This window comes from Anomalospiza imberbis, chromosome 11, assembly GCF_031753505.1.
Source record: "Anomalospiza imberbis isolate Cuckoo-Finch-1a 21T00152 chromosome 11, ASM3175350v1, whole genome shotgun sequence".
Classification (NCBI taxonomy): Eukaryota; Metazoa; Chordata; class Aves; order Passeriformes; family Viduidae; genus Anomalospiza; species Anomalospiza imberbis.
The window spans coordinates 2,503,530-2,574,528 of record NC_089691.1 but is presented as its reverse complement, the minus strand read 5'-3'; positions in this window follow the sequence as shown (position 1 = coordinate 2,574,528).

The following is a 70,999-nucleotide window of genomic DNA, read 5'->3' as shown; positions in this document are numbered from 1 at the left end:
TGCCCGAGTCCCGATTCCCCGGGGCTGGGAACGAGCTCCAGAGGCCTCGAAGCTGAGGCGCCTCCAGCTTTGGCTGCTGCCATGCCGTGCAAGGGCAGGGCCTGGGGGAAGAGCTGCTGACACACAGCCCCGCAGAGGGCTGAGCCCAGCTGAGCCCGGCACAGCAATTACCTCCTGCGCCTCTACCCGTGCCTGTGTCCATGCCTGGCATCGCCTTCCTTCCTCCAGCAGTGGTGGGCACTGAGCCACTGCTTCCTCTTGGATGTGCCACCTTCAGCACAGACTTTTTCTCTTTTGCTTTAGAAAGGAAAAAGGACAGCTGGATCAGATGGAACCATTCACCATTCCAGGACATGACATCTTCAGGAGACAATACTTGTCAAAGTCATGGATAAGGATCAGTAGAAAATGGCCAGGTTATTGGGGCTTTGCCAATGACCTCCCTCATCCAAGCAGCCCCTACACCTGGTCTGCCCAGAGATCGGGAAATTGCAGGGGAGCTCAGGGTGTGCATGGCCCATGCTGCAGGTTGGCTCCCTGTCAGCTGGTGCCAAATGCCTTCCTGCAGAGGCTGGGGAGAAGCTGCAGCCAGGCCAGGCTGGCAAACAGCCCTGCAGGCCGTGAAAGCAGCAGCAGGGCAGCCAGGCCGCCATGGATCCCTTCCCGCTGTGCCGGGCACGGTGTGCCAGATGTGCAGGGAAAGGCCCCAGCTGCTGAGTCCCAGGGGAAGGCTGAAGGAAATGCACCCACCACGGCGTCTCTCCAGGTCAGTCAGCATCTGGTCTAGATGTTTGGCTGCCTCCAGGGATTTACTGTCTCCTCTGTCCTTGTTCTTCCATGTAGGAGGACCTTAACAGAACATTGTTCCACGTCTCCTTCAGGCCAGAGTGGCAGTGAGTGCCCCTGGGTGATTGGTGCCCTCCAAGGCACTCCCTCAGCTCTGCCTTCCACTCAGGAGCAGGGGCAGGGGGACCACGTGCCTGCGGTGGCCCCACACTGGGATGGAAGGAGCCCCTTGCGGGGCAGTCAGGGGAGAAAGGACTCCCTGGAGCTGCCAGCAGCTCTAAACCCAGCCCCAGCCTGGGCCAGGGCTTGGCAGCAGCAGCAGGAGCAGCTCAGGCTCCCTGGGGCCAGCAAAGGAGCTGCCAAAGGCACAGCCCCGGGGCACAGACCTGGACCTGGCCCCTTCCCTCTCTGCTCTTCTCCGTGGCTGCACAGAGCACCCGGAAGGACACACTGGCATGGCACATGGGTGGAAGATGGAGAGCTAAATGCTCCTTCCTCCCACTGACAGCGATCCTGTGGGATCACTGTTGGGCACAAGAGTAGAAATTCGGAGGACAGGATTTCCAGAATCCATCCAACTTCAAAGCATCTTTATGGAAATCACACATGAATATTACTCTGGACAATAATTGCTCGGTTAGGAAAGGGTTGCTGATAACTTACCTTCACCAAGCTCCAAGACGCTTGAACCTTGGTTTGCCCGCATTTCTAAAAGATGCGAGTCACGGTCCCAATCTAGAAAGGAGCACGGATGGGAAATGTTCCTTGGTGTGCTGGGATCCCCTTCTATGGGGAAGTGAGCACTGCAAGGGGCTCAGGTCATGCTGTGTGCCCGCACTGCCAAGCAGCAGAGAGGGCAGCTCAAGCCTCAGCAGGGCTCAGCAGGCCCAGAGGCACAGCAATTACCTCCTGTGACTGTGCCTGGCATCGCCTCCCTTCCTGCAGCAGAGGCTGCCAATGAGCCACTGCTTCCTCCGGGAATCTCAGCCTTCAGCACAGCCTCTCCTTCCATCTCTGGGGAAAGGAAAAGGGACAGCTGGATCAGGTGGGGCTGTTCCCCACTGGGAAGGTGGCATCTTCAGGAGGCAATGCTTGTCTCTGTCATGCATGAGATTCAGGATAAAGACCAGGTTATTGGGGCTGCTCCAGGGCCCACCCTCCTCCAAAGAGCTGCCCCTCCAGATGTGTTCAGAGAGCGGGAAATTGCAGGGGATCTCAGGTTGGGCTCCCTGGCAGCTGGTGCCAAATGCCTTCCTGCAGAGGCTGGGGAGAAGCTGCAGCCAGGCCAGGCTGGCAAACAGCCCTGCAGGCCGTGAAAGCAGCAGCAGGGCAGCCAGGCCGCCATGGATCCTTTCCCGCTGTGCCGGGCACGGCGTGCCCTAATGCGAAAGGAAAGGCCCCAGCTGCTGAGTCCCAGGGTAAGGCTGAGGGAAATGCACCCACCACGGCGTCTCTCCAGGTCAGTCAGCATCTGGTCTAGATGTTTGGCTGCCTCCAGGGATTTACTGTCTCCTGTAGGTTTGTTCCTCTCTCTCGGAGGACCTTAGGAGAAGTGTTTGTATTTCAGAAGAATGGATCTCACAAAACCAGGGCTCAGCCTGTGGGATCAGCAGGGACACACGACTCACTGCTGCGATGGGAGCCAGGCTTCTGTGCAGCAACCAGGAAAGGAGCCTGGAAAGTCTTCCCTGCAGACACACCTGTAACTCAACAGGCACAGAAGCTTCTGTCACCGGCTTCCTGCCAGGTTGTCAATGATTATTCTTTTAGGAACATTGACAACATACCTGCAGGAGGCTTAAGAGGCTGGAAATCTTCCTGCAGCCAAGCTGCTGGAGAAGCCTTCCTAGCATGCTCATCTAGAAGGGAGCACAGAACAGAACCATTTCCTGGTGTGCTGGGATCCCCCTCTGCCTTTGGGAACTGGGACTGCAAGGTGGTCAGGCAAGGCCGTGGCAGCCAGATGTGAAAGGACACGGCCAAAGCTGCACAGGGGCCTGGGGAGCTCTGGGCTGGCTCCTGGCCACTCTCCACACTTTTGGTAGGCCCTGTGCAACATCCCTGGGAGGGCGGCTGGAGCAGCCCAGGGTCCCTGAGGGCTCTGTCCCTCCCTCTGAGGAAACCCTCCCTAAAGCCCAGGGGAAAAGCATCACCCAGCGCTTCCCGGGGAGCAGGGAGCGCTGTCCCGGGAAAGGAGAACCAGGCTGCTGGCTCACCTGCTCCCCGCGCTTGCAGCGGAGCAGCCTGGGCAGCCCTGGCAGGCAGGGCCACGGCCAGGAGGAGCAGGAGGAAGAGGCGCAGAGCAAGGGCCATGGTGCCTTGCCCTCTGCCAGTCCCGCAGCTCTTGCTGCCGCCGCTGTCCTCACACAGCTGTCGCAGTTTCAGCACCACTGCTGCCAGCGCCGCTGCTGCCACAGCAGTTGTGCTCAAGGACTGACTGCTCGGTCGTTGTGGTGCTGTGCAACCACGGGGCTCTGGTACCTCTGTGACCTCAGAGCCCGCTGTGACCTCAGCCTGCTGTGACCCCAGAGCCTGCTGTGACCTCATGGCCAGGCTGGAGTGGTGTGGGGAGTGGGATCTGCCTTCTTTGGCAGGGAGCTCACCCTGCCCAACAGCTCTGTCCAGGGGTTGTGACACATCCCACCCCAGCTGATCTCACAGGATGGGGCATGAAGGGATGGAGAGCAGCCCGGCCAAGAAGGCTGGTGCTAGATGAGAGGCTGGAAATGAGTCAGCCATGTGCATCCAAAGGAGAGTGCCCAGGAGGTTGACAGAGGTGATTCCACCTCTTTGCTCTGGTGAGACTCCACCTGGAGTACTGTGGAAGGTGTTTTATACTGCTGGCCGGGGGTCTGTGTACAAATCACGAACGGGACAGGACTGCTGAGGAACGCGTCTCGAGCTGTTTATTTTCTAGCATCAGCCTCATTACATGGTGACGACAATGGGAGGATGCAGCAGACAAAGAACTTAATGTGACAACTTACTTTAAAAGCTTTTTGACCAATCACACAAAGCAAAAGCATATTGACAATAGATTTATCCAACCTCTATAAGCACACGTACCTTTTGTTAATACAGTGCTCGCTTCTTTCAAATACAATACCTACTTGTATTGTAAGTCTTTAAACCCAATGCACAGAGCTCCATTATTAAGCTTAGAACTTCCTAATATCTTGCTAGAGATACTTTTCTGTTGCTTAGGGTGTCATTCTAGCCAAGCGGTAATACACAGACCATTGTACTGTTTGTCCTTACTTTTCCACTTCTTCTATACTTTTTCTGCTGACAAATCTTACAGCTACTGCTTAGCTCTAATCGCAGTTCTGCTGTCTCTGAGGCCTGCCTTTTGCAGCTTTCCCAAAACCCTCTAATTTTAAAGATTCCCGCGTTTTACAGCGTCTTCTGTGAGCCAGAGAGAAGTTTGATAAGAGGATCCATGTTTATCCCTGAAAGAATTTTCTACCAAAGTCGTTGACATAGAAACCAAGAAAGCAAGAAGGATAAATAAGAGAAACCTGCAACTGCCTATTCCAATAAGCACTTGACTTGCCTCTGGTGACCAATGAGTAAACTTATGTGCTTTGGAAGAATGTAGAAAAAGCATGCATGCTAGAATAAAACCAGGGTTTGAAGCCTTCTGGAAATGGCGTGTGTTGCCTTGTATTTTCTCCGTCTCTACCGTGACAGAGTACTGCATCCAGCTCTGGGTCCCCAGCACAGGAAGGACACGGTTCTGTTGGATCTAGTCCAGAGGAGGGGCAAAATGCTCTGAGGGCTGGAGCCCTTCTGCTTTGGAGACAGGCTGGGAGAGCTGGGGGTGTTCAGCCTGGAAGAGAGAAGACTCCAGGGAGACCTGATTGCTGCCTTTCAGTACCTTAAGGGGGCTTGTAAAAGAGATGGGACAGAATTCTTAGTAGGGCCTTTTGTGACCAGACCGTGGGGGAATGGTTTTAATCTAAAAGACGGTCGATTCAGACTAGACAAAAGAAACCCATTTTTTACACTGTAGCTTTCGAAACCCTAGCACAGGTTGCCCAGAGAGGTGGACACGCATCCCTGCAGTCATTCAAGCTCGTGCTCTGAGCAACCTGACCTAGTCAAAGGTGCCCCTGGCTCACTGCAGGGCATTGGACTAGATGGCCTTTAAACGTCCCTTCCAACCCAAGCCACTCTGTGCTCCTGTGCTCCATCAAAGCAGTGCGGGATTAGTGCTGGGGTGACGATGCTGGCACCTGTATTTTGGTAGTTGTGCCATTTAGCAAATGGCCAAGAGAGGATTGGTGGGCTGGGCAGTGAAGTCTGCAAATAACACGCAGTGTGCTCAAGGAGAAACAGGAGAGGAACACAGCTTCCAGTGCAGATAAATGCCAGCATTTTGCTGCCCATCCCATGTTAAGAAACAAAGGAATGTCCTGAAGATCCCTTCCTGTGGGTGCACTATTGGCTGTATCAGTACTTGTGTTCTGTAAAACAGGTAAATTGTTACAGCTTCTTGCCCTGTTTATCACTGGATAAAACCCAAATGCTGCATTGCTCCCTGTCTACTTTCTTCCAAGTCAAGGCAAATTTTGTTCATTATTGAGTGGGACATATTCATCTGCTCCCAAGCAAATTCTTCTTGCCATTCACACAATGTGGATTTGCTCGAATCAGACTGTAACTAAGGCCTACGTCTCACTGAAATTCAAGTTGACACATTGTGAGGCAAAGTGTCGAGTAATTTGTCCTGGTGTCTGGCACTGTAGAGGGTTTTTCTGTAATTAAATGACATTTGAAGACAGCTGTAGTCTACCATACTTCTGGCATCCTAGAAATGAAGAAACAGCCTTTGAAACAGGATTTTATCCTTTCTTCCTCCTCCTCCTCCCAGGAATTTTAATCTCTGAGGTCTAAGCTCTTCAGCTGCCTCACAAACATTGTTTTAATTCAGACTGGCATCCATGCAGTGAGCCACAAATCAGGACAGTGGCTGTGAAGCCTGAAGCAATGCAGGTTTATAGCACTGAAAACAATAATCTGTTACCCAGGTTAAGCCAAGCACTTCCCAAATAACTCTACCTATCCTCAGGGATGTTTCCAAAAGGATCACTGTGACAGCTGGGAGTGGGGAGAGAGAGTGTCATCAGCATTAAAAATACAGCTTTCTGAGATCTTTATATTCCAATAAAAAGAGAGTCAAAATTGTTCATATATGGAACATTAACTAAGGAGTGAATGACAGATTGTCAAAATAATTGCTTGGGGAACAAAAAAAACACCATAAATTAAAATCTTTTCATGTGTAGATAATACGTAAACCATCCGGCAAAGAAAAAAACAGATGTGCCAAAACTAAAAGCAATAAGGCTGTTCCGTCTGTCTCAATACAAAAAAAAAAAAAAAAAAGACTGAAAAGAATCAGAGATCCTCAAGACCATTACTATATACAGGAGCTTCCAGGTATTGGGGAAAAAATGAAGGAAACTGTAGTGTGCAATTCACAGAGGTAACCTGGAATTTATTGGTGAACTTGTTGCAAAATGTCTGAGAGCAGACTGGAAAAGCATAGGGACTGATCAGACCACGTGTGGGCATTTCCAGCAGTGTGGGGGATGTTTCTGGGAGCAACTGCAGGGAAGAAAAGCAGCACACGATTACTGGGCGTCCTAGGGCGACGCTATGATGCTCGTATCCCCGATGGTGTGTTCTGTTGATGCTGGATATTATATGGTGTGCCTTCCAGAGGGGCTCTGACAGCGAAGGCGGGGAGAAGAAGAAGCACGGAGTTTGTTATCAGAGACTGCACTCACTCCTCCACAGTCTGCTGGAACACAGAACTCCACGGTGTTCTCTGGCCACGGACGGGGCAGAACACCGCGCTCCTTTGCTTTTTAGTTGCTTTAGCTAGCTGAGGCAGTCCAAGTTTTCCCTCGACTGGTTTTCTTTCCCTTTCCTTGGATCCGTTCAAACCTGCTCCGGACCGGGACCTGGGGAAGCGCCGAGAGCTTGCACTCTGTGGCCCACGGGGGGCTACTCTGGGCAGCAGCCTTTCCCAGTGCCAGAGGGACTGATAACAGAGCCACCATCCACCAGAGAGATTTTCTGAATCTGTCATCTCTTCAGAGCGACAAATGAGTTTTGTCATCTGGTATTGCTCATTTTTTGGGCTGGGGAGTGCTTTGCCTGTTAAATATACAGGTTTTTTCCACTTCTCTCTGAGGAGTTTTTTCCCAAACTGATTGGGGGGAGGGGCGGTATGGGCTTGATTTCTGGGGCGGGCCCTTTTGGGGGTTTTCTCCCAAATTTGCCATAAAGCAGGACACTGGGACAATCTCTTTGCGGGCTGTAGACTTTATGACAGTCTGTCCCCTGGGGCTGGGGGAGCTGTCACGGGGCAGGGAGGGCCAGGGCTGGCAGGGGCTGCTCAGGGATGGGTTTGGCCCGTGTCCCTCCAAGCAGCGACTGCCCAAGCAGCTGCGCTGGCCCTGGGTTGTCCTCCCGGCCGGCTGGGCTTTGCTGGGTGGCACAGCCTGTGCCGAGGGGCGGCAAGGTGCCTGCAGGCCCCAGCTCTGGGGGAAGCAGAGAACGTCCTGGCCGTATCCACCGTGCTGCCAGCTCAGCAGTGCAGCACAGCGCGGGTTCACGCTCCCCATTGCTCCCACAGATGCAGCCAGCCCCACAACACCTGTTCCCGTTTCCCAGAAGGACATTGGAAGGGGTTTCTGTCAGGGAACAGGCTGCTGGCTAGGGATCATGGCAGGCATGCTTCTTTTGGAGCTTGTCTTCATTTTATGCTGTGCCGGAATTTGGATGTATTGGAAGAGAAAACGGTGAGTGTTTTGTTCATCATTCCCTCAAACAGCTTCTTTTGAAAGCCTAATGTAGGCAGGGAATGTTCCCAATGAGGCTGCAGTGGAGTTGTGGCCGGTCCGTGGTTGTCCAAAGAGCTCTGCTGAGGGTTCTGCTGCTGCCCAGTGCTTTCATTGGCCTCTTCATTGCTGGGCCTTGTCCTGGGGGGCCCGCTGGGGCTGCAGCCAGTGCTGGCTCCCACTGAGGCTGCCTGGCCAAGAGCAGCCCCAGGGGCACAGGGCAGGGGCAAGGCAAGTTCTCAGCAGTATTTGGTCAACCCAGTTCAGGACAGGACAGTGCTTATTTAGTAGCTCATGTAAAGTGTCATGGTAACAGTGATGTTACCGGACAAGCAAGTTTGCTCCAGTTCTGTGTTTAAACAAATCCAACCTGATGAAGGTTTGGCTTTGGCCTTGAGGCTTTGCTCTTTGTGTGAGCCCTGTTCTGGATTGATTCCCACTCAGTCTAGGAGCCAGTTTTGGGTGAAGGCTCATCCCCACCCTGACCCTTGGCAATTCTGGTCTCAAAGGGACCGCCGAGGCTGCACTGCACATGACTGGGGTTCAGGGCTCCATTATCAAGGGGCTTTGAACAGTTTAAATTACTGTATTCTAGTATTTGGTTTTCTTTATGGAATTCCTTGACTTTTTTTAAGCCTAGTTTTTTAAAAAAATTCATTTCCACTGCTTCTTCCAGTTATTGTGTATAGTGAATGATGGCATAATTGCCCAATAGCTGAATTAGAAAACAGTAAGTACTATAAAATGAAATAACTTTTACACACTTATGTCTTTCACAGACTCATGAAACTTATGTTGGTTTGATGCGACCAACAGAAGAGTTTTGCTCTGCTTTTAATTCAAAGAAGAAGAAGAGGTGGAACCTGTTGAGAAGAGTCTCTTCACTTCATAGCTAAAGCAAATTGCCAGCGTGCTTTTTTTGCAGCTCTGGGCAGGAAGATAAAAATCGATCAGCAGAAAATACTTGAGTGAAGGAACTGATATAAATTAGGGACTTGGTCTGTTTGCTCCCTAAGCCCTGGGTTCCTCAGAGCTGCAGCTCCCTGCTCCCTTTGCAGACAGAGGCTGGCTGTGGATGGCAGTCACCTGTCTGGCCTGGTGCACAGCAGGTGCACACACGAGCTGAGGGATCATCCCTGCACACCCCATCCTGGCAGAACTGAGCTCCTTGATGAATCTGACACGGTTTTACGGCATGGCAGCAAAAGAAGGCAAAAGAAAGGCTAGAATTGGTACCATTCCAACCGCTTTACATTTTGCCATGTGTAATGGTGATGGGAACTACAAGTTTCCTATTCATGCACAATTTGCTGTCTGAGAGCACTCCGGTCTCAAATCACAGGGGCTTGCAGCTCTGTGTCTGAGATGACTTTAAAAACAAAAACAACCTTTATGTGCAACACCTGTGTATCAAAACTTCACAATACAAATCACAAGCTGATTTCAGCTGTTAAATGGATGGAAAAAAACCTAAAAAGCAAAAAGCAAAAGCAAAACTGTGACCAAATAAAACAGGCAAACACAACAACCACCAGGAAAACAACAAAACCAACACAAACATCCCCACAAATCCAGAAAAAGATAAAAGTCAGGTGAAGGAGGCAGAGATCCAAGAGCAACAAATGGGCAGAGGAACTACAGGAGGGACAGAGAATAAGAAAGGAGAGATAAGAAGTGCCTCTGGCATCAAAGTAGCCAGGGGATCTGAGATAGTGTTCTCACTCTTCTGTTATCTGTATTTTAGATAATTCGTGCTTGTGAGCAATAGATGTATGAAATATGTTATATTGGTAAGAAATATTCCTGTAAGATTTTTAAGCACCCCAGCCGGGGACGGGAAGGTTGCTTCACAGTATTTCAAAACCACAGCTGGCGGCAGGGAGAAAAGGACCTAAATTGCAAACAAATGGACGTGGCCAGCTCGGAGATGGGTGCTTCCCCAAGGTGGTCCAAGGAACACCCGGGTGAAGAACACACGATAAGTAGCCGAGAGTGAGATAACCAGAACCATCAGAGAGATACATCTGAATACCGAACTCCGGGAACAGGATCATGGGTGATCATCACTCTCCAGGAGGGTTCTGTTCCACTTGCCACAGTGAAGGAACAGCACATGAATAGGTGCAGCCCAGAAAAGAAGAAAGGGACTTTGCCTCAGGCAAGAAAAACCCTATGAAAATCGCTCAGACAGAACAGTCGGGGTGAACATAGGGGACCCTATGCTGCAGTGGTCAGACCTGTGTCTCACCCAGCGCCGATCCCGGGCTCGGCACTGTCCTTTTTTGATAGTGGCTTTTCATTGTTATTCTCTAAACTTATATTTGGACCATTTGACAAATTTTCTTTAGTTAATAAATTGGAGCATTCATTTATAACAATCTTGGTGGAGAATGTGGGCATCTGATTTGGGGGTCCAGGGAAACCCTTTTTTTGTCCGTCTGGCCCCCCGGGCAGCTGTCGTTGTAGGTGTCCCGGATAGCGCTGTGCTGATGAGGCACAACCTCCCTGGGTCCCTCGGGCTAACTCCCAGCCGCAAGCAACCTAAGCGAGCACTATTGAGTGATTTCAGCTCTGTGAGTTCAGCTCTTAGTGATTTCAGCTCTGAGCTCACAAAGGTGCCTCGGCAGACGCAGGGATTGAGAGAGGAGAAGCTTGTGTAGAGTTCCGCAGCGGTGTCTATATTATCAGGGTCCTTTGAAGGGTTCCAGCGACAGCTCTTCCCCTGAACTGGGCAGAGATGGGGGTTTATGTAGGCTACTGGGGTGTTGGAAACTGTCCAATGGCCAGGGCCGAGGAGAATACGACCTATAGCCTTACAGAGAGATAACAAGGGTCTCTTGTTATCGGAAGGGGGGGAAGGGGGGGCTACTCTGGTCCTCTCAAGGGGAAGGGGGGCTACTCTGGTCCACTCAACATGACTCTGCATTTCTTGTCTTAGGCGGGTAACCACCAGGGAGGCCTTGCAGGGCCTCTGACTGCTACAAGACGGGATTGGGGAGTCCCGTGGAACCAACCAGATTTTGAACTCAGAGCCTGAGTCACTATCAAAAAAGGGGGATAAAATGGGCCCAGAGCTCTCGGGAACTTGGAGCAGAATCTCTGAGGCCGCGGTTAATTTTTTCACTCATAAAAATCCACGTGCACGAAGAATCCACGCGGGAAAAAGGACCGTAAGTATCGCGTGGTTGAGTGAGGGGTGATCGAGCGTGTGTGTTTGAGACGTGACACTGTCACGGGACAAGTGCGGACCCAAGATCGCAGTTTCACTATCCTGCGAGAAAAGTGGTCGGTCGCGGGGGAAGCGGACAGAACCGGGAAAACTCATTTCACACGTAAAGCCTGCAACTCGGGGAGTTCAGGGGTTCGATCACGGGCGGACCGGGGAGGGAGGGTGCGTTCTCGGGTGTTCGAGAACTGGTAAACCTCTTCGGTCCAGGACTTTGGAAGTCCGGAAAGGAAAAGGTAAGAGAGCTCATTATCAGCCAAAAATCCACAGATCGGTTCGCTGCGAGGCTAGTCGGCTGGTAAACTTGAACAAAAAACAGGCATAAGTACAGTGCCGGTTAAATTTTTTTTTGATTCCTTCTAGAACTCAGCAAAGAGTTACAGTAAGGAGATGTTAGCAAAATTGCTTGTTGTATAAGTTGTTTTTTTTTTTTTTTTTTTTTTTTTTTTTTTTTTTTTTTTGTGGTTTTTGGTTTGTTTTGTTTTTTTCCCCCTTTTTACCATGTCCTAAACTCCTGGTCTCAGGGTATTAAATTGCTTTCTGCTGAATGGGATAGTTGGCTTGATAAAACCAAGATCTGTTAAGACCTGGGTCTGGTAGCTGCAGTTAATCTAGTGCAGGCGATAAGAATGAAACTGCACTTTGGCATCTGAGTTTGTATATAACCCTCTGAAATGATGTGCTATGAGCAAATGTGTAGAAGAGCTGGCAGAGCCTTAACAAACTTGCCTCTCTTCTGTCAGAGTTAATTTGGTATTAGCTTCTCATAGGATGAACACTAGCTGTGCGTTACTGAGAAATGCACTCCTTGTCTCAATCTGCCACTCTCCCTCCAGGGAAAAGGTGCCGGCATCCAGGCTTTGTCCCCAGACTACTGGTAGAATTTAAATGGACCTTTTAGGTGCCAGATGCTATACCTGTGTTGCAAACACCTGGCTCAACAGCTTCATCCTAAAATGATGACCTAGTAGGAAACAGGTGGATTTGTTTGGTGTGGTGCTCTTGGGGTTGGTTCTTGGAGCTGCTCTGGGCAGGGCCAAGAGTTGGCTTTTATAGATTCCCGTGTGTCCTTTCCAACTCAGTGTACTCTGTTGTTCACCTGCAGCAGGTTTTGCCACTCACCTCTGACAGTATTCAGTGACGTTCAGGAGCTCCTATGCATAGTATTTGTTCTAGAACAGGAGTTTTGTTATCTGTTTCTGGCATGTTTTCTGCAGGTGCCGGATTTGCTCTGGTTGACAGTTGCACAGTTGACTGCACTGTGTTAGAAACTGCTGCCTTCCTGCACTCTGAGACAAAGGGCCTTCCCAATTTTCCTGTCAGTTCCTGTGCGGCCTCATTCAAATGTCAGCACACTGTTAACTGCTGCAGGGATTAAACTGTGTTTTGGCATCTCTCTGAACTTAAGATCAGTGACCCTGGTGTTTGAGGGGTCTTTTTTTATCTGACTTTGCAAAAATAATTTGTTTTTCAGTGGTTTTGGGGTTTTTTTGGAAATGTGCTTTTCCTTTTTACAGCATCATTCCTGTGAGGGTGAGGGGCTGCCAAATTATCAGCTCTTCAGGTGTTTCTTGAGTATGTTCAGTACAAAATCATGCTCAGTGTGCACTCTGTTGGCCCTTTGCTGGGTCCATTGCATGATGTGCTGCAGTCAGTAGACCTCTTCACTTGTCATGAGGCTTCCATCTGTGACTGGTTCAGGTTGGACCCACAAGGAGCAATTTTTGTATAAACAAATAGTGGCTTGCCCTTAATTCAGGATGAGCTTCACAAGTCAGTGATAACTTTTCATAAGATTTTAAAAGGTGCCTATATTCTTTGTAAAGGACCTGATGGCAGTTATGTTTCTGCCTGTGGCTGGACTTCTAGGAGACCTCTTTTCTATCAGCAGGCCTCTCAGATGACCAGAGGCAGTACTGTGGTTTTTTTTTTTGTTTTGTTTTTTTTTGGTTTTTTTTTTTTTGTGTTTTGTTTTTTTTTTTTTACCAGCCCGAAAGCTTATAGTGGCTGGGAATCATCTTGGGTCAGACCCACAGTAGGCAAAGGAGGACAGCCAAGGAAGAAGAGTGGGGGTATTCCTCCTAGAGGCCACCCTGGGTAATGTGCTAGATGGCTGGAGTAAGTGGGAAAGGGCTAAAGGGCTGGAAGTTGGATCAAGTGAGGATGATTTGTTATAGGATAGAACATTGGCCAGAGAGGAAATTACAATAGGGGTTCTTAAAGTGGCCCTAGTGTAAAAGTGGAAGTGGGTGTTTGTGTAATTTATCAGCAGATATGTGGCCAGGGGAGCCCTGGTTCAGAGGAAGTGGAGTGTATTACTTGCTGGAAAGGATTCTTGGAGGGAGATTCTAAAGTATACAAGAAAAGAGAAGGGGATTGGAGGTGTCAGAATCTAAGTTGTGGGTTGCCAAGCCAAAGGTCAGGTGTCTGGGGCACAGGATCATGAGGGGGGAAGAAAAAGAAGAGGATGGACGGTAGATTTTTGAAGGGTATAGTGAGAAGGTGAAATTTCTATAAAAGTGGTAAAATTGCAGAGGCTTATAGAAGGGAAAAGGAAGTCAGAGTATACAATAGTAGATGGGAAGTCAGGAAAAGTGGTAGCGTCGAGACCCCTAGGTGCCAGTTGTTCAGCACCAGTTTGTGAACTGTATGCAGTTTTACAAACACTTAAAAAGTTAAAAAAGGAAGAGAGGGGCGATTTTTACTGATTCTCAATACACTTCTGGGGTGGTCCACACCTTTGGAAAATTTGGGAAAAAAGAAGCTTGATCAGCACCTGTAGACGAGGGTTGGTTCATGAGGAATTAAAAAAAAATCAAATCCTAGAAGCTATTAGGAGACCAGAAGCAGTCCCAGTAGTACATGTCAAGAGACACAATCTACTCCCATTGAGAAAAATTCCAGCCACACCGGGAGTTACTAGCTCCATCAATGTGCCACTTAACATCCGGGGACATCAGAGCCTTCAGAAAAGAGATGGGCAGTTTGATAGATAATCCCTTAGAGGTGTCAGACCAGTTAGACCAGTTTCTGGGGACTTGTATTTATATCTGAGATAACATGCAAACTAAAATTTGTTTAGAAAACATGGGATAAAAAAGACAAGAATTGTAAAAACAGAAGATGGTGACACAGAGCACCCCTTTAAAGTTCTCTATACGTAACCTGGAGACAAAGTGCTTATAAAAGCCTAGAGGGAAGCCCCCCTCACCCCTCACTGGGAAGATCCTTTTATTGTCCTTTTAACCACAGACACAGCAATTCAGACAGCAGAAAAAGCCTGGATACCTGGAGTAAAGAAGATCGAGCACCAGGAAGAGACACCTGAGGAAGAAGTCACCTCTCCCCCTGGAGACCTGAAGTTAACCCTGTGCTGGCCAAGTAAATGACTGATAGTGATCTGATAAGGTGCACTGAACCACCAGGTTGTGATTGTTGTCCCTTTGTGCATTTTAAGTGTGAATACTGTGATGAGGTTTGGCTGGTACACTGTATAAAGAGATTCTGGCCAAAGGGCTTGTGTGATGTGCCTGACTAGCCATGTTTTAGGGCTCGCCACTCGTCTGGGTATAATGAAAGTAGACTCCTGGGTGTGGTTTTGCCTATTCCAAAATGGGCTGAGGGGAAAATTAAAGTAAAAAGCTCAAAATCATTACTGTTGAGTGCCAAGGGTTAAACAAAGTATCCTGCAGTCAGACTCAGTCAAACTATCCAGGTAGGGCATCTTTAAACAGAGGTATGCGGCTCGATCCAGGTACAAAACCACAAAAGACTATTCCTGCTGCTGAGAAGATGGTTTACCCCGCCGCTGGTGGAAAGCCGGTGGGTGAAGGCAGAGGCAGAGGAGTTTTCATAGTGGGGGTCCTGATGATCCTGAGTCTAGCAATGTGCCTCAAAATTAGTATGCATTCAAGTTACTTACCCTGCATGGATGTACGAGGCCCCAGTGTAAACAAAACAGAGGAAATGTGGATATTCTCAGTTCAGTCAGAGAGAAAAAGAGAAGGTTTTCTAACCAGGCGAGAGCCTGGGAGACAGTTGGGAAAGAATGTAAATAATTCTCTCATCTATCTTGTTGTTCACATTGTTCATAGATATGTTCTGCCACCGTGCGTCATTCACTGCACACCAATGATGTTGTGAAAAATGCATATTTTATGATTGGCTTTTCGCAAATATTAAATTGAATACTATATGTATTATGTTATATTGATTAGAAGTGCTGTATTAACATATTAATAGTATGGTATATGTAGTTTTGTAGTTAAAATAGAGCCTATGTATGTGGAGTTTTTTATTTTACTAGCTCAAGCAAGAGATGAGATAATGAAGAAACTCTTCACACAGAGATGACAATGATGGGGGCCAATAAAGAATTACTGCCGCCTTATCGGAAAAGGCAAACATTCTTCCACCTTCTCTCCGTCTTTATGGAACCACCAGGATTAAGGGGAAGAAGTTGACAAAAACCAGAAAAGTTCTTAATTTGCCAGGAATTTATGCATCATGTATGAGAGAGAGGTGCCCAAAGCTGTTGGTGGCCCATGCCCTGCCGAGCCTGGCCCAGTTCCAGTCCTAGCCGGACCAGGGCGGCGGGCTCGGGAGGGGAGGAGGTGGGGGGATCTCGGGAGGCTTCCGCTTCACAGCTGGGTTGGGGGGCCGTGGGGGAGGCACAGAGTGCTGCTGCTCTGCTTTCTTGGGCAACTGCTGCTGCGGAGGCCACAGCGGAGAGCTGCATAAGCCGCCCGTCTCTGAGCTCCCGGGGGGAGCGGGAGAGTCACGCCTTCTCGGCCGGGGTGCGGGAGCTGCGTCAGAGCGACTGTGGAGAGTGGAGCACGTGAGGCTCCCAGCTGCCAGTGGCACACTGGGACCCTCCTGCACAGCAGGGCCCAGAGCTGGCAAGGCTCCCCAGCACGGCTGGAGCTGCTGGCACAGCTTGGCCCAGCTGGACAGCTGCCCCTCAAGGCCCCGGCGAGCAGGGGACGGCTCTGGGCAGGCTCCCTGGCCAGGAGCGGGCCCCAGAGCGCGTCTGCCTTTCGAGGGCAATCTCGTCCCCGCTCTTTCTGCTCCCCACCTTGCCTTGTCTCTGCCCTGTGCCCCTGGGGCTGCTCTTGGCCAGGCAGCCGCAGTGGGAGCCAGCACTGGCTGCAGCCCCAGCGGGCCCCCCAGGACAAGGCCCAGCAATGAAGAGGCCAATGAAAGCACTGGGCAGCAGCAGAACCCTCAGCAGAGCTCTTTGGACAACCACGGACCGGCCACAACTCCACTGCAGCCTCACAGGGAACATTCCCTGATTATCAGCAGCATTTCAAGATTCGGGAGGGTAGCGATCAGCAACAACTTACTGTTTCTTTTCCTTCCACCACCGGAAACCAACATAGCACAGGACCGCAGAGAGTGGCACAGTGAACAGTGTCACTACTGTGCCTATCATGCAGGACCTGCGCACATCCTGGGGGCACAAAACTCTTGGTGTTCTCGGTGGATTCTGGGCATTTGCACGTGACTTGCCAAGCAATTCTGTTGGAGCAATGGGGAGCGTGAGCCCGCGCTGTGCTGCACTGCTGAGCTGGCAGCACGGTGGATACGGCCAGGACGTTCTCTGCTTCCCCCAGAGCTGGGGCCTGCAGGCACCTTGCCGCCCCTCGGCACAGGCTGTGCCACCCAGCAAAGCCCAGCCGGCCGGGAGGAGAGCCCGGGGCCAGCGCAGCTGCTTGGGCAGTCGCTGCTTGGAGGGACAGGGGCCAAACGCATCCCTGAGCAGCCCCTGCCAGCCCTGGCCCTCCCTGCCCCGTGACAGCTCCCCCAGCCCCAGGGGACAGAGTCAGGCCCTGTCAGGAGCCAGTGCAGCCCCTGCCCAGTCAGGAGCCAGGGCTGGCTCTGGCCCTGGGCTGGCAGCAGGGCTCCCGCTCGGGGCTGCTCCTGTGCCTTGGGCCTCTGGGCACTCAGGGCCAGCTGCGGGAGCAGCTGCAGTGGGAGGGGCGTTGGTGCTCGAGTCCCGATTCCCCGGGGCTGGGAACGAGCTCCAGAGGCCTCGAAGCTGAGGCGCCTCCAGCTTTGGCTGCTGCCAGGCCGTGCAAGGGCAGGGCCTGGGGGAAGAGCTGCTGACACACAGCCCCGCTGAGGGCTGAGCTCGCAATTACCTCCTTTGCCTGTGCCCGTGCCTGTGTCCGTGCCTGGCATCGCCTTCCTTCCTCCAGCAGTGTTGGGCACTGAGCCACTGCTTCCTCCGGGATATGCTACCTTCGGCATAGACTTTTTCTCTGTCCCTTGAGAAAGGAAAAAGGACAGCTGGATCAGATGGAACCATTCACCATTCCAGGACATGACATCTTCAGGAGACAATACTTGTCAAAGTCATGGATAAGGATCAGTAGAAAATGGCCAGGTTACTTGGGCTGTGCCAACGACCTCCCTCATCCAAGCAGCCCCTACACCTGGTCTCCTCAGAGACCAGGAAATTACAGGGGATCTCAGGGTGTGCATGGCCCATGCTGCAGGTTGGCTCCCTGTCAGCTGGTGCCAAATGCCTTCCTGCAGAGGCTGGGGAGAAGCTGCAGCCAGGCCAGGCTGGCAAACAGCCCTGCAGGCCGTGAAAGCAGCAGCAGGGCAGCCAGGCCGCCATGGATCCCTTCCCGATGTGCCGGCACGGCGTGTCCAGATGTGCAGGGAAAGGCCCCGGCTGCTGCGTCCCAGGAGAAGGCTGTAGGAAATGCACCCACCACGGCGTCTCTCCAAGTCAGTCAGAATCTGGTCTAGATGTTTCGCTGCCTCCAGGGATTTACTGTCACCTCTGTCCTTGTTCTTCCATGTAGGAGGACCTTAACAGAAAGTTGTTCCATGTCTCCTTCAGGCCAGAGTGGCAGTGAGTGCCCCTGGGTGATTGGTGCCCTCCAAGGCACTCCCTCAGCTCTGCCTTCCACTCAGGAGCAGGGGCAGGGGGACCACGTGCCTGCGGTGGCCCCACACTGGGATGGAAGGAGCCCCTTGCGGGGCAGTTGCGGGAGAAAGGACTCCCTGGAGCTGCCAGCAGCTCTAAACCCAGCCCCAGCCTGGGCCAGGGCTTGGCAGCAGCAGCAGGAGCAGCTCAGGCTCCCTGGGGCCAGCAAAGGAGCTGCCAAAGGCACAGCCCCGGGGCAAAGCCCTGGGCCCCAGCCCCTTCCCTCTCTGCTCTTCTCCGTGGCTGCACAGAGCACCCGGAAGGACACACTGGCATGGCACATGGGTGGAAGATGGAGAGCTAAATGCTCCTTCCTCCCACTGACAGCGATCCTGTGGGATCACTGTTGGGCACAAGAGTAGAAATTCGGAGGACAGGATTTCCAGAATCCATCCAACTTCAAAGCATCTTAATGGAAATCACGCATGAATATTACTCTGGACAATAATTGCTCGGTTAGGAAAGGGTTGCTGATAACCTACCTTCACCAAGCTCCAAGACGCCTGAACCATGGTTTGCCCGCATTTCTACAAGATGCGAGTCACGGTCCCAATCTAGAAAGGAGCACGGATGGGAAATATTCCTTGGTGTGCTGGGATCCCCTTCTATGGGGAAGTGAGCACTGCAAGGGGCTCAGGTAATGCTGTGTGCCCGCGCTGCCAAGCAGCAGAGAGGGCAGCTCAAGCCTCAGCAGGGCTCAGCAGGCCCAGAGGCACAGCAATTACCTCCTGTGACTGTGCCTGGCATCGCCTCCCTTCCTGCAGCAGAGGCTGCCAACGAGCCACTGCTTCCTCCGGGAATCTCAGCCTTCAGCACAGCCTCTCCTTCCATCTCTGGGGAAAGGAAAAGGGACAGCTGGATCAGGTGGGGCTGTTCCCCACTGGGAAGGTGGCATCTTCAGGAGGCAATGCTTGTCTCTGTCATGCATGAGATTCAGGATAAAGACCAGGTTATTGGGGCTGCTCCAGGGCCCACCCTCCTCCAAAGAGCTGCCCCTCCAGATGTGTTCAGAGAGCGGGAAATTGCAGGGGATCTCAGGTTGGGCTCCCTGGCAGCTGGTGCCAAATGCCTTCCTGCAGAGGCTGGGGAGAAGCTGCAGCCAGGCCAGGCTGGCAAACAGCCCTGCAGGTCGTGAAAGCAGCAGCAGGGCAGCCAGGCCACCATGGATCCCTTCCCGCTGTGCCGGGCACGGCGTGTCCAGATGTGCCGGGAAAGGTCCCGGCTGCTGAGTCCCAGGGGAAGGCTGAGGGAAATGCACCCACCACGGCGTCTCTCCAGGTCTGTCAGCATCTGGTCTAGATGTTTGGCTGCCTCCAGGGATTTACTATCTACTGTGGGTTTGTTCCTCTCTCTCGGAGGACCTTAGGAGAAGTGTTTGCATTTCAGATGAATGGATCTCACAAAACCAGGGCTCAGCCTGTGGGATCAGCAGGGACACACGACTCACCCCTGCGATGGGAGCCAGGCTTCTGTGCAGCAACCAGGAAAGGAGCCTGGAAAGTCTTCCCTGCAGACACACCTGTAACTCAACAGGCACAGAAGCTTCTGTCACCGGCTTCCTGCCAGGTTGTCAATGATTATTCTTTTAGGAACATTGACAACATACCTGCAGGAGGCTTAAGAGGCTGGAAATCTTCCTGCAGCCAAGCTGCTGGAGAAGCCTTCCTAGCATGCTCATCTAGAAGGAGCACAGAACAGAACCATTTCCTGGTGTGCTGGGATCCCCCTCTGCCTTTGGGAACTGGGACTGCAAGGTGGTCAGGCAAGGCCGTGGCAGCCAGATGTGAAAGGACACGGCCAAAGCTGCAGAGGGGCCTGGGGAGCTCTGGGCTGGCTCCTGGCCACTCTCCGCACTTTTGGTAGGCCCTGTGCAACATCCCTGGGAGGGCGGCTGGAGCAGCCCAGGGTCCCTGAGTGCTCTGTCCCTCCCACAGCAGAAACCCTCCCTAAACCCCAGGGGCAAAGCATCCCCCAGTGCTTCCCGGGGAGCAGGGAGCGCTGTCCCGGGAAAGGGGAACCAGGCTGCTGGCTCACCTGCTCCCCGCGCTTGCAGCGGAGCAGCCTGGGCAGCCCTGGCAGGCAGGGCCACGGCCAGGAGGAGCAGGAGGAAGAGGCGCAGAGCAAGGGCCATGGTGCCTTGCCCTCTGCCAGTCCCGCAGCTCTTGCTGCCACCGCTGTCCTCACACAGCTGTCCCAGTGTCAGCACCACTGCTGCCAGCGCCGCTGCTGCCACAGCAGTTGTGCTCAAGGACTGACTGCTCGGTCGTTGTGGTGCTGTGCAACCACGGGGCTCTGGCACCTCTGTGACCTCAGAGCCTGCTGTGACCTCAGCCTGCCGTGACCCCAGAGCCTGCTGTGACCTCATGGCCAGGCTGGAGTTGTGTGGGGAGTGGGATCTGCCTTCTTTGGCAGGGAGCTCACCCTGCCCAACAACTCTGTCCGAGGGTTGTGACACATCCCACCCCAGCTGATCTCACAGGATGGGGCATGAAGGGATGGAGACCAGCCCGGCCAAGAAGGCTGGTGCTAGATGAGAGGCTGGAAATGAGTCAGCCATGTGCATCCAAAGGAGAGTGCCCAGGAGGTTGACGGAGGTGATTCCACCTCTTTGCTCTGGTGAGACTCCACCTGGAGTACTGTGGAAGGTGTTTTATACTGCTGGCCGGGCGTCTGTGTACAAATCACGAACGGGACAGGACTGCTGAGGAACGCGTCTCGAGCTGTTTATTTTCTAGCATCAGCCTCATTACATGGTGACGACAATGGGAGGATGCCAGCAGCTGACATCCCCGGCAGCAGACAAAGAACTTAATGTGACAACTTACTTTAAAAGCTTTTTGACCAATCACACAAAGCAAAAGCATATTGACAATAGATTTATCCAACCTCTATAAGCACACGTACCTTTTGTTAATACAGTGCTCGCTTCTTTCAAATACAATACCTACTTGTATTGTAAGCCTTAAAACCCAATGCCCAGAGCTCCATTATTAAGCTTAGAACTTCCTAATATCTTGCTAGAGATACTTTTCTGTAGCTTAGGGAGTTATTCTAGCCAAGCGGTAACACACAGACCATTGTACTGTTTGTCCTTACTTTTCCACTTCTTCTATACTTTTTCTGCTGACAAATCTTACAGCTACTGCTTAGCTCTAATCGCAGTTCTGCTGTCTCTGAGGCCTGCCTTTTGCAGCTTTCCCAAAACCCTCTAATTTTAAAGATTCCCGCGTTTTACAGCGTCTTCTGTGAGCCAGAGAGAAGTTTGATAAGAGGATCCATGTTTACCCCTGAAAGAATTTTCTACCAAAAGTCATTGACATAGAAACCAAGAAAGCAAGGAGGATAAATAAGAGAAACCTGCAACTGCCTATTCCAATAAGAACTTGGCTTGCCTCTGGTGACCAATGAGTAAACTTATGTGCTTTGGAAGAATGTAGAAAAAGCATGCATGCTAGAATAAAACCAGGGTTTGAAGCCTTCTGGAAATGGCGTGTGTTGCCTTGTATTTTCTCTGTCTCTACCGTGACAGAGTACTGCATCCAGCTCTGGGTCCCCAGCACAGGAAGGACACGGTTCTGTTGGATCTAGTCCAGAGGAGGGGCAAAATGCTCTGAGGGCTGGAGCCCTTCTGCTTTGGAGACAGGCTGGGAGAGCTGGGGGTGTTCAGCCTGGAAGAGAGAAGACTCCAGGGAGACCTGATTGCTGCCTTTCAGTACCTTAAGGGGGCTTGTAAAAGAGATGGGACAGAATTCTTAGTAGGGCCTTTTGTGACCAGACCTTGGGGGAATGGTTTTAATCTAAAAGACGGTCGATTCAGACTAGACAAAAGAAACCCATTTTTTACACTGTAGCTTTTGAAACCCTGGCACAGGTTGCCCAGAGAGGTGGACACGCATCCCTGCAGTCATTCAAGCTCGTGCTCTGAGCAACCTGACCTAGTCAAAGGTGTCCCTGCTCACTGCAGGGCATTGGACTAGATGGCCTTTAAACGTCCCTTCCAACCCAAGCCACTCTGTGCTCCTGTGCTCCATCAAAGCAGTGCGGGATTAGTGCTGGGGTGACGATGCTGGCACCTGTATTTTGGTAGTTGTGCCATTTAGCAAATGGCCAAGAGAGGATTGGTGGGCTGGGCAGTGAAGTCTGCAAATAACACACAGTGTGCTCAAGGAGAAACAGGAGAGGGACACAGCTTCCAGTGCAGATAAATGCCAGCATTTTGCTGCCCATCCCATCTTAAGAAATAAAGGAATGTCCTGAAGATCCCTTCCTGTGGGTGCACTATTGGCTGTATCAGTACTTGTGTTCTGTAAAACAGGTAAATTGTTACAGCTTCTTGCCCTGTTTATCGCTGGATAAAACCCAAATGCTGCATTGCTCCCTGTCTACTTTCTTCCAAGTCAAGGCAAATTTTGTTCATTCTTGAGTGGGACATATTCATCTGCTCCCAAGCAAATTCTTCTTGCCATTCACACAATGTGGATTTGCTCGAATCAGACTGTAACTAAGGCCTACCTCTCACTGGAATTCAAGTTGATGCATTGTGAGGCAAAGTGTCGCGTAATTTGTCCTGGTGTCTGGCACTGTAGAGGGTTTTTCTGTAATTAAATGACATTTGAAGACAGCTGTAGTCTACCATACTTCTGGCATCCTAGAAATGAAGAAACAGCCTTTGAAACAGGATTTTATCCTTTCTTCCTCCTCCTCCTCCCAGGAATTTTAATCTCTGAGGTCTAAGCTCTTCAGCTGCCTCACAAACATTGTTTTAATTCAGACTGGCATCCATGCAGTGAGCCACAAATCAGGACAGTGGCTGTGAAGCCTGAAGCAATGCAGGTTTATAGCGCTGAAAATATTAATCTGTTACCCAGGTTAAGCCAAGCACTTCCCAAATAACTCTACCTATCCTCAGGGATGTTTCCAAAAGGATCACTGTGACAGCTGGGAGTGGGGAGAGAGAGTGTCATCAACATTAAAAATACAGCTTTCTGAGATCTTTATATTCCAATAAAAAGAGAGTCAAAATTGTTCATATATGGAACATTAACTAAGAAGTGAATGACAGATTGTCAAAATAATTGCTTGGGGAACAAAAAAAAAAAAAAAAAAACCAAAACCCATAAATTAAAATCTGTCCATGTGTAGATAATAAGTAAACCATCCGGCAAAGAAAAAAAACAGACGTGCCAAAACTAAAAGCAATAAGGCTGTTCCCTCTGTCTCAATACAAAAAAAAAAAAAAAAAGACTGAAAAGAATCAGAGATCCTCAAGACCATTACTATATACAGGAGCTTCCAGGTATTGGGGAAAAAAATGAAAGAAACTGTAGTGTGCAATTCACAGAGGTAACCTGGAATTTATTGGTGAACTTGTTGCAAAATGTCTGAGAGCAGACTGGAAAAGCATAGGGACTGATCAGACCACGTGTGGGCATTTCCAGCAGTGTGGGGGATGTTTCTGGGAGCAACTGCAGGGAAGAAAAGCAGCACACGATTACTGGGCGTCCTAGGGCGACGCTATGATGCTCGTATCCCCGATGGTGTGTTCTGTTGATGCTGGATATTATATGGTGTGCCTTCCAGAGGGGCTCTGACAGCGAAGGCGGGGAGAAGAAGAAGCACGGAGTTTGTTATCAGAGACTGCACTCACTCCTCCACAGTCTGCTGGAACACAGAACTCCACGGTGTTCTCTGGCCACGGACGGGGCAGAACACCGCGCTCCTTTGCTTTTTAGTTGCTTTAGCTAGCTGAGGCAGTCCAAGTTTTCCCTCGACTGGTTTTCTTTCCCTTTCTTTGGATCCGTTCAAACCTGCTCCGGACCTGGACCTGGGGAAGCGCCAAGAGCTTGCACTCTGTGGCCCACGGGGGGCTACTCTGGGCAGCAGCCTTTCCCAGTGCCAGAGGGACTGATAACAGAGCCACCATCCACCAGAGAGATTTTCTGAATCTGTCATCTCTTCAGAGCGACAAATGAGTTTTGTCATCTGGTATTGCTCATTTTTTGGGCTGGGGAGTGCTTTGCCTGTTTAATATACAGGTTTTTTCCACTTCTCTCTGAGGAGTTTTTTCCCAAACTGATTGGGGGGAGGGGCCGTGTGGGCTTGATTTCTGGGGCGGGCCCTTTTGGGGGTTTTCTCCCAAATTTGCCCTAGACCAGGACACTGGGACAATCTCTTTGCGGGCTGTAGACTTTATGACAGTCTGTCCCCTGGGGCTGGGGGAGCAGTCACGGGGCAGGGAGGGCCAGGGCTGGCAGGGGCTGCTCAGGGATGGGTTTGGCCCGTGTCCCTCCAAGCAGCGACTGCCCAAGCAGCTGCGCTGGCCCTGGGTTGTCCTCCCGGCCGGCTGGGCTTTGCTGGGTGGCACAGCCTGTGCCGAGGGGCGGCAAGGTGCCTGCAGGCCCCAGCTCTGGGGGAAGCAGAGAACGTCCTGGCCGTATCCACCGTGCTGCCAGCTCAGCAGTGCAGCACAGCGCGGGCTCACGCTCCCCATTGCTCCCACAAAGGCAGCCAGCCCCACAACACCTGTTCCCATTTCCCAGAAGGGCATTGGAACGGGTTTCTGTCAGGGAACAGGCTGCTGGCTAGGGATCATGGCAGGCATGCTTCTTTTGGAGCTTGTCTTCATTTTATGCTGTGCCGGAATTTGGATGTATTGGAAGAGAAAACGGTGAGTGTTTTGTTCATCATTCCCTCAAACAGCTTCTTTTGAAAGCCTAATGTAGACAGGGAATGTTCCCAGTGAGGCTGCAGTGGAGCTGTGGCCGGTCCGTGGTTGTCCAAAGAGCTCTGCTGAGGGTTCTGCTGCTGCCCAGTGCTTTCATTGGCCTCTTCATTGCTGGGCCTTGTCCTGGGGGGCCCGCTGGGGCTGCAGCCAGTGCTGGCTCCCACTGAGGCTGCCTGGCCAAGAGCAGCCCCAGGGGCACAGGGCAGGGGCAAGGCAAGTTCTCAGCAGTATTTGGTCAACCCAGTTCAGGACAGGACAGTGCTTATTTAGTAGCTCATGTAAAGTGTCATGGTAACAGTGATGTTACCGGACAAGCAAGTTTGCTCCAGTTCTGTGTTTAAACAAATCCAACCTGATGAAGGTTTGGCTTTGGCCTTGAGGCTTTGCTCTTTGTGTGAGCCCTGTTCTGGATTGATTCCCACTCAGTCTAGGAGCCAGTTTTGGGTGAAGGCTCATCCCCACCCTGACCCTTGGCAATTCTGGTCTCAAAGGGACCGCCGAGGCTGCACTGCACATGACTGGGGTTCAGGGCTCCATTATCAAGGGGCTTTGAACAGTTTAAATTACTGTATTCTAGTATTTGGTTTTCTTTATGGAATTCCTTGACTTTTTTTAAGCCTAGTTTTTTAAAAAAATTCATTTCCACTGCTTCTTCCAGTTATTGTGTATAGTGAATGATGGCATAATTGCCCAATAGCTGAATTAGAAAACAGTAAGTACTATAAAATGAAATAACTTTTACACACTTATGTCTTTCACAGACTCATGAAACTTATGTTGGTTTGATGCGACCAACAGAAGAGTTTTGCTCTGCTTTTAATTCAAAGAAGAAGAAGAGGTGGAACCTGTTGAGAAGAGTCTCTTCACTTCATAGCTAAAGCAAATTGCCAGCGTGCTTTTTTTGCAGCTCTGGGCAGGAAGATAAAAATCGATCAGCAGAAAATACTTGAGTGAAGGAACTGATATAAATTAGGGACTTGGTCTGTTTGCTCCCTAAGCCCTGGGTTCCTCAGAGCTGCAGCTCCCTGCTCCCTTTGCAGACAGAGGCTGGCTGTGGATGGCAGTCACCTGTCTGGCCTGGTGCACAGCAGGTGCACACACGAGCTGAGGGATCATCCCTGCACACCCCATCCTGGCAGAACTGAGCTCCTTGATGAATCTGACACGGTTTTACGGCATGGCAGCAAAAGAAGGCAAAAGAAAGGCTAGAATTGGTACCATTCCAACCGCTTTACATTTTGCCATGTGTAATGGTGATGGGAACTACAAGTTTCCTATTCATGCACAACTTGCTGTCTGAGAGCACTCCGGTCTCAAATCACAGGGGCTTGCAGCTCTGTGTCTGAGATGACTTTAAAAACAAAAGCAACCTTTATGTGCAACACCTGTGTATCAAAACTTCACAATACAAATCACAAGCTGATTTCAGCTGTTAAATGGATGGAAAAAAACCTAAAAAGCAAAAAGCAAAAGCAAAACTGTGACCAAATAAAACAGGCAAACACAACAACCACCAGGAAAACAACAAAACCAACACAAACATCCCCACAAATCCAGAAAAAGATAAAAGTCAGGTGAAGGAGGCAGAGATCCAAGAGCAACAAATGGGCAGAGGAACTACAGGAGGGACAGAGAATAAGAAAGGAGAGATAAGAAGTGCCTCTGGCATCAAAGTAGCCAGGGGATCTGAGATAGTGTTCTCACTCTTCTGTTATCTGTATTTTAGATAATTCGTGCTTGTGAGCAATAGATGTATGAAATATGTTATATTGGTAAGAAATATTCCTGTAAGATTTTTAAGCACCCCAGCCGGGGACGGGAAGGTTGCTTCACAGTATTTCAAAACCACAGCTGGCAGCAGGGAGAAAAGGACCTAAATTGCAAACAAATGGACGTGGCCAGCTCGGAGATGGGTGCTTCCCCAAGGTGGTCCAAGGAACACCCGGGTGAAGAACACACGATAAGTAGCCGAGAGTGAGATAACCAGAACCATCAGAGAGATACATCTGAATACAGAACTCCGGGAACAGGATCATGGGTGATCATCACTCTCCAGGAGGGTTCTGTTCCACTTGCCACAGTGAAGGAACAGCACATGAATAGGTGCAGCCCAGAAAAGAAGAAAGGGACTTTGCCTCAGGCAAGAAAAACCCTATGAAAATCGCTCAGACAGAACAGTCGGGGTGAACATAGGGGACCCTATGCTGCAGTGGTCAGACCTGTGTCTTACCCAGCGCCGATCCCGGGCTCGGCACTGTCCTTTTTTGATAGTGGCTTTTCATTGTTATTCTCTAAATTTATATTTGGACCATTTGACAAATTTTCTTTAGTTAATAAATTGGAGCATTCATTTATAACAATCTTGGTGGAGAATGTGGGCATCTGATTTGGGGGTCCAGGGAAACCCTTTTTTTGTCCGTCTGGCCCCCCGGGCAGCTGTCGTTGTAGGTGTCCCGGATAGCGCTGTGCTGATGAGGCACAACCTCCCTGGGTCCCTCGGGCTAACTCCCAGCCGCAAGCAACCTAAGCGAGCACTATTGAGTGATTTCAGCTCTGTGAGTTCAGATCTTAGTGATTTCAGCTCTGAGCTCACAAAGGTGCCTCGGCAGACGCAGGGATTGAGAGAGGAGAAGCTTGTGTAGAGTTCCGCAGAGGTGTCTATATTATCAGGGTCCTTTGAAGGGTTCCAGCGACAGCTCTTCCCCTGAACTGGGCAGAGATGGGGGTTTATGTAGGCTACTGGGGTGTTGGAAACTGTCCAATGGCCAGGGCCGAGGAGAATACGACCTATAGCCTTACAGAGAGATAACAAGGGTCCGAAGACGGAAGGGGGGCTACTCTGGTCCACTCAACATGACTCTGCATTTCTTGTCTTAGGCGGGTAACCGCCAGGGAGGCCTTGCAGGGCCTCTGACTGCTGCAAGACGGGATTGGGGAGTCCCGTGGAACCAACCAGATTTTGAACTCAGAGCCTGAGTCACTATCAAAAAAGGGGGATAAAATGGGCCCAGAGCTCTCGGGAACTTGGAGCAGAATCTCTGAGGCCGTGGTTAATTTTTTCACTCATAAAAATCTACGTGCACGAAGAATCCATGCGGGAAAAAGGACCGTAAGTATCGCGTGGTTGAGTGAGGGGTGATCGAGCATGTGTGTGAGACGTGACACTGTCACGGGACGAGTGCGGACCCAAGATCGCAGTTTCACTATCCTGCGAGAAAAGTGGTCGGTCGCGGGGGAAGCGGACGGAACCGGGAAAACTCATTTCACACATAAAGCCTGCAACTCGGGGAGTTCAGGGGTTCGATCACGGGCGGACCGGGGAGGGAGGGTGCGTTCTCGAGTGTTCGAGAACTGGTAAACCTCTTCGGTCCAGGACTTTGGAAGTACAGAAAGGAAAAGGTAAGAGAGCTCATTATCAGCCAAAAATCCACAGATCGGTTCGCTGCGAGGCTAGTAGGCTTGTAAACTTGAACAAAAAACAGGCATAAGTACAGTGCCGGTTAAAATTTTTTTTGATTCCTTCTAGAACTCAGCAAAGAGTTACAGTAAGGAGATGTTAGCAAAATTGCTTGTTGTATAAGTTTTTTTTTTTTTGTGGTTTTTGGTTTGTTTTGGTTTTTTCCCCCTTTTTACCATGTCCTAAACTCCTGGTCTCAGGGTATTAAATTGCTTTCTGCTGAATGGGATAGTTGGCTTGATAAAACCAAGATCTGTTAAGACCTGGGTCTGGTAGCTGCAGTTAATCTAGTGCAGGCGATAAGAATGAAACTGCACTTTGGCATCTGAGTTTGTATATAACCCTCTGAAATGATGTGCTATGAGCAAATGTGTAGAAGAGCTGGCAGAGCCTTAACAAACTTGCCTCTGTTCTGTCAGAGTTAATTTGGTATTAACTTCTCATAGGATGAACACTAGCTGTGTGTTACTGAGAAATGCACTCCTTGTCTCAATCTGCCACTCTCCCTCCAGGGAAAAGGTGCCGGCATCCAGGCTTTGTCCCCAGACTACTGGTAGAACTTAAATGGACCTTTTAGGTGCCAGATGCTATACCTGTGTTGCAAACACCTGGCTCAACAGCTTCATCCTAAAATGATGACCTAGTAGGAAACAGCTGGATTTGTTTGGTGTGGTGCTCTTGGGGTTGGTTCTTGGAGCTGCTCTGGGCAGGGCCAAGAGTTGGCTTTTATAGATTCCCGTGTGTCCTTTCCAACTCAGTGTACTCTGTTGTTCACCTGCAGCAGGTTTTGCCACTCACCTCTGACAGTATTCAGTGACGTTCAGGAGCTCCTATGCATAGTATTTGTTCTAGAACAGGAGTTTTGTTATCTGTTTCTGGCATGTTTTCTGCAGGTGCCGGATTTGCTCTGGTTGACAGTTGCACAGTTGACTGCACTGTGTTAGAAACTGCTGCCTTCCTGCACTCTGAGACAAAGGGCCTTCCCAATTTTCCTGTCAGTTCCTGTGCGGCCTCATTCAAATGTCAGCACACTGTTAACTGCTGCAGGGATTAAACTGTGTTTTGGCATCTCTCTGAACTTAAGATCAGTGACCCTGGTGTTTGAGGGGTCTTTTATTATCTGACTTTGCAAAAATAATTTGTTTTTCAGTGGTTTTGGGGTTTTTTTGGAAATGTGCTTATCCTTTTTACAGCATCATTCCTGTGAGGGTGAGGGGCTGCCAAATTATCAGCTCTTCAGGTGTTTCTTGAGTATGTTCAGTACAAAATCATGCTAACTGTGCACTCTGTTGGCCCTTTGCTGGGTCCATTGCATGATGTGCTGCAGTCAGTAGACCTCTTCACTTGTCATGAGGCTTCCATCTGTGACTGGTTCAGGTTGGACCCACAAGGAGCAATTTTTGTATAAACAAATAGTGGCTTGCCCTTAATTCAGGATGAGCTTCACAAGTCAGTGATAACTTTTCATAAGATTTTAAAAGGTGCCTATATTCTTTGTAAAGGACCTGATGGCAGTTATGTTTCTGCCTGTGGCTGGACTTCTAGGAGACCTCTTTTCTATCAGCAGGCCTCTCAGATGACCAGAGGCAGTACTGTCAGTAGTAGGACCCATTCTCCTTGCTTCTTCTCTCTTTATGGTGTTTTAGCTGGGTTGAATTGATTCTGCACCGTTTTGAAGAGCATAGTCACTTATCCTAAGACTTTTAGATTAGTGAAAAGTGTCCAGCATTTTCAGTTGAACATGAACAACAATAATGTTGTATTGCTAAAAAAAAAAAAAAAAAGGAAAAAAAAAAGGTGTGGGGGGGCTTTTTCCTCTTTTCCCATAATCAGTCTTCATTTTTCCACATTGCTGTTAGAGCTGTTGAACAGCTTTAGACTCCTCCCTTGGATGAATGAAGAGCACAACAGTCCAGGTAGCGTTTGTTGCTTGGTTCCAGTAATGAGCATAGCTGAGGGTGTATCTACAGCTTCCTTTGACCTCACCAGAATGGTCTCCAGAGAGATGGGAAAACTGACAGGCTGTGCAATGCTCTTCTGAAGCAGGAGTGCTGCCGTGTTGCTGTCTGACAAAGGTTACTGTAGCATTTTTATAGAGTATTAGGACACATCTCAGTTGTGGTAGAGAGAATTTGCTACCCCAGCCAGAGGAAGCTGAGTTGAACTGGGTAATAGCTGTACCTGGAAGATGTGCCAACTTGCTCCTAATAATTTAAGCATTAGCACATCACAGTAGGAGCAATGTAGATACATGTTCTTTCCCCGTTCTGTAAGAAAGGGATTTTAGGCTGTGGAGCAGATTGGCTACCTTCTTTTTGTATGGAATGATGGGGTAGATTTTCCTACTGAAGAAAATAATGATTGTGTGTTCTCCAGAAACTGTTCAAGAGGAGAACTTTTTAAGGGGCCAAGTGGCAGTGGGCAGTTTTGAGTTTTGTTTTCTGATTTTTTTTTGTTGTGTTTTTTTTTTTTTTTTTGTTTTTTTTTTTTTTGTGTTTTGTTTTTTTTTTTTTTTTTTTTTTTACCAGCCCGAAAGCTTATAGTGGCTGGGAATCATCTTGGGTCAGACCCACAGTAGGCAAAGGAGGACAGCCAAGGAAGAAGAGTGGGGGTATTCCTCCTAGAGGCCACCCTGGGTAATGTGCTAGATGGCTGGAGTAAGTGGGAAAGGGCTAAAGGGCTGGAAGTTGGATCAAGTGAGGATGATTTGTTATAGGATAGAACATTGGCCAGAGAGGAAATTACAATAGGGGTTCTTAAAGTGGCCCTAGTGTAAAAGTGGAAGTGGGTGTTTGTGTAATTTATCAGCAGATATGTGGCCAGGGGAGCCCTGGTTCAGAGGAAGTGGAGTGTATTACTTGCTGGAAAGGATTCTTGGAGGGAGATTCTAAAGTATACAAGAAAAGAGAAGGGGATTGGAGGTGTCAGAATCTAAGTTGTGGGTTGCCAAGCCAAAGGTCAGGTGTCTGGGGCACAGGATCATGAGGGGGGAAGAAAAAGAAGAGGATGGACGGTAGATTTTTGAAGGGTATAGTGAGAAGGTGAAATTTCTATAAAAGTGGTAAAATTGCAGAGGCTTATAGAAGGGAAAAGGAAGTCAGAGTATACAATAGTAGATGGGAAGTCAGGAAAAGTGGTAGCGTCGAGACCCCTAGGTGCCAGTTGTTCAGCACCAGTTTGTGAACTGTATGCAGTTTTACAAACACTTAAAAAGTTAAAAAAGGAAGAGAGGGGCGATTTTTACTGATTCTCAATACACTTCTGGGGTGGTCCACACCTTTGGAAAATTTGGGAAAAAAGAAGCTTGATCAGCACCTGTAGACGAGGGTTGGTTCATGAGGAATTAAAAAAAAATCAAATCCTAGAAGCTATTAGGAGACCAGAAGCAGTCCCAGTAGTACATGTCAAGAGACACAATCTACTCCCATTGAGAAAAATTCCAGCCACACCGGGAGTTACTAGCTCCATCAATGTGCCACTTAACATCCGGGGACATCAGAGCCTTCAGAAAAGAGATGGGCAGTTTGATAGATAATCCCTTAGAGGTGTCAGACCAGTTAGACCAGTTTCTGGGGACTTGTATTTATATCTGAGATAACATGCAAACTAAAATTTGTTTAGAAAACATGGGATAAAAAAGACAAGAATTGTAAAAACAGAAGATGGTGACACAGAGCACCCCTTTAAAGTTCTCTATACGTAACCTGGAGACAAAGTGCTTATAAAAGCCTAGAGGGAAGCCCCCCTCACCCCTCACTGGGAAGATCCTTTTATTGTCCTTTTAACCACAGACACAGCAATTCAGACAGCAGAAAAAGCCTGGATACCTGGAGTAAAGAAGATCGAGCACCAGGAAGAGACACCTGAGGAAGAAGTCACCTCTCCCCCTGGAGACCTGAAGTTAACCCTGTGCTGGCCAAGTAAATGACTGATAGTGATCTGATAAGGTGCACTGAACCACCAGGTTGTGATTGTTGTCCCTTTGTGCATTTTAAGTGTGAATACTGTGATGCGGTTTGGCTGGTACACTGTTATAAAGAGATTCTGGCCAAAGGGCTTGTGTGATGTGCCTGACTAGCCATGTTTTAGGGCTCGCCACTCGTCTGGGTATAATGAAAGTAGACTCCTGGGTGTGGTTTTGCCTATTCCAAAATGGGCTGAGGGGAAAATTAAAGTAAAAAGCTCAAAATCATTACTGTTGAGTGCCAAGGGTTAAACAAAGTATCCTGCAGTCAGACTCAGTCAAACTATCCAGGTAGGGCATCTTTAAACAGAGGTATGCGGCTCGATCCAGGTACAAAACCACAAAAGACTATTCCTGCTGCTGAGAAGATGGTTTACCCCGCCGCTGGTGGAAAGCCGGTGGGCGAAGGCAGAGGCAGAGGAGTTTTCATAGTGGGGGTCCTGATGATCCTGAGTCTAGCAATGTGCCTCAAAATTAGTATGCATTCAAGTTACTTACCCTGCATGGATGTACGAGGCCCCAGTGTAAACAAAACAGAGGAAAGGTGGATATTCTCAGTTCAGTCAGAGAGAAAAAGAGAAGGTTTTCTAACCAGGCGAGAGCCTGGGAGACAGTTGGGAAAGAATGTAAATAATTCTCTCATCTATCTTGTTGTTCAAATTGTTCATAGATATGTTCTGCCACCGTGCGTCATTCACTGCACACCAATGATGTTGTGAAAAATGCATATTTTATGATTGGCTTTTCGCAAATATTAAATTGAATACTATATGTATTATGTTATATTGATTAGAAGTGCTGTATTAACATTTTAATAGTATGGTAAATTTAGTTTTGTAGTTAAAATAGAGCCTATGTATGTGGGTTTTTTTTTTTTTTTACTAGCTCAAGCAAGAGATGAGATAATGAAGAAACTCTTCACACAGAGATGACAATGATGGGGGCCCATAAAGAATTACTGCCTCCTTATCGGAAAAGACAAACATTCTTCCACCTTCTCTCCGTCTTTATGGAACCACCAGGATTAAGGGGAAGAAGTTGACAAAAACCAGAAAAGTTCTTAATTTGCAAGGAATTTATGCATCATGTATGAGATGTATGAATATGCAACAGGCTACTGCTTTTAAAGGTTATTCCTTTGTTCACAAGGTATGCTTATCGGGCTTAAGTGCCCGAGAGCAACGGACGTCCGTAATTCTTTGCTTTTTATTGTCTTGTAATTGTCCTAACTCTAAATTTTCATTACTCTAATTGTATTAATATTTTTATAACTATTTTATTATTATTAAACTTTTAAAATTTTAAAACCAAGTGTTTGGCGTTTATTACAAATGGTAGCAGAGGATGGTTCACCTCTCTGCCAGTGCCTTAGGAGAGTCAGAGTGAGGGAGACGCGTCCTGCCCTGATTAGGCGGCCTAACTGTGCTCCCCTGGTGCTACCGACAGATGCAGGTTCCGATCCGATGGACAAAAGGAGACAATAAAACAAAGAAAAGGGAAAGGATTCCCTAAAACCGCGGAAATTAGCCCCTATGACCAAAGTGTACGTGAAGAACAAAGACCCAAGGACAAGGGATAGGTAAGTATTTGTTGGGATGGGGTGGATAAGGGGGGGATGAATGTGTGTGAACGAGAGGCGGGCTGGGTACCCCAGACATGCTAAGAGATTGCGGCGTTTCTTATGCTGCGTTTCCGTCTTTTTCGCGAGAAAAGCGGCCAGTACAGAGATGAAGAGAATGATAAAAGAGTGAGAGAATCCCCCTGGGGAAAATTAGGATTGCGTCTCGGGGAAGGAGTGGGACCCCTTGGAGAGAAGAAGCCGAGGGTGTTCCTGGTATAATCCATTGGGGAAAATAAGAAGGTAAAAAGGGGCCTTTAAATTTTTTTTTGCTAGGTAGAATTGAATGGGCTGGGTTGAGGGATTAATACTCAAGAGCACCCAGGGTTGCTGCTGGGTTGAGATATTAATCCTCAAGAGCACCCAGGGTGGAATAAAAGTCTGCTGGGTTGAGATATTAATCTTCAAGAGCACCCAGGGTTGCTGCTGGGTTGAGATATTAATCTTCGAAAGCACCCAGGACTGAGTAAAATTTTGCCGGAGTGAGGGTACACCCGAGAGAATCTGGGGTTGGGAACAGCACAGCTGGATTGAGGGGTATCCAAGAACACTGGGACTGGCCAGGGACACCTAAAAGTGTAATAGGTGTGTTGAAAAATAAAAGGTACCTTGTTGTTGTGGTTGTTTTGTTGTGTGTGTGAGTAAGTGAAAAATAAACTTGAGTGAATGGGGACGAATGAAAGTATATGTAATGCAGATTGTTTATTTTAAGCTTTGTTGTAGTTCCTTGGAGGAAAGTGTGTTGTGTTGAGGGGTGGTGTGAGAAAAAGGAGGGTTTTTTTTGAGAGTGTAGTCGCAGGAAAAGTGGTATTTGGGTAGGGGGAGGAAAGTGAAAAACAGAGGCAGGGGGTGAGTAGATAAGATCTTGAAAAATGGGACAGAAATCCAGTAAGGAAAATACAGGAAAGAAAAAAAAGGAGTAAGAAATTATCAATAGAGATACCCCAAGATAGTCCCCTGGGAGTTATGTTAGCCAACAGGGGAAAAAAAAGCCCTTGTGCAAGAAAAAAGGACAAAGTAAAGATGATACAATTTTATATGCTTGAATGGCCAAACAAAAGAACTAAGATCTGACCATGTTTATTGGCCTAGATATGGTTCTTTTGAAAGATGGATTTGTCAGGCTCTAAATGTATTTGTAAACTCAAAGGAATCGTTTAATTCAGAAGAATCTGCCACGTGTTGGACAGGGGATCTTAGGAAAATAGAAATCTTTAAGGTATCAGAAATCCCCGAAACAAAACAAGAAGGGAAAAAAGGGAAAGAGAAGGGAGGGGAGCAAGAGGAAAAAAGAGGAAAAGAAAAAGAATGGGATCCTTTGCAGGTTTTGCCTCCTCCCTTCCCATTCACGCCTGCACCGCCTGCGGCCCCAGCACCGGTTTCGGGTCCCAGCGAGCTGCTGCCTTCAGCTCCGCCGGCCCCGGTGCCGGCGCCTGTCCCGGTGCCTGTTTCGCCACCCGCAGCCTCTGTACCAGTCCCGGTCTCGCTGCTCGCGGCTGCCCAACCGGCCCCTGCCCCCATCCCGCCCGGCTGGTCCGTGGTCGCTCTGCCGGCCGCGCCTGGCGGGCTCTCGCCCGTCCCGTCCGTCCCGTCTGTCCCATCCTTGACAGCTCCTCCTGCGGCTGTTTCCTCTGCCCCATCCCCAGCGACTCTGAGACTGTGCCAGCTGCGCTGGGCACCGCCGCTGCTGCTTCGCCTCTGCTGGGAACAGCTGACCCTGCCGCCATTAACCACGCTCCCGGCTGGTATCCCCTGGAAATGCCCCCTCGTTTGGCGGTTCCGGCAGCGAACCCTGCCCATGCTCCCCTGAGCTGCGTTCCCCTGGTAATTGTAATTTAATAATCAAGAGAAAAAAAGGGGCATCATCTCGAGGGCAAAATGCTGAAAGGACTTTTGAGGCGCAACAAGGGAAAGGGGAGGATCCAACTGAATGGTTGGACAGACTTGGGAGAAATATAAGGCAACGTTCCAGAATGGATCCGGAGACTGATGTGAGAAACAAACCAAGTCTGAGGAGCATTCCAGGAATGTCTGCTTTTACTGTAAGAGCAAAAGACATTATAAGAAAGATTGTCCTAAGAGAGCAACAGATCTGAAAATCTTCTGAGAGATGAGCAGAGAAGAAGAATAGGGATGTTAGAGGCTCTATTTTTTTAAAGGACAAATACCATCTAGAGTCTGTGATAACTTTAAAAGTGGGTCCCCAAGAAAAAGAATTAGAATTTGTAGTAGACACAGGGGCAAAAAAGAACCTGTTTGTTAAATATTCCAAAATATTATAATGTGAGCAAAGATACTGTAAAAGTAACAAGGAAAAAAAAAATTTAACAAGGAAGTTTGGGCTAGAGAAGGAAATAGGGGAAGATGCTTCATACTGAGCAAATGTCTCCATTGAGCTGTTAATTCAGCTAATTCTTTTCCCTTTACTGTGTCCAAGTAGTTTCAATTATTTCTTCCAATTTGCATTGTGATTTTTTCATCTTAAAATTTGTAACTTGCTATACTCTAAGGTTGAAAAACTAGTTTACAGCTGTGACATAGCCAAACATACTTTTAATTTATTTTGAATCGATGCAAGGCTGTTCAATCAAGTGGTTCTCAGTGTGTAAAGTTAAACTAAAGGTAACACCTGCTGCTTAGCAGGTCAATGGGAAACATTTTTTTTCCAGCCTGTCCTTTTACGTGTACCCAAATGTGTTTTGCTTTATTAGTTAGTTTTTGTTTTGTTTGTGTTTCTGGAAGTGCTGACTACTTGTAGTGCACCTAGAACAGCAGCTAGAGTTGTTCATGCATAGCACTTCTGAAAAATAGGGCTCTTTTTTTTTGACCTAAGAATTGGAGATGGCTACATATATAAATGGGAACACACAAAGCTGGATGAAGAAAAGGTTTCAGTATCTTCTAATGTAAGCTGTTAATTTGTTACTTTCAGCATCGCTGTAGGTGTGTGACACACACACATTAAAAAAAAAAAAAAAAAAAAAAGATGGTGGGGGGGAACCTCTGCTTGCTGTAGTTTTATTTCTGGAATGAGTTAGACAGCTATGAAGAAGTTGTGGGTTCCTTGTGTGGTTTACCCAGGCCTGCAAGGAGGGCTTGGTCGTGATTCCCTCTGTGCTGCAGGTAGCCCTGCAGCGTGGCAGCAGTAGCTTGCCTCTAGTGAGTTTGCAGGCAGGGTGCTTCACCACTGCAGTGCTCAGGTGCTGTTTCCTATTGTGACATTAAAGCTTAAATTCAAGAGTGCCTCTTGCCATCCAATTATTGTTTCTACCACAGGAGCCTCTTTGAACAGCGTTTCCTAGCAGTCAAAGAGAAGGTATTGCAGAGACAAATTCCTTACTTTCTGTCTCCCCCCACTGTATTCATGTTTTGTCCATTCTCTCTTCAAAATATGGATTTGTAAAACTCATGCTCTGTGTCCTCAGATGCCCTTCCCAAATCATACCTTGGCTTCGTTGCAAATTGCATTGCACTAACTAGCATTGTCTTAAATTTTTTGGTGCAGGTAGGGTCACTTTGGAAGTAAGTTGTTGTTTACCTTGTTCCTACAACCTTTTTGAGCTTGTGAATGGAAAAAAATTGTGTTAGAAAAAACAAGTCTTTAGTTTTAGTACTGTGTCAGCTGTGAGTGGCTAGTAGCCTTGGTGGAGAGTGCCATGAATTGCATGCTTGCAGAACGCACATAACAAAAGTAATTTAATTTGTAAAGAAGTTGAAAAAGGGGGAGGGGTGATTGGCAGACTTACCTCTCTGAGACATTGGAATGTGGACTGATGTTAGAAGGTGGACTGATGCTGGAATGTGGATGTTAAAATGTGAAGAGAGAGAAAGAGAGGGAGAGAAAAAAGAGAGAGGCAGGCGAAGGACAGAGTTAAATGCAAGACTGTTAAAAAATAAATAAATAAATAAATAAATAAAAGGGACTACCACTAGAGATAAGATCAAGGCAGAGATAGCTGACTTTCACAAAGTGATTTATTTGTTTAAGCAAGAACTCTTTTCTCTTTCTGGTTTTTTGTTGTTAAGAAGAGGAGGCTTTTTGTTCTGAAGAATGGGTTAAATGTTGCCCAAAAAGTAAAAAGCAAGAGATGTGATACATGTGGTGTTAAAATTGGCCTGGTCTTTCTATTTAACTACTTATAGCTCACAAGAAGAAGAATTGGCCTCTGCAGCTATTAAAACATCTGGACACAAGAAGAAGAAGCGGCTGTAGAAAAAGCTTTTAGTTAAACCCAGAAAGTTTTGAAGAAAACTAATGGTAAAAGTTAATGCAGTATTGTCTTTCTTTTAACACTGTGTTATTAAGAAGTCCTTTCCAGGTACCACTAAAGCAGCAATCTGAACCACGGAAAGAGGGTGAATTCACGACAGCAAAATCAAAGAACTTGTGAAGAACCTTGAAGAATGGACTATCACATCTAAACCGGGTGATATCAAATTGACTTTCAACTGGGACTGGGTGGTAATGGTTTGGGAAAACCCAAATGAACCAAGGAAGGTACAAAGAATAACACCTAACTGAGAAATAAAGCAAAGTTTACATCACTGGTTTTAAGCACTGCCTAAATAAGCCCTCAGACGCCTCCGACGCCTCCTTAGGAGAGGAACATTGCCACTTCAAACAGGAAGATCAAGATTATTTTAATCAGAGTTCTCACATTCTGGCCTTAGCCTGTGACTTGTACAGGGAAGAAGGGAAATTACCATTAGTATTATACTGTAAACTTTATTTGATTCATCCCAGTGCTGGACACGCTAACTGGGTTATAAGTAAATGTTCAAATTATGAGAATAATTGGTATTGAAGCTCACAAAATCTATGTTCTCATTGCAATAGGTATTGAGTACTGAATCTATCCCCTATACAGATAGAACTCAAAGCAACTGAGGTAATAACTTTGTTTTGTGGATGGGAATTATCAGTGCCTGTTGACTGAGAGATACCTGAGGAATGGTAAGAAACCTCAGCTAAGGAGTGTTGAAAAGGACTTGCCTAAAAATATTTAGTAAAAAGAGTAACAAAGGAAACAGAGGGCAAGCCTGGATTGACCACTGTACTCGCCACCGAGAAGATCACGCATACCTGCTACGGGAAGCAACTCCATAGGCAGGGGAGGTGGGGGTATAAGCCATACCAGACCTCTGTTATTCCTGTTTCTGTCTCTCATTTGTTGTCTTTTACCTTCTGAGATACTGGCAAGATTGTGTCACAAATGCTACAAAACAAATATTACATGGAAAGAAACCAAAGTTCCTTTTTGTTACACACGCCCATGTCAACAGCCACTGTTATAACCCATCCAAACTGAGTACCTGCAAAAAAAAGAAAAAAAAAAAAAAAAAAAGGGGAAAAAGATTGAATTACAAGGAACTTAAGAAAAAGTGGTAATAGATGGGGCATTGAATGTCCAAAATGAGAGAGATGGATTTGTTTTACATTTGATTTCAGGAATACAGTCCAAGATTTTGCAAAAAGGCCATTAGTAAACAAAAAGGTGAAACCAGCACAGCAATCTACCTCTGTATTAAACCCAAATTAGATACTGAATCGTATTATAAGACTCCAAGCAGTCATAGAGAAGATAACAAACAAAGCAGCTCAGGCATTAGAATTAAAGAAATAACCCAGATACCGGTCCAAAAGTGGGAAAACAATGTTAAAAACTAACTGATGGGGTAATGTATTGAAGAATGGATAGTGGAAGAAATTAAGATTCTTCCTTGGATGTTTTACAACTGCTCTGATGTTTCTTCCTCGTTTAATCCCTTCATTTATTTGATTACTAACATAGTCTAAAGAATGCAATTAGATAAGAAATATTGCTCAAGCCAAATGATTTATAAAGAATAAGAGTCGGGATTGTGAAAAATGCATATTTTGTGATTGGCTTTTCGCAAATATTAAATTGAATACTATATGTATTATGTTATATTGATTAGAAGTGCTGTATTAACATTTTAATAGTATGGTATATGTAGTTTTGTAGTTAAAATAGAGCCTATGTATGTGGGTTTTTTTTTTTTTACTAGCTCAAGCAAGAGATGAGATAATGAAGAAACTCTTCACACAGAGATGACAATGATGGGGGCCCATAAAGAATTACTGCCTCCTTATCGTAAAAGACAAACATTCTTCCACCTTCTCTCCGTCTTTATGGAACCACCAGGATTAAGGGGAAGAAGTTGACAAAAACCAGAAAAGTTCTTAATTTGCAAGGAATTTACGCATCATGTGTGTGATGTATGAATATGCAACAGGCTATTGCTTTTAAAGATTATTCCTTTGTTCACAAGGCATGCTTATCGGGCTTAAGTGCCCGAGAGCATCCGGATATCCGTAATTCTTTGCTTTTTATTGTCTTGTAATTGTCCTAACTCTAAATTTTCATTACTCTAATTGTATTACTATTTTTATAACTATTTTATTATTATTAAACTTTTAAAATTTTAAAAACCAAGTGATTGGCGTTTATAACAATGTGAGATGGTTTCACTCTAAGACCAATGAAATTAGTCCGCACGATGTTCTCTATAAATACAGCGGTGCATTTAAAATAAATCAGAGTTCATTCTCTTTGCCTTTGATTTGGAGTCGTTTTCGTTCCCGTCCTGCTCTTCGGCGACACCTCCTCTGCAGGCTCAGTATTCTGGGAGTTCCACAAGCCTCAGCTGGCAATGTACTTTGCTCTGGATAGTTCTTGTTGTGCAGTACACAGGGAGAATATTTTGTGCTAGATTCCCCTCAGGGCTTTGAGGTAAATCTCAGGAATTCTGGTGATTTTAATGTCCAGATGAACTTTTGATGGGTAGTAAGGAAAAGGGAAGAAGTGTTAGCGTCAGGATCCACACACAATCAGAATTGATTGTATATGAAGGTGTTTTGTTGAAGCGCGTGGAAGCCCCGGGGTGAGACCCCAGATCTGGGCTTCAACGATACACCCGAATCGGTAGCTTATAACCCCTTCTACTCTCCCCCACCCCACATTAATTATTAAACTTATATTGTTCCATTCTAGTTCCCATTCCCACACAGGTGCAGTTTCGCTTGACCTACTGAAGACTATGCTTGATTTGCTGAAGACCATGCTTGATCTGGTTAGGACAATCACTGTAACGGGGCTATCATTCACTCCCACGGCCTGGCTGTCCTGCAGGTCCAGGCCTGTTCCTTCTACCTGCCTGCTCTGGCCACCACCAACCCCCGATACAGTTTAGAAATCATTCCTATGATTTCAATTCTAAGCTACTAAATTGAACCCTTACTCCATCAGAAGTACCATGGAAAATTAATCGCTCAAAATGTGAGTGGCCCAACCACACTAAAAACAAAGTCTAAACTGATTAATTCTTTTATTTTTTTTTCCCCTGACAGGTGGGGTAAAAATGCAGTGCTTCTAAAGTCTTTCACAGATGCAGCCAGCAACCAGCTGTATGAAAATCAAAGTGGTAAAGGATGAGACAGGGCAGGGAAGAATCTTCAGCCCTTCCTGTTGAAGGTAGGACAGGATGCAAACCGACTCTGGCTGTTGTCCATAGGTAACGGGTGTCATTTGTAAAGGAGAGCAGGTGCCCAAAGCTGTTGGTGGCCCATGCCCTGCCGAGCCTGGCCCAGTTCCAGTCCTAGCCGGACCAGGGCGGCGGGCTCGGGAGGGGAGGAGGTGGGGGGATCTCGGGAGGCTTCCGCTTCACGGCCGGGCTGGGGGGCCGTGGGGGAGGCACGGCGTGCTGGTGCTCTGCTTTCTTGGGCAACTGCTGCTGCGGAGGCCACAGCTGAGAGCTGCCAAAGCCGCCGGTCTCTGAGCTCCCTGGGGGCGAGGGAGAGTCATGCCTTCTCGGCCGGGGTGCGGGAGCTGCATCAGCGCGACTGTGGAGAGTGGAGCACGTGAGGCTCCTGGCTGCCAGTGGCACACTGGGACCCTCCTGCACAGCAGGGCCCAGAGCTGGCAAGGCTCCCCAGCACGGCTGGAGCTGCTGGCACAGCTTGGCCCAGCTGGACAGCTGCCCCTCAAGGCCCCGGCGAGCAGGGGACGGCTCTGGGCAGGCTCCCTGGCCAGGAGCGGGCTCCAGAGCGCGTCTGCCTTTCGAGGGCAATCTCGTCCCCGCTCTTTCTCCTCCCCACCTTGCCTTGCCTCTGCCCTGTGCCCCTGGGGCTGCTCTTGGCCAGGCAGCCTCAGTGGGAGCCAGCACTGGCTGCAGCCCCAGCGGGCCCCCCAGGACAAGGCCCAGCAATGAAGAGGCCAATGAAAGCACTGGGCAGCAGCAGAACCCTCAGCAGAGCTCTTTGGACAACCACGGACCGGCCACAACTCCACTGCAGCCTCACTGGGAACATTCCCTGTCTACATTAGGCTTCCAAAAGAAGCTGTTTGAGGGAATGATGAACAAAACACTCACCGTTTTCTCTTCCAATGCTTCCAAATTCCGGCACAGCATAAAATGAAGACAAGCTCCAAAAGAAGCATGCCTGCCATTAACCCTAGCCAGCAGCCTGTTCCCTGACAGAAACCCGTTCCAATGCCCTTCTGGGAATCTGGAACAGGTGTTGTGGGGCCGGCAGCATCTGTGGGAGCAATGGGGAGCGTGAGCCCGCGCTGTGCTGCACTGCTGAGCTGGCAGCACGGTGGATACGGCCAGGACGTTCTCTGCTTCCCCCAGAGCTGGGGCCTGCAGGCACCTTGCCGCCCCTCGGCACAGGCTGTGCCACCCAGCAAAGCCCAGCCGGCCGGGAGGAGAGCCCGGGGCCAGCGCAGCTGCTTGGGCAGTCGCTGCTTGGAGGGACACGGGCCAAACCCATCCCTGAGCAGCCCCTGCCAGCCCTGGCCCTCCCTGCCCCGTGACAGCTCCCCCAGCCCCAGGGGACAGAGCCAGGCCCTGTCAGGAGCCAGTGGAGGCCCTGCCCAGTCAGGAGCCAGGGCTGGCTTTGGCCCTGGGCTCGCAGCAGGGCTCCCGCTCGGGGCAGCTCCTGTGCCTTGGGCCTCTGGGCACTCAGGGCCAGCTGCGGGAGCAGCTGCAGCGGGAGGGGCGTTGGTGCCCGAGTCCCGATTCCCCGGGGCTGGGAACGAGCTCCAGAGGTCTCGAAGCTGAGGCGGCTCCAGCTTTGGCTGCTGCCATGCCGTGCAAGGGCAGGGCCTGGGGGAAGAGCTGCTGCCACACAGCCCCGCTGAGGGCTGAGCCCAGCTGAGCCCGGCACAGCAATTACCTCCTGTGACTGTTTCTGTGCCTGGCATCACCTTCCTTCCTGCAGCAGGGGCTGCCAATGGGCCACTGCTTCTTTGGGGAAACACCTCCTTCTGTCCTGCCTTTTGGTCTGTCACTAGGGAAACGAAAAAGAACAACTGGATCAGGTGGAACAATCACCCATTTGTCTGCTGATATCTTTAGGGCATCATGCTTAGCAAAAATGGAAATAAGATTCATAAAACATCTGGGTTTTTAGGGCTGGGCCAGGGCCCCCCCTCCTCCAAACAACTGCCAGTGCCGAGCCGAAGTCGGATAAGATTGCCCAGGGTGAGGGCGCACACGTGCATGGTTCTCTCCTGGCACCTGCAGCGATGCCCTCCTGGCCGAGCTTTGGGCTCTGAGCTGGCGGCTCTCCCAGGGGAAAGGCCTTGACCTACCCTCACCATCTCCCAAAGGCGCAATCCTGAACGTGGGTTGGGAAGCCAGATCACTTTTAGCAACAGGTTCAGCTGCAAAGAAAGGCAGGACAGAACAGCTCCTGTGACTCTGCTGAAGATTCTCCTTCAGGCCAGAGTGGCAGTGAGTGCCCCTGGGTGATTGGTGCCCTCCAAGGCACTCCCTCAGCTCTGCCTTCCACTCAGGAGCAGGGGCAGGGGGACCGCGTGCCAGCAGTGGCCCCACACTGGGATGGAAGGAGCCCCTTGCGGGGCAGTCAGGGGAGAAAGGACTCCCTGGAGCTGCCAGCAGCTCTAAACCCAGCCCCAGCCTGGGCCAGGGCTTGGCAGCAGCAGCAGGATCAGCTCAGGCTCCCTGGGGCCGGCAAAGGAGCTGCGAAAGGCACAGCCCCGGGGCACAGCCCTGGGCCCGGCACCTTCCCTCTCTGCTCTTCTCCATGGCTGCACAGAGTACCCGGAAGCACACACTGGCATTGCACACAAGAGGATGATGAACAAGTAAATGGGGTCACAGCAGGCTGAGGTCACAGCAGGCTCTGAGGTCACAGAGGTGCCAGAGCCCCGTGGTTGCACAGCACCACAACGACCGAGCAGTCAGTCCTTGAGCACAACTGCTGTGGCAGCAGCGGCGCTGGCAGCAGTGGTGCTGACACTGCGACAGCTGTGTGAGGACAGCGGTGGCAGCAAGAGCTGCGGGACTGGAAGAGGGCAAGGCAGCATGGCCCTTGCTCTGCGCCTCTTCCTCCTGCTCCTCCTGGCTGTGGCCCTGCCTGCCAGGGCTGCCCAGGCTGCTCCGCTGCAAGCGCGGGGAGCAGGTGAGCCGGCAGCCTGGTTCCCCTTTCCCGGGACAGCGCTCCCTGCTCCCCGGGAAGCGCTGGGGGATGCTTTTCCCTGGGGCTTTAGGGAGGGTTTCTTTTGTGGGAGGAAGAGAGACCCCGGGGACCCTGGGCAGCCCCATTTTCCTCTCCAGAAATGTTACACGGGGCAGGGAAAGAGGGTGGAGAGTGTCCAGGAGCCAGCCCAGAGATTCCCAAGCCCCTGTCCAGCTTTGGCCATGTCCATTCAAATCTGGATCCCATAGCCTTACCTGACCCCCTTGCAGTGCCCAGTTCCCTAATGCACAAGGGGATCCCAGCACACCATGGAAATGGGTCTGGTCTCTGCTTCCCTCTAGATTTGGATCACGAATTGAATCATTTGCAAGTGCTGGTGAATGGCACTTTAAAGATCATGGAGAATGCTGAAGGCAAGTTCTGAATTTCCCTTTTTACTGACAGAATAATCAGGGTCAAGGTGGCAAAGAGTTCACTCATCCGCCATTTTCATTAAGGTTAAGTCAAGGTTGAAGGATTCTGAAAACCTTGCCCTGCTCCCTTCTTGAGCCCTGAGTGACTCCACAGGATCGATGTCAGTGGGAGGAAGGAGCATTTAGCTGTCCATCTTCTTCCTGAGTGCAATGCCAGTGTGTGCTTCCGTGTGCTCTGTGCAGCCACGGAGAAGAGCAGACAGGGGAGGGGCTGGCCCAGGGCTGTGCCCCGGGGCTGAGCCTTGGTGGAGCCTGAGGATCTCCTACAGCGCCACGGGAGCTGTTCTGTCCTGCCTTTCTTTGCAGCTGAAGCTGTTGGTGAAGGTGGTCCAGCTTCCCCACCCATAGCCATTACTGAGCCTCTGGGAGATGGTGAGGGTAGGTCAAGGCCTTTCCCCCTGGGAGAGCTGATAGCTCAGAGCCCAAAGCTCGGCCAGGGGGCCATGGCTGCAGGTGCCAGGACAGAACCATGCACGTGTGTGCCCTCGCCCTGCACCATCCCCTCAGCGCTCCTGCGGATCCGCGCTGCTGGTGCAGATCTGCAGAGGTGACAGGAGCTTCTGAGGCTGTTGAGTTACAGGTGTGTCTGCAGGGAGGACTTTCCCAGGTCCTTTGCTGGTTACTGCACGCAAGCCCAGCTCCCGTCGCAGGGGTGAGTAGTGTGTCCCTGCGGACCCCACAGGCTGAGCACTGGCTTTGTGGGATCCATTCCTGGGAAATGGAACTATGTTGCTCTAAGGTCCTCCAACAGGAAACAACAAAGCTACAGGACACAAGAAACCGCACGAGCCATCTGAGCACATGAGGCAAATGCTGAAGGAAACGCTGCAGGCAGGACAAGGTGGGTGCATTTCCCCCAGCCTTCCCCTAGGACTCAGCAGCCGGGGCCTTTCCCGGCACATCTGGGCACGCCGTGCCCGGCACAGCGGGAATGGATCCATGGTGGCCTGGCTGCCCTGCTGCTGCTTTCACGGGCTGCAGGGCTGTTTGCCAGCCTGGCCTGGCTGCAGCTTCTCCCCAGCCTCTGCAGGAAGGCATTTGGCACCAGCTGCCAGGGAGCCCAACCTGCAGCATGGGCCAGGCACTCCCTGAGCATTTAGCTCTCCATCTTCCACCCATGTGCAATGCCAATGTGACCTTCCGGGTGCTCTGTGCAGCCACGGAGAAGGGCAGAGAAGGAAGGTGCCGGGGCCCCGGGGCTGTGCCTTTCGCAGCTCCTTTGCTGGCCCCAGGGAGCCTGAGCTGCTCCTGCTGCTGCTGCCAAGCCCTGGCCCAGGCTGGGGCTGGGTTTAGAGCTGCTGGCAGCTCCAGGGAGTCCTTTCTCCCCCAGCTGCCCCGCAAGGGGCTCCTTCCATCCCAGTGTGGGGCCACCGCAGGCACGTGGTCCCCCTGCCCCTGCTGCTGAGTGGAAGGCAGAGCTGAGGGAGTGCCTTGGAGGGCACCAATCAACCAGGGGCACTCACTGCCACTCTGGCCTGAAGGAGAATCTTCAGCAGAGTCACAGGAGCTGTTGTGTCCTGCCTTTCTTTGCAGCTGAACCTGTTGCTAAAAGTGATCTGGCTTCCCAACCCACGTTCAGGATTGCGCCTTTGGGAGATGGTGAGGGTAGGTCAAGGCCTTTCCCCTGGGAGAGCTGCCAGCTCAAAGCCCAAAGCGCGGCCAGGAGGCCATGGCTGCAGGTGCCAGGAGAGAACCATGCACGTGTGCGCCCTCACCCTGGGCAATCTCATCCGACTTCGGCTCGGCACTGGCAGTTGTTTGGAGGAGGGGGGGCCCTGGCCCAGCCCTAAAAACCCAGATGTTTTATGAATCTTATTTCCATTTTTGCTAAGCATGACGCCCTAAAGATATCAGCAAACAAATGGGTGATTGTTCCACCTGATCCAGTTGTTCTTTTTTGTTTCCCTAGTGACAGACCAAAAGGCAGGACAGAAGGAGGTGTTTCCCCAAAGAAGCAGTGGCCCATTGGCAGCCCCTGCTGCAGGAAGGAAGGTGATGCCAGGCACAGAAACAGTCACAGGAGGTAATTGCTGTGCCGGGCTCAGCCGGGCTCAGCCCTCGGCGGGGCTGTGTGGCAGCAGCTCTTCCCCCAGGCCCTGCCCTTGCACGGCCCGGCAGCAGCCAAAGCTGGAGGTGGCTCGGCTTCGAGGCCTCTGGAGCTCGTTCCCAACCCCGGGGAATCGGGACTCGGGCACCAACGCCCCTCCCGCTGCAGCTGCTCCCGCAGCTGGCCCTGAGCGCCCAGAGGCCCAAGGCACAGGAGCAGCCCCGAGCGGGAGCCCTGCTGCCAGCCCAGGGCCAGAGCCAGCCCTGGCTCCTGACTGGGCAGGGGCTGCACTGGCTCCTGACAGGGCCTGACTCTGTCCCCTGGGGCTGGGGGAGCTGTCACGGGGCAGGGAGGGCCAGGGCTGGCAGGGGCTGCTCAGGGATGGGTTTGGCCCCTGTCCCTCCAAGCAGCGACTGCCCAAGCAGCTGCGCTGGCCCCGGGCTCTCCTCCCGGCCGGCCGGGCTTTGCTGGGTGGCACAGCCTGTGCCGAGGGGCGGCAAGGTACCTGCAGGCCCCAGCTCTGGGGGAAGCAGAGAACGTCCTGGCCGTATCCACCGTGCTGCCAGCTCAGCAGTGCAGCACGGCGCGGGCTCACGCTCCCCATTGCTCCCACAGATGCTGCCGGCCCCACAACACCTGTTCCAGATTCCCAGAAGGGCATTGGAACGGGTTTCTGTCAGGGAACAGGCTGCTGGCTAGGGTTAATGGCAGGCATGCTTCTTTTGGAGCTTGTCTTCATTTTATGCTGTGCCGGAATTTGGAAGCATTGGAAGAGAAAACGGTGAGTGTTTTGTTCATCATTCCCTCAAACAGCTTCTTTTGGAAGCCTAATGTAGACAGGGAATGTTCCCAGTGAGGCTGCAGTGGAGTTGTGGCCGGTCCGTGGTCGTCCAAAGAGCTCTGCTGAGGGTTCTGCTGCTGCCCAGTGCTTTCATTGGCCTCTTCATTGCTGGGCCTTGTCCTGGGGGGCCCGCTGGGGCTGCAGCCAGTGCTGGCTCCCACTGAGGCTGCCTGGCCAAGAGCAGCCCCAGGGGCACAGGGCAGAGGCAAGGCAAGGTGGGGAGGAGAAAGAGCGGGGACGAGATTGCCCTCGAAAGGCAGACGCGCTCTGGGGCCCGCTCCTGGCCAGGGAGCCTGCCCAGAGCCGTCCCCTGCTCGCCGGGGCCTTGAGGGGCAGCTGTCCAGCTGGGCCAAGCTGTGCCAGCAGCTCCAGCCGTGCTGGGGAGCCTTGCCAGCTCTGGGCCCTGCTGTGCAGGAGGGTCCCAGTGTGCCACTGGCAGCCGGGAGCCTCACCTGCTCCTCTCTCCACAGGAGCGCCTCTGCTGCTTCACAAGACCGGCCAAAGACTTCAGTCAGGGAGAACTGGACCTGTCATGCATCTCTGTGCCCGTGTCCATTGTCCCTTCCACAGCTGCATTGCCCACTTATTGCTGGGGACATGCTGCCACCCCCCAGAACAGGACCCTCTGTCCCCGAGGATGCTGCCTCTGTTGTCTTTCCAGGACTGAAGGTGCAGCCCTCCTGCCTGGAAAGGGCTTGAGCAACATCTTTGTGCTTCAGCCCTGGTCCCTGTGTGCTACCACCAGCACTGGCAGAGCTGCTTGTCTGGTCACAGCCAGTGATGGGCAGGCAGCAGCCGGGCATCAGGCTCCCGAGACCAGCAGCTACTATGTTTATTTTTCATTTTTCAAGTTTTAGGAATATTTTTCATAGAAAATTCTCCAAATATTTCGTCCCTTTTCCCACACAGTTCCATATTTTTCAAAGTAGTTTTAGAATTTAGAAAAACTTAGAACATTTTTACATTTCTAGAATCAAAAATAAAATTGCATTTAATTGGTAATCTATACTCTACTACATGGCATGCAGGTGATGAGGGGACCCCTGTAAGGCTGGCAGACGACCGGGCTCCGTCATGGGGCCCACGAGGTGGCGGGGGGTGTTGTGGGTGCAGGGTTTTGCAGTAAGACATGTGGGGCTTTGCGTCCTTTGTAAGCAGGGCACGTGGCAGGGGCTCCTCATGAGGTTCTTAGGGGATTTGGGATCATACAGGTGACGGGAGACCTCTGTAAGGCTGGCCGGGGCTTGAGTTCCTCGTGATTAACGTGGCGGGTTAGTGCTTGCCGTCAAGGCCTGGAGAGGAGCTGAGTCCTTCTGAAGGTGGGCAGGAGGCTGGGTTCTTTTGTGAGGCCCACAAGGCTGGCTTGGGGTTTCTGCATTGGTGTGCACGGATTCCTCGTGAGGCACACATGGCTCTTTTGGGGTCTCTCCTGAGGGGTGCACGGATCCCTCAAGAGGCACACTGGGATATTTTGGGGTCTCTTCTGAGGGGCGCAGGAATCCCTCATGAGGCACACTGAGATATTTTGGGGTCTCTTCTAAGGAGTGCACGGATTCATCGTGAGGCACACAGGGTTCTTTTGGGGTCTCTTCTGAGGGGCGCAGGAATCCCTCTTGAAGCACAAAGGAGTATTGATAGTCTCTGCTGTGCTGTGCAGGGATCCCTCAGGAGGTGTGCACCGGTGTTATGAATGAGCACAAGAGGCTATCTATGCCAATTAGTGAAATTTATTGATTACAGTCTATGTATGAGAGCAGAAGCAAAAACAGCGCTGGACAGCAGGGGAGTCAGCGCTCCGCCAACAGCCGCGCCGCTCCCCCCAAGTCCGTCTCCTTTTATCCTGCCGTCTTTCCGGATACGCGCCAGTATGATCTGCGCCTGCGCCCCCCGTTGCTAGGTGGTCGTTCCTCTGCCTCTTGGTGGTCGCGGGACGAAGGCGCCTCCTCCTCCTCACGGTTGTCCTTGGAACCTGGGGATTTTCTCAAGCACATATCATTGCAGCATAGGTCCGCCCACATGCCTTTGCGGTTACACATTTACAGAACAAACTGACCTCAGTCTGTTTCTTATCTCAGCCTGTTTCTTGAAACATTTCAGTACGAACAAAAATGTCATTTTCTTACAATTCCCCCCCCTTTTTCTTTTTTTTTAACCTTCTTTTTGTTCGTTAAAGCGGATTAGTTCTTTCCTGCTAAGTTCTAAGTAATCTTCACCCGCCTCCCCTGTAAGGGGTTCATATTTAGTATGAATCATCAGCAAATGGGCTGCTTCTAAACGGCTCTTCACTACGGCTACTACTTTATTAAGAATACTGGGGCCAAAGGTTAACGCCGAAATCAGTAAAATTACAGGTCCTGCAATTGTGGATAAGAGAGTTGTGAGCCAAGGGGAATGAGTAAACCAGGTCTCGTACCAGCTTTGCTGGGACTCCCTCTCTTTCTTCCTTTGCTCAATTTGCTTGCGTAGCTCTGCCATAGTATCTATTACAATACCAGTGTGATCTGCGTACGTACAACATTCTTCCCGCAGGGCCACGCATAGGCCCCCTTGTTGTAAAAACAGTAGATCCAATCCCCTCCTGTTTTGTAGCACAACCTCAGATAATGATCTGACCGATTTTACCAGCCCATCTATTGCCTTCTCTATTCTGCTTAAATCCTCGTCTACTGAGATGCGCAAATTTCTCATACCTTGCTGTTGATTTACCAGGGAGGCTACTCCGGTCCCAATCCCAGCTCCCCCAACGCTTAGCAATACAGCTACAGTGAGAACCGTCAAGGGCTCTCTTTTTACTAGGTGGTGCTCAGGAGTCATCTGATGTTCTAATACATAGTCCCTGGGGTGGTATGATATGCGGGGGACTATTAGTACTTGTATACAATAGTCTGAATTCTCATTGAAATGGTCTATGGACAAACAAGGGGTAACTCCGAGGGTGTTACATACCCACTTGGTATTGGGTGCAGGTAAAAGCCATTTGGCTGTTTTATTACCCCCTCTAATGTTGGTTGTTGTGTTGCATAAATGCTGCATATCCACAGGCACTTTTCCCACACATCTCCCTTTCCCGCTTACTTGTGCTAAGGTTACTCCTGGGGTCTTATCTTCTTTCTCTTGTTTCCACAAGCATTCTTTAGGGTTTATTCCGTTCACTCTTCTAGCTTTGGCGGAAATTCCTATGGCCTCATAAAAGGGAGGGTTTATCATATAGCAGAGCCAGCACCCCTCGGTGAGATTTGGATAGGTATGATTTAGGACAGTAAAGGTGGCTTGCATTACTTCCCACAATGCCGTATATTTTTTAGTAGGCACCTGCTGACCTGAACCAGTAGTGTTTTCAAGGGTACTCCCCGAACTTTTATTACCACCTGAATATGCTTCTTTAACGCCTAATTTTCCATTTATTGCTGGGTTCGGACCCACCGGGCTGGGATCATGGGGAATCGGCTCCTTTTTTATCTGGATTAAATTTCCCAAGTCTGTTCCCTCTTGCCAATGTCTAATTCCCCAAGTTTTTCCTACCAACCATCCCACGTCATCAGGTTGGGTGACATTGAAATAAAAATGCGTGCAGTTTCCCCAACACTTGTCAACCTTCCCTACACAACCAGGAATCCATGCCGCAGGCTTCTTACATCCGAAAGGGCCATAACTGACCTTCAAGTACTTGTCAGGTCCTTCTCCTGGGGTAAACCCAAAAGCTATGGTTTCACATCCCCAATAGGCACAGTAATAATGCCCCGGCCAATGACAGTACGCCTTCCCTGGGTTTGAAGCCGGGCACATATAGAACGATGTTATATTCAAAAGCTTCCCACAAGAGGGAGCTCGGGTCATGTTGCATACTCCTGCAACAAAGTTCGGAGCCCCGGAAGAAATGATAGATTGTAGTTCATGTAGGGTGTCATGAGTCTCCCACCTGCTTAAAGTCCATTTAAAAGGTTCATGCGATTTACAAGCACAAACATGCCATCTTAAGAGCAATATAACTAACTGCAGAGCTAGGTGGAATCCTTTGTAGGATATGGTCATTGGTGACATTAGCTTCTTTTTTTCCCTCAAATTCTCTCTTGTGCTATCTCTCTGTGAGCCCGGTCGGATTTCTATTATACAGGTCGACATTCTCCACTGGATAGAGGGGCATTTCTTTTCCCCACCGTGAGGTATCCCTCTGTCCTGCCTGTCAACTTGGTTGCTACAAGCTACAGGGTAAACCATCTTCTCGACAGCAGGGATATTCTTCAGGGGTTATGCCTTCCCTCTCCCACTTGTATCTTCGAGTATTCCAATTATGCTCTCTTAATTGTGGGATGTCACACCTGAGCTCTTTAAAGAGCTTCCGACACTTGACTATTACTATGTCGGTTAGGAACGGCCCCGAGGGTTCGTTGGAGTGATAGCAATGAAAGTCAGGGTTTATTCCTTTTGTATAAATTTCCCACCAGGCAGGGGTACCTGCCTTTAATTCCCGGTTGGCTACTTTCCAATTTAGTACTTCCTGAGTTATTTTACGCTGCACCCTCCAGCAACGCTGACACACGCTTTTAGGAGCCCTTCCCCTCCTACAATGGGTCCACTACCGCTCGTTACAAATTTTGCAAATAAAGCATACAAATGGATAACAATTACAGTCTAGCCAACTACATTTCACTCTAATGTCGTCTTGATTGGCGTGACTCTCTCCAGTCCAAGGTTCCCCTCGGTTCTCTAGTCTTACAGGCCTATAATAAGGTTGATTTGCTAAATCTTCTAAATATTTACAATAACCTGGAGCTTCGGAGTCTCCAATGAGCCACTTCTGCAAATCCCAATTGTTCCCCACCCATAGGTCCTCAAAACCCGCAAGGTCCATCAAAGCTGTGAGTTCTCTCTCTGTAAGGTAAATTTCAAATCTCCTGGTCTCCCTTTAACTCTCCAGTCCTTCTTTTGCTGGGATCTAGGTTCGAACTGGGTAGGATCCACTGGTCCTTTAATTCGGCTGGCATGCGTCCATCCTTTTTCTGCTGTTCGGACTGCCGAATCAGTGGTAATTAGGACGAGGTATGGTCCTTCCCACTTCGGAGTAAGTGAATCGTCCCTCCAGCCTCGGACAAGGACCCAATCGCCAGGTTGTACCTGATGTAATACAAGATCTAGTGGTGGTCTTTGAGCCCACATTCCTTTTTCCCATAATTGTTGTTTATATTTCATTAGTATGCTTAAATATTTATTGATGCTTTGATCTGCAATATTCGGATTGGTATGAACTCGTTCAAGGGAATAGGGCATCCCGTATAGCATTTCAAATGGAGATACCCCCACATCAGCCCGTGGCTGAGTTCTAATATTTAGCAATGCTAATGGAAGACACTTTACCCATGACATTTTAGTTTCCAATACTAGCTTAGTCAGTTGCTTTTTAATTTCCCCATTCATCCTTTCTACTTTTCCCGAACTTTGGGGGTGCCAAGGAGTGTGTTGTTCCCATCTTATACCCAGGGTGTCTGCCAGTAATTGTGTTATCTTTGAGGTGAAGTGGGGGCCTTTATCGGAGTCTATGGTCTGGGGAACTCCATATCGGGGTACTATTTCTTCTAATAAGATTCTAGTTACTGTTCGGGCTGTTTCCTTCACCGTGGGGAACGCCTCCACATAGTGGGTTAAGTGGTCTATTATAACCAAAAGATACTTTACTCTCCCCACCCGAGGGAGTTCGGTGAAATCCACCTGCAGGTGCGCAAAGGGCATCTTTGCCACCGGCCTCCCTCCCAGAGGTAATTTCCTTAAATTTCTCCTATTTACCCGCAAACAAGTTGGACACCCCCTGGTGATGTTCTTTGCCAGGTCATGAAGACCTATGGTCATATATTGAGTGGCAAAGTGGTCTACGAGCCCTTGAGCACCCCAGTGCGTTTTCTGATGCATTTTGTTGAGCATTTGTCGAGCCACTGCCTTCGGCAAGACTTCTCTACCATCATTCAATTGCCATTTTCCTGATATCTCTTTTATTCCCAACTTTTCGAACCTGTCTTGTTCTTCTTTAGTAAACACAAGCTTTTCTTGATAAGCTACTCCCAAATCTCCTGTGGCTTCCCCTGGATTTTTTTGTTTTTCTTTTTTTAAGATGAATATCTGTAGTGCAGCTCGTTTGGCTTCCTGGTCTGCTGCATTATTGCCCCTGCTCCGGTAGTCCATCCCCCGCTGATGTCCCTTAAGGTGGACTATGGCTATTCTAGTGGGGCCCCTCAAGGCTTTTAGGAGGTCCACTATTAGCCTTTGATGTACTAAGTCTTTTCCTTGTGAGTTCATTAAGCCCCTTTCTTCCCACAGTTTCCCAAATGTATGCACTATTCCATACCCATATTTAGAGTCTGTATATATAGTGCCCTCTTTGTCTTTTAGTAATTCTAGGGCTCTCAATATTGCATATAATTCACAGGCTTGGGCAGACCAGGATTTATCTAAGGCACCAGATTCAATTATTTTCAAATTTGGCCCTCCCACTATAGCATATCCCGATTTTCTCTGGCCTTCGATTACCCTAGAGGAACCATCCACAAACAACCTCTCTCCCCCCTCCAGCTCTTCTTCTTCCAAATCGGGTCTAATTTTAGTCTGTTCTTCTATAGTGATTACACAATCATGGGACAAGGTGTCAGTTTCAGGTTCCCCGAAAAGAAACGAGGCTGGGTTTTGCAGGGAAGTGGTTTCTAAAGTGAAATTCGGGGTTTCCAGCAAAATTCCCTCATACTTGAGGAGCCTCGCATCCGATATCCATTTTTCTGCCTTCTGTTGCATTACACCCCGTATATTGTGTGGGGTCAGTACCTTCAGTGTTGCATTGAAAGTAATTTTCCTCGTTTCCTCTACCAGCATCGCGCTTCCTGCAACTATTTGCAGGCAGCCTGGCCATCCTCTACTCACAGGGTCTAAGATTTTTGATAAATATGCGATTGGCTTCCTTTTCCCTGCCCATTCTTGAGTAAGTACCCCATAAGCTACTCCATCTGCAACATTCACAAATAGAAGAAAAGGTCTGTTCAAGTCTGGAAGACTAAGAACTGGGGCATGAACCAGGGTTTCCTTTAGCTCTTGGAATTGGGATTCCTCTTCTTTTGTCCACTTAAGGTGTCCACCCTGGGTCAACTTGTGATACAAAAATTTTGCCTTTCCACTATAATTTTCAATCCATTGTCTACAATACCCAGTGAGCCCCAATATTTGCCTAATCTGTCGTTTGCTTTGTGGTAAAGGAAGGGAGAGGATCGCTTGTACCCGATCCGGGTCGATCCTTTTTTCGCCTTTCTTTAAATAATGCCCCAAGTATTTCACCTCTTCTTCTACAAACTGCAGTTTTGCTTTAGATACTTTTAGTCCTTTTAGTCCTAGGAAATTAAGTAATTTTATACTTTCCCTTCGGACTTTGTCTTCGCATTTTCCTGCGATCAGCAGGTCATCCACATATTGAATCAATTTCACTTCTGGGTCTGTATTATAGTCTTGCAAAATTTGCTCCAGGGCCTGTCCAAATAAGTTCGGGGACTCGGTGAACCCTTGGGGTAATACCGTCCACCTTAATTGTTGTCGCCTCCCCGTGTCGGGGTCTTCCCATTCAAAGGCAAAAAAATCCCTACTGGCCTCATCTAGAGGACATGCCCAAAATGCATCTTTTAAATCAATAACACTATACCACTGATTTTCCGGCCCCAGATTACTTAACAGGGTATATGGGTTAGCTACCACTGGGAATCGGGCAATTGTTCGTTTATTGATTTCCCTTAAATCATGCACTAATCGATAAGACCCGTCTGCCTTTTTTACTGGCAGTATAGGGGTGTTGTAGGGGGACATACATAGTTCCAGTAATCCTTTATCTATTAACCTCTCGACCTCGGGCTTCAAGCCTTTTCGTCCTTCTAAGGAAATGGGATATTGCTTTACTCTGACTGGAATTTCAGGGTTTTTAATTTTTACCGTAAAAGGAGTTATTGCCAATTTCCCTACTGTGTCCGGATTATACCAAACCTCCGGATTTATTTCTTTTTCATCCTCCACCCGGAGCGGACAAAGTCTTATCATCAGCTCCTTTTCTACTACCTCAATTCGGATCCCTAATTCTACAATCAAATCCCTTCCCAAAAGATTAAAATCTGTTTCAGGTACCAGTAAAAAGTTTCCCACCCCCATTTTGGTTCCTGATTCCACTATTACTTCTTTAATAACAGGTACCTCAAATGGTTCCCCTTTTGCCCCAATTACGGTAGCAGTGTGACGGGATAGCTCACAACCCGGGGGTAGAAACCGAAGGGTCGACCTTTCCGCCCCAGTATCGACCAGGAATTCCATCTCCTGGCCCTGGGGACCCACTTTTAATTTTATCAAGGGCTCTTTGTGATATCTCCGGGTCCCCATAAAATAGAGCCCCTGACTCCCCTAATCTTCTTTGAATTCCTTCTCATCTCTAATTCTAACCCTACATTCCCTCTTAAAATGTCCTCTCCTGCCACAGTAGTGACAAGTCTTCCCCTCACCCCTTCCTGGCCTATCTCTCCCTTCCATCCCCTTCGGAGGGACCCGCTTCTGTTTCTCGTCTCCCTTCCTGCTTTCACGTACCGCAGCAACCATCATTCTAACTTGTCTTTTGTGTCCTTCCTCCTCTCTCCGAACATACACTTTCTGAGCCTCCCGGAGCAGCTCGGATAGTTCTCTTTCCTGCCAGTCTTCCAATTTCTGCAACTTTTTTCTAATATCATCCCAGGATTTCGACACAAACTGCACCTTGAGAATGGCCTGTCCTGCCGGTTCACCCAACTTTAATCCTGAATAGAGTTGGAGACTCTTTCTCAATCGCTCTAGCCATTCCGTAGGTGTCTCATCCTTCTTTTGCCTATCATTAAATGCCTTATTAATATTCTGGCCCCTTGGAACCGATTCCCGAATCCCGTCGATTAAAATGGTTCGGAAATGCTGCATATTAGCCCTGTGGGCTGCATTTTGATTATCCCAGTTAGGATTCTGGAGGGGCCATTTGGTATCTGCTGGGTCATTAGCATGTCCCGGTGCGGCATCCCAAACTCTCATCCCTGCGGTTCTAATCATATTCCTCTCCTCTGCCGTAAATAGAATGTTTAAAATGGACTGCATCTCCCCCCAAGTATACATATTCGGACCCAAAAACTGATCTACTCTTTCAGCCACTCCCAGGGGGTCTTCTAGCAAACTTCCCATTTCCTTCTTGAAATCTCTAACATCTCCCGAGCTTAGGGGAACAGAGATAAACCCTATCCCCGGTTGTGGCCCTCCCATTGGCATTTCCCTTAAAGGGTACAGTCCGCCTCTCGTTTGACTGCGTGTTACTGGGCCCCCTTCCCTCCGGGAGCCAGAGGGCTGGTCATCACCTGAGTCTTCTTCTCCGGATGAGGGGGGTTCATTCGGGGGAGGAGGCGCATTCGGTGGAGGGGCATACGGCGGTGGGATTACTAATGAATCCTCCGCTTGTCTCTTTTTCTGATTCCTTAACTTTTCAGATAATTTATACACAAAAACTTCTGGATGCCCAACCCAGACCTGGGCATAACTCATCTCCTCTGGATTAGGAGGCTTTTTACTGGCCACCCATAAATTCAAGAGTTGCTTTACCCAGTCCTCCGATGACCCAAATATTGGCCAGAAGACTCTCTTGGAAATCTCTTTCCCTCCCCATATTTCTATACAGCAATGTATCATTTTTGCCTTATCTTTTCCCGGAGTTCCAGGGAAGTGTTCCCAATTATTCAGCATGAACCCTAAGGGACTATCCTTAGGAATTGGGGGAAGCTTTACCCCCGCCGGGGAGGGGGATTTACTCTTTCCCTGCCCCATATCCTCCGGAGTGCCTTCAGTCACTCAACAACACAATCGCTTCCCCTGGTTCGTGACCCAGGCCCTCGCGGGCTTAGGGAAATGCACTACTAAGGGTCCTCATTCGCTTGGGGAGTCAGACTGTCAGCTCCCCTCTCACACAACTCACACACTCGCCGCACTCCGGGATCCCACCCCCGCCCGAACGGATTCCGTTATACTCACGCGTCCTGCGTCTTCGTCCGGACTTTGTGCACAAACTTTGAAGGGGGTCTCCTGGGCCCGTTACCCTTCCTTTGCTTCCCTCTCAACGTTTTGGGTTCGTCAGTCGGGACGAAGGGGAAACCCCAAACTGGGCCCACTCAAAGGAGTGGATTTGGGGCGCCTCCCCCAGAGAGGGGTTCCCCAGGTCCACGATCCGAGTCACGGCACCAAATTGTTATGAATGAGCACAAGAGACTATCTATGCCAATTAGTGAAATTTATTGATTACAGTCTATGTATGAGAGCAGAAGCAAAAACAGCGCTGGACGGCAGGGGAGTCAGCGCTCCGCCAACAGCCGCGCCGCTCCCCCCAAGTCCGTCTCCTTTTATCCTGCCGTCTTTCCGGATACGCGCCAGTATGATCTGCGCCTGCGCCCCCCGTTGCTAGGTGGTCGCTCCTCTGCCTCTTGGTGGTCGCGGGACGAAGGCGCCTCCTCCTCCTCACGGTTGTCCTTGGAACCTGGGGATTTTCTCAAGCACATATCATTGCAGCATAGGTCCGCCCACATGCCTTTGCGGTTACACATTTACAGAACAAACTGACCTCAGTCTGTTTCTTATCTCAGCCTGTTTCTTGAAACATTTCAGTACGAACAAAAAGGTCATTTTCTTACACCGGGGTTAAACTAGAGGGGGTTTTTCAGTTTTCTCAGCACAGCAAAGGGACACTCCCGGTCGAGGTGCTGCAAAGTCAGCAGGAAGCTTCCTGCAAAGCCTTGGGCCCGGCCTGCGGGTCCGGCGGGCGACCAGAGCCCATCCTTGGGGGCCGGGCGGGGTTTCCAGTATCCACCGCACCCTTGTCGGGCCAGCTCCGGACCCGGCGGTGAATGGCTGCGGCCCCGGGCTCCGATGGGGCTGCTGAGCAACGCCGTGGGCACGACAAGGGCCTCGCAGAGCATGACCCAGCAGAGCATGAAAACGGTTCTGGACTGTGCTTCCGTCTACACTGGGATCGAGATATGGATTGACTGAAAGTGCTGGCAAGTCACAGTGTGAAGACCATGGTGCATGCTGGAGCAACTTCTCCATGTCCCTTTCCTGATAGAACAATCACAGATTATTAATTCTGGCCAAGAGCAGCCCCAGGGGCACAGGGCAGAGGCAAGGCAAGGTGGGGAGGAGAAAGAGCGGGTTCGAGATTGCCCTCAAAATGCAGGCGCGCTCTGGGGCCCGCTCCTGGCCAGGGAGCCTGCCCAGAGCCGTCCCCTGCTCGCCGGGGCCTTGAGGGGCAGCTGTCCAGCTGGGCCAAGCTGTGCCAGCAGCTCCGGCCGTGCTGGGGAGCCTTGCCAGCTCTGGGCCCTGCTGCGCGGAGGGTCCCAGTGTGCCACTGGCAGCCGGGAGCCTCACCCGCTCCTCTCTCCAAAGGTGCTCCCTGAGCATCTTCAGAAGAGGAGCCTAAAAACTCAGGCAGAGAGAACTCGACCTGTGTTCCCAGCTCTTCACTCCTGTCCCTATCTGCCCTGCTGCGGCTGCACTAATGTCTTGAGCCCATCCCAAAACTCATCCCTCCACAACGAGACCCTCTGCCCCAGAGCCCCCTGGTCCTGTTGCCCAAAGACGACTGAAGGTGGGCAGCCCCTCTCTGCCAGGGCAGGGCTTGGACCAAATTTTATGTTCAAATAAAGAAATAGAGTTGTCATAGATATGTCCATGTTGTACCACCAGCAAAGCCCAGCCAGCACCAGCCCTGGCGGAGCACCATGCCCAGGAGCAGCTGTGGATGCCCACGGTGAGGGCAGGCAGGAGCCAGGCCGGGGCTGCTGTGAGCAGCGGCGGGGCCCCGAGGGGCTGATGGAGCCCATGCTGAGCGTCCCTGGGCTGAGGGCACATTTCCTTCAGTGGGATCATCTGGGCCTGGACTTCCTGAGGCACACAGGGATGTTCTGGGGTCTCTGCTGAGGTGTGCAGGGATCCCTCGTGAGGCACACAGGGATGTTCTGGGGTCTCTGCTGAGGTGTGCAGGGATCCCTCGTGAGGCACACAGGGATGTTCTGGGGTCTCTGCTGAGGTGTGCAGGGATCCCTCATGAGGCACACAGGGATGTTCTGGGGTCTCTGCTGAGGTGTGCAGGGATCCCTCGTGAGGCACACAGGGATGTTCTGGGGTCTCTGCTGAGGTGTGCAGGGATCCCTCATGAGCTGTGTATCAGCGTAAATGTGAGGGGTTTTTTACTCTTCTCAGCACAGCAAAGGGACACCTGGCCAAGGTTTTGCAAGGCTGGGAGAAAGCCTCTTGCAAACCCTTGGGCCCGGAAGGCTGCGGGCACAGCGGGCGGGCAGAGCCCGTCCCCTGGGGCCAGGCCGGGCTGCTCAGGCCGGGCCGGGCCAGGCGAGGGCCCCGGCAGGGAAGGGCCGCGGCCCTGGGCTCTGATGAGGCTGCTGAGCTCCGCCCTGGCCCTGAGCTGCAGCCGAGGACATTTACAGCCAGGGCCGTGCCCTGGGGCACAGGAGGCACCGGGGCTGCAACTGAGGCCGCGCCCTCTCGCACTGAAGGGGGCTGGCTGTGTTCCTTGGGAGGATGCAGAGCCTTGTGCCTTGGCCTGATGGTGCAAAAATCCCCCCACCATCCCTCTGTTGGCAAAAAGAAAGGCTTAGTGCTCATTAATAGGAAAAGCTGTATGGGTGGCCTGCAGCTCATGTTCTTTTGTTGGCTGGACCCCAGTCCGTGCTCAGGTCTCAATGACCGACCCAGCCCCGAGCTGCTCTTAAGACTGATTTGATCAAAGGCACTGAAGCCTTGTTGACTACAATTTCTCCAGGAAAACAAGCACAGGAACTTGGCCAAGGTTGGTGACAAAAGCAGAGTGCAGAGTTGAACCTTTGAGGCCACCTCACTGCCGCCTCCGCCCACCCTTTCATTTTTTATTGATTTCATATTCTGAGTGCCAGTTCCTGCATGAAATGGGCCCTCAGCAAGGAGCTGCTGGGCCTCCTTGTGGTAAACAGGCAAAATGAAATTAAAAGGAAGCTGATGACTTTTATAAAGAATGTGCCTGTTTATTAAAACTTAGAACAACAGAGGCCGAGTTCTCAGGGTAAGCCTAGGGCCTGCGCGACAAGCCAGAGGGAGCTCTGACAGTTCTGTGTGACAAGGTGTTCCTGCGGACACGAGGTACCCTCGAAAGAGCCTGGGTGCTCCGACCCAGGGATTTTTTAAAGTCTCTTGGGGGTGCTTGATTGGTGTGCTTTGGATCCTCTTGCCGACCGGTCCTTTTCTTGGTCGCTGATCGCTCTATAAGATAGTGCAGTCCTGAGCAAACATTTTGGAACACAGCAAACTTATTGGGTGGCTCGTTTCCCAGTCGTAGTTCCAGTTGCTGTCATCACCCTATAATGTCACTTTTCTAGAAGATTCTTACCCTTGCACCTTATTACCACCCCCCTTTCTCTGTTTAGTAGCCATATACATACACTTAAACAACTGCGCATTCAACTTAGTAACTTATTACATTAATTATATAACAACTCATTATATTCATTAACAATCCAAAAAAACTTATCGTAATAATAAGAACTCCATTAAGAACTCCATCTATGAAAGCAAAATTATTTATAACATCCTGGGTGTAGGCCAAGGGATGCTGTTTCTGTCTTGCATCACAAAGCTGGCAGGTTTTTTGCAAAGACAGCCCTTTACAAAGGACATGTTGCGTGCATTAACATCCGAGGGGCTGCTTTCAAAGACAGACAAAAAACCCGTGACCATGTTTGTGTTGGTTTTATTGTTTTCTTGGTGGTTGTTGTGTTTGCCTGTTTTATTTGGTCACAGTTTTGCTTTTGCTTTTGGCTTTTTGGGTTTTTTTCCATCCATTTAACAGCAGAAATCAGCTTGTGATTTGTATTGTGAAGTTTTGATACACAGGTGTTGCACATAAAGGTTGTTTTTGTTTTTAACGTCATCTCAGACACAGAGCTGCAAGCCCCTGTGATTTGAGACCGGAGTGCTCTCAGACAGCAAATTGTGCATGAATAGGAAACTTGTAGTTCCCATCTCCATTACACATGGCAAAATGTAAAGCGGTTGGAATGGTACCAATTCTAGCCTTTCTTTTGCCTTCTTTTGCTGCCATGCCGTAAAACCGTGTCAGATTCATCAAGGAGCTCAGTTCTGCCAGGATGGGGTGTGCAGGGATGATCCCTCAGCTCGTGTGTGCACCTGCTGTGCACCAGGCCAGACAGGTGACTGCCATCCACAGCCAGCCTCTGTCTGCAAAGGGAGCAGGGAGCTGCAGCTCTGAGGAACCCAGGGCTTAGGGAGTGTAATGAACAAAGTTTCCAGGTGTTCCCCAGGCAGGCGGGCAGGGTCTTCCAAGTTCCCATGGCAACACTGGAATGGCTGCTGGCTCTAGCTGCATACCGATATTGAAATGTTAATTATCTAATTGCTCTGTTTGTTTTCTCTAAACTACCTGGGGATAACCTGCCTCCCCCCACCACACCGACATTCTGGGACTAAAATGCAAGTAAGAAAACCCCCTGGGATCATGGGAGTATTTTTTGGGGATAAAGACACCCCTGAATAAAGAACTAAACACAGTAGAGGGGGGTAGACAAATGCCCTAGCTGAGGAAGAGGGGAAACACATCCCCCGAATCGACTTTTGTCTGTCATCATCACCTAAAAAGACTAGACTAGAATAGGCTGTGCGAGGCTGTGTCGAGACAGAAGAGACAGAGCCCCCTGGGGCTGCCACCAGGGAAGGAGCGGGGTCAGCTGTTGTTCTGGACTTCAGCAACAGCCTCTGCACGCCACGCCTCCTCACCCTTTGGCCACCGGTTGTGCCACCGGGAAGAAGAAGGGATAGCTGCTGCTCTGGACTTCAGTGACAGACTCTGCACGCCTCTTTCCTTTCGGCCACCTGGGAAAGCTACAACAGCGGGGGCGAGCTCCGTGTGGGCCCCCTGCCCAGCTGATCTTTTTCATAAAAGAGCTGAACATTAATAAAGGCATTAGCCCTGTTCATTTCAACTTGGGGCTCATTCCGGATTAGCCACGCCCAAAGAGGACCCCCGGACAGCTCGACCACCTGCTTCGAGGGACCCTCAGGAGTTGCTGGCTACCTCCGGACCCTAGGATCACCGTGAGACGAGCAACGAGGAGGAGCGTCGGAGCGGTAAGGAAAAACAGGGGACAAGCAATGAGTGAGTGATTGAGATGGGGGCCGGCAGCACGGACCCCCGAAGTGAGAGGGACCCGCTAGTACCGCGTTTCCTGACTCCTGCAAAGGGGCCGTCGGGAACGGGGGAAAGCGAGTGGAATAGAGGAGTGACTGAGGCGTCTCCTTAGAAGTAAAGCAGGCCCTCCTCTGGGCTTGTGGGGATCCCCTAGGGGCAAAGTAAGTCCCTGGCAATCAGGGCACGGGGAATGTCACCAGCGGGGAATGTCACCAGCAGGGCAGGTGGGATGTCCCTGGCATGTAGGGCGGGATGTCCTAGCAGGCAGGAGTGACAAGTCCCGCCAGGCAGAGGGCATGTCCCCGGCAGGCAGGACTGGCTAACAGGGCAGGTGGGATGTCCCTGGCAGGCAGGGCCAGAGGTCCCCAGCAGAGCAGGTAGAGGAATGTCCCTGGAAGGAAGGGCAGGATGTCCCTGGCAGAGCAGACATGAACCCGAGTAAGCAGAAAGGCAAGCAAGCTAAGACTGCTAGTAGAGTCAGGCAAGGGGGCTTGGCCGGAGTTCGAGTGTAAGGCTCGGCAGGTGTAAGGTCCGACCTTACCTCGGCAGGGAGACCAAGCTTCCCAAGCCTAGTAAGAAGGTTGGGCAGAAGGCCAAGTAAGAGTTTAGGCAAGACTTAGCAGGGGCCCAAGCTTAAAAAGTTTAGGAGGAAGTCCAAAACTTAGACCGAAGAGCAAGAGAACAAAAGACAATATATGTGAGTGTGACTAGTGATTGTCCTAGCCAAGAGGCATTGCAAAGTGTCAGGAGGGTAGTACCAAGAGTGGGAGTTTAGTTAAAAGAGATTAAGTTCAGTCAAGAGATTCAAAATACTAAGTTGTGGGAAGGGACCAGATGAGCTTTAATTGCCTGTCTGTATATTCCCTTTTAAATAGAGGCACCATTTAAAGTATATATTTTTTTATTTTTTTGAGGCCTGAAAATGGGAAGAGGTTATAGTAAAGGAGCAGATCCTTCCAAAGAGAAAGCAAAGAGAATTCCCCCTAACAGCCCCTTGGGGCAACTGTTAGACCAATGAGATTCTTGGGAGACCACGAAGGGTCTAGACAAAAATAAGATGATACATTACAGTATAGAAGTATGGCCAAAGTTAGAACTACAGGGAGAGTGGCCGTGGTATGGAACACGAGATCAGTGGATGTGTAATCAGTTAAACCAACACCTACAAGCCCAAGAGGACCTTGATGTAGAGCTGGAGGAGTTGCGTTTGTTGATGCACCTTTGACAGCTTCCGAAGTCCGGGGATTTAAGAAAGAGCTAGGAAATTTAGTAGAAGACCCCACTGGAATATCTAACCAGATAGACCAATTTCTAGGGCCGAATATTTATACCTGGGGAGAGCTGAACTCTATTCTAAGCATTCTGTTCTCTCCAGAAGAGGTCTGGATGATCTGAACAGCAGGGGTGAGGATATGGGAAAAAGAAAATAGATTGGGGCCCCCAGGGGACCAAAAGATACCCTTAGTAGACCCCAACTGGAATCCCAACCAGGGAGAAGGAAGGCAAAACATGAGAGACTATAGGTCCCTCATGATGAGAGGGATCAAAGAGTCTATCCCTAGGGGAAGCAATACGAAATTGGCATTTGATAGTACTCAGGAGAAGGATGAAACCCCAGCAATTTGGCTTAACCGACTAAAATGAAATTTCCAGTTAGATTCAAATATAGACCCAGACAGCCCAGAGGGTCAAGTCCTCTTGAAGGTCCAGTTTGTCACCAAATCCTGGCCCGATATTAGATGGAAGCTAGAAAAGATGGAGGACTGGCAAGAAAAGAACATGAATGCGTTGCTCAAAGAAGCCCTAAGAGTGTATTTAAGAAGGGAAGAAGAAAAAGCCAAAACTAAGGCTAGAATTATGGTCGCAGTTGCTCGAGAAAGTATAAGAGCAGACAGATCACCAGCACTGCCATCTAAGTCAAGTGAGAATAGACCAGGGCCATTATCTAAAAAAAGTAGAGACCAACCAGCACCATCATATGGAGCAAATAAGAACTTTAATGAGTTCAGGAAACCTGAGGCTTCACAAAGCAAAAGGAGGTACTATTACTGTGGTGAGATAGGACACCTTAAAAGGAATTGTCAGAAGTTTCAGCTTGATGAGGCAATGCATAAAGACAAGACAAGAAGTCTTAGAAGAGATTTCAAGGGGAGACGACAAGGGGTGTCAGGGGCTCTATAAGTTAGGGGATCCAGCGAACCATCAAGAAGAGCCCTTGGTAAACTTTGAGGCTGGTCCCCACTATGTCACAGGTGCCGGTGACATCATCCGCCTTCCAGGCGGCGGGGGCGCCTTTGCCGCAACTATCAGCTTCGGCACACCCGGCATTGCAGGGACTGCACGGGGCGGCCCCGGACCGGCGGCCGCCGCCACCGCCCGCGGCTCCGCAGCCCCCCCCTTTCCGGACTGCGTTCGCGGGGAGGCCGGCGCCGCCCGCAGTCCACGGCGCAGCGGGGGCTGGAGCCCCCCCGACTCCTTCGCTGATGGAGCCTGTGCAGATGTACGGGTCCCGCCCTCTTGTACTGCTGGGACCGGCAATGGAGCCTCTGATCCATCCCCTGGCACGCGCCCCGCTGCAAGCGGGGGCTTCTGCTTCGCCAACGGGACAGGCGCAGCTGACAGGCGCAGCGCCTCCCTGCGCGCCGTGCGGACCGGCGGATTTGATATCCTTTGAGATACCAGCGTCAGTTGTGCAGCAGCACATCCTGGGCGGGACCACCATGTCGTTCTCCGTCCCACCCTCTGTGGGACTGGCTCCCGCGCCAGGGGCGGGGGCTGCCCTCCCCGCCCCGCCTGCCATGGCGCCACTCCTGAGAGAGACGCCGCCGCCGCTGCTGCCGCCGCGGTCCCCCACCCCGGGACTGACATCGCCGCCGACCCCGGGAATGGCAGAGGTGTCGCAGCCGCCGCCGTGACCGCCAGCGCCGAGAGAGGCCGCTGAAGCCGCGCCGCCCGCTCCGCTTGGGCTGGCGGCGTGCCACGGCATGGGGGAGACTGCATCCTCCGCGCTGCTCGCTGCGGGTGGGGAGCGCCCGCAGGGCACCGCGGCTCCCGCCGCCGCGCCGCCTGAAGCCGACTCATCAGCAGCGACTTCGCTCTGTGATTCGCCGCCGGCAAAGGCAGGCAGCCCTGTGCTGGGCAACACATCCAGCCTGTTTGTTTCAGAGCCTGCATCCAGCCCACCACTCCCTCTGCTTCCCCCAGACTGCCCCGAGCTCCGTCCCACTGAGGCAGAGGCAGAGGCAGTGGGAGGGAGCACCGGCTGGGTCCGCAGCAGCGCCACTGCTGCTGGTACCATGGCTGGGGATGGGGATGGGGCCGCGATCCAGTCCATTGTATCGCGGGGCAGTGCAAACACACCGGGAGCGAAGAGCAGCCCCTTGTACTGGGCAGGCATGAATGGTGCAAAGGTCTCTAAAACCAGGGTGGAATTTTATATTCCCGGGAAAACCCGCACCTCCTGCTTCTGTTCGTAGAGCGGGAGGAGCGGGGTCCCGAGAAGCTGTGGCTTGATCCATGGCTGAGTGGGGCGGGGGGAGGTCGAAAAGCCGGAGGAAATACCGGAATTCTCGCAGCCTGGTGGGGGCGTGCACCGAAATATAAGGTTGGAATGGGTCGCCCCTTGGCGGGTGGCCATGGAGTGTCCCAGGGACCCCAGATTCAAGTGCCCCAAGTGATGCCTATGAGAAGCTGGGGGGAGGGACCGAGCCGCGTGGATCTTGGCTCGGCAGAGAGCCTGGGTTCTCTGCCCCCCCGGCCAGGTTTGGGACGCTTGGCCCGGCCCCCTGGACCGGGTCCTCCGCCTCGCCGAGCACCGCAGGGTCCTAGAGCCCGCAGGTGCTGCTGGCTTTTCTGGGGAAAAAAAAAAAATAAAAAAAAAAAAAGGCGGAAAGAGCTGTGTTTTACTGACAGCTCAAAGTACTGGAAAGCCACGAGAGCCTCGGCCCAAGTGATTAAATTAAGGGCTGTGGCCATGGCATTTCAGAGATTTCATGACATTTCAGAGATTTCGCAAGTGTTTCTGAATTGGGTCAGTTTCACTCAATTGCTTTGAAAGCTTTGAGGATGCAATCTGGACCTGATTTCAAATTTGTCACTCATTGAGGACATGACTGCATGGGCCAAAAGCCTTGCATGATTCTTCTATTAAGTGCACACACCTTGCAAAAGCATTTTGATGAATGCCAACCAAGGCTTGACCTGCTGCACCTTATTGGCTGGGATAAATCCCAGAGGCCTAAAGGCTTTGCAACTGTGGTAAACAGATGTTGCTCATCTTGCCAGGTTCCGAATTTTGCTGATTTGGGTATGTGCACGTGTTTGTTAATAGCTTCTTTTCTGTCATGTGGGCATCTGCTCACACTGGGAAATGGGTTTTGACAAGTTGGACTGCTAGTCCTTTGGCAGACTGACAATGAGTTGTTACTATGCTAGAGTTGGTAAATGATTTATTGAAATTTATAATAAGAGTTTGGAACCTCTTTGACTGTTCTGAGCCAATATCCAAATTGAGGTTTTGATTGATTGGAGTTGATAAAACGCTCGAGCTGTGTTTGTTCTCTTTCCTGCAAGGGCCCTGCAGGAGGGCACAAACACCGCCTTTTTCTTTTTACTTTTCTGTAAACAAAACGGAGGAAATGTGGATATTCTCAGTTCAGTCAGAGAGAAAAAGAGAAGGTTTTCTGACCAGGTGAGAGCCTGGGAGACAGTTGGGAAAGAATGTAAATAATTATCTAATCTATCTTGTTGTTCACATTGTTCATAGATATGTTCTGCCACCGTGCGTCATTCACTGCACACCAATGGTGTGAGATGTTTTTACTCTAAGACCAATGAAATTAGTCCGCACTATGTTCTCTATAAATGGAGCGGTGCATTTAAAATAAATCGGAGTTCATTCTCTTTGCCTTTGATTTGGAGTCATTTTCGTTCCCGTCCTGCTCTACGGCGACACCTCCTCTGCAGGCTCAGTATTCTGGGAGTTCCACAAGCCTCAGCTGACAATGTACTTTGCTCTGGATAGTTCTTGTTGTGCAGTACACAGGGAGAATATTTTGTGCTAGATTCCCCTCAGGGCTTTGAGGTAAATCTCAGGAATTCTGGTGATTTTAATGTCCAGATGAACTTTTTATGGGTAGTAAGGAAAAGGGAAGAAGTGTTAGCGTCAGGATCCACACACAATCAGAATTGATTGTATATTGTTTTATTGAAGCGCGTGGAAGCCCCGGGGTGAGACCCCAGATCTGGGCTTCAACGATACACCCGAATCGGTAGCTTATAACCCCTTCTACTCTCCCCCACCCCACATTAATTATTAAACTTATATTGTTCCATTCTAGTTCCCATTCCCACACAGGTGCAGTTTCGCTTGACCTACTGAAGACTATGCTTGATTTGCTGAAGACCATGCTTGATCTGGTTAGGACAATCACTGTAACGGGGCTATCATTCACTCCCACGGCCTGGCTGTCCTGCAGGTCCAGGCCTGTTCCTTCTACCTGCCTGCTCTGGCCACCACCAACCCCCGATACAGTTTAGAAATCATTCCTATGATTTCAATTCTAAGCTGCTGAATTGAACCCTTACTCCGTCAGAAGTACCATGGAAAATTAATCGCTCAAAATGTGAGTGGCCCAACCACACTAAAAACAAAGTCTAAACTGAAGAATTTTTTTTTTTTTTTCCCCTGACAGGTGGGGTAAAAATGCAGTGCTAGTAAAGTCTTTCACAGATGCAGCCAGCAACCAGCTGTATGAAAATCAAAGTGGTAAAGGATGAGACAGGGCAGGGAAGAATCTTCAGCCCTTCCTGTTGAAGGTAGTACAGGATGCAAACCAACTCTGGCTGTTGTCCATAGGTAACGGGTGTCATTTGTAAAGGAGAGCAGGTGCCCAAAGCTGTTGGTGGCCCATGCCCTGCCGAGCCTGGCCCAGTTCCAGTCCTAGCCGGACCAGGGCGGCGGGCTCGGGAGGGGAGGAGGTGGGGGGATCTCGGGAGGCTTCCGCTTCACAGCCGGGCTGGGGGGCCATGGGGGAGACACGGAGTGCTGGTGCTCTGCTTTCTTGGGCAACTGCTGCTGCGGAGGCCACAGCTGAGAGCTGCCAAAGCCGCCGGTCTCTGAGCTCCCTGGGGGCGAGGGAGAGTCACGCCTTCTCTCTCGGCCAGGGTGCTGGAGCTGCCGCAGCGCGACTGTGGAGAGAGGAGCGGGTGAGGCCCCCGGCTGCCAGTGGCACACTGGGACCCTCCTGCACAGCAGGGCCCAGAGCTGGCAAGGCTCCCCAGCACGGCTGGAGCTGCTGGCACAGCTTGGCCCAGCTGGACAGCTGCCCCTCAAGGCCCCGGCGACCAGGGGACGGCTCTGGGCAGGCTCCCTGGCCAGGAGCGGGCCCCAGAGCGCGTCTGCCTTTCGAGGGCAATCTCGTCCCCGCTCTTTCTACTCCCCACCTTGCCTTGCCCCCTGCCCTGTGCCCCTGGGGCTGCTCTTGGCCAGGCAGCCTCAGTGGGAGCCAGCACTGGCTGCAGCCCCAGCGGGCCCCCCAGGACAAGGCCCAGCAATGAAGAGGCCAATGAAAGCACTGGGCAGCAGCAGAACCCTCAGCAGAGCTCTTTGGACAACCACGGACCGGCCACAACTCCACTGCAGCCTCACTGGGAACATTCCCTGTCTACATTAGGCTTTCAAAAGAAGCTGTTTGAGGGAATGATGAACAAAACACTCACCGTTTTCTCTTCCAATACTTCCAAATTCCGGCACAGCATAAAATGAAGACAAGCTCCAAAAGAAGCATGCCTGCCATGATCCCTAGCCAGCAGCCGCTTCCCTGACAGAAACCCGTTCCAATGCCCTTCTGGGAATCTGGAACAGGTGTTGTGGGGCCGGCAGCATCTGTGGGAGCAATGGGGAGCGTGAGCCCGCGCTGTGCTGCGCTGCTGAGCTGGCAGCACGGTGGATACGGCCAGGACGTTCTCTGCTTCCCCCAGAGCTGGGGCCTGCAGGCACCTTGCCGCCCCTCGGCACAGGCTGTGCCACCCAGCAAAGCCCGGCCGGCCGGGAGGAGAGCCCGGGGCCAGCGCAGCTGCTTGGGCAGTCGCTGCTTGGAGGGACACGGGCCAAACCCATCCCTGAGCAGCCCCTGCCAGCCCTGGCCCTCCCTGCCCCGTGACAGCTCCCCCAGCCCCAGGGGACAGAGTCAGGCCCTGTCAGGAGCCAGTGCAGGCCCTGCCCAGCCAGGAGCCAGGGCTGGCTCTGGCCCTGTGCTCGCAGCAGGGCTCCCGCTCGGGGCTGCTCCTGTGCCTTGGGCCTCTGGGCACTCAGGGCCAGCTGCGGGAGCAGCTGCAGCGGGAGAGGCGTTGGTGCCCGAGTCCCGATTCCCCGGGGTTGGGAACGAGCTCCAGAGGCCTCGAAGCCGAGGCGCCTCCAGCTTTGGCTGCTGCCGGGCCGTGCAAGGGCAGGGCCTGGGGGAAGAGCTGCTGACACACAGCCCCGCTTAGGGCTGAGCCCAGCTGAGCCCAGCAAAGCAATTACCTCCTTTGCCTGCGCCCGTGCCTGTCTCCGTGCCTGGCATTGTGTTCTTTCCTCCAGCAGTGGTGGGCACAGAGCCACTGCTTCCTCCGGGATGTGCCACCTTCAGCATAGACTTTTTCTCTTTCGCTTGAGAAAGGAAAAAGGACAGCTGGATCAGATGGAGCCATTCCCCATTCCAGGACATGACATCTTCAGGAGACAATACTTGTCAAAGTCATGGATAATGATCAGTAGAAAATGGCCAGGTTATTGGGGCTGTGCCAATGACCTCCCTAATCCAAGCAGCCCCTACACCTGGTCTGCCCAGAGATCGGGAAATTACAGGGGATCTCAGGGTGTGCATGGCCCATGCTGCAGGTTGGCTCCCTGTCAGCTGGTGCTAAATGCCTTCCTGCAGAGGCTGGGGAGAAGCTGCAGCCAGGCCAGGCTGGCAAACAGCCCTGCAGGCCATGAAAGCAGCAGCAAGGCAGCCAGGCCGCCATGGATCCCTTCCCGCTGTGCCGGGCACGGCGTGTCCAGATGTGCAGGGAAAGGCCCCGGCTGCTGAGTCCCAGGGGAAGGCTGAAGGAAATGCACCCACCACGGCGTCTCTCCAGGTCAGTCAGCATCTGGTCTAGATGTTTGGCTGCCTCCAGGGATTTACTGTCTCCTCTGTCTTTGTTCTTCCATGTAGGAGGACCTTAACAGAACATTGTTCCACGTCTCCTTCCGGCCAGAGTGGCAGTGAGTGCCCCTGGGTGATTGGTGCCCTCCAAGGCACTCCCTCAGCTCTGCCTTCCACTCAGGAGCAGGGGCAGGGGGACCACGTGCCTGCGGTGGCCCC